Here is a 72089-nt window from a genome sequence, read left to right as displayed (position 1 = left end):
TTCATTGTAAGGAAAGCCATGATATGAAGAGAGAGTCTATGCTACAAAAGCTTAAGTAAGATGGTGAAGTTTAAATTGTGAACATTGTGATTAAGGTAACATGATGTCCGGCCCAGCTGCTATCCTAAACTGTACTTTTGTTTAAATTAGAAAAAGCCACCATAAACTCAAGACAATTTACTAATTCTTCCCAGAATTTTTCATAATAAATACACAAATAGATTTGTGACTGTGAATAGTCTCCTTCAGATTGTGAGTGAACAACCTATGCAATCAGTATAGCTGTGAAGTATGCTAGCCCTGAGAATGCACAAAGGTCCTGGTTTGCTTTGTGTAAAAGTTATTTAAGGTATAAAATAGCTTGCTTGTTTTACTTGTTTTGTTATGTCTCATCTTAAAGAGGCTATATCTAAAATGTCCAAAAATAATTTAGGAGAAAGACAAGGGTAGGAAAATTAAGATGAATAAGGTGAGTGCAAAGTTTAGTTCAAAATGTGTTCCTCAAGGATGTAACGTGCTATTGGTGGGCCACAGGTTTAATGCTCAAAGCCAAGGAAAAATGTTGAGTTCTCAGAATTACCTAATGGGTGGCCCATGGTGTTTAAACAAAGGCTGGCAATCTATGTTATGTGTCTCCCTAGAAAAAGCACTTCAGTAATTAAGGGGTTTCTGGGGGCGGAAAAGTTAAGGGGTTGTTGGTTAATAGTATTTCAAATTTACTAATGAGTAGACAATCTTCTTTTTGCTTAGATTATATAGAATTGGATAGAATTGGATTTAAGAGATTACAAAATCAAAAAACAACAACAACAACAACAACAACAAAAAAACAAGACAAGCAACAATAACAAAACCTAACTGTGCCAGGACACAGACATGATGTAATTTAAGCAATGGGAGGGACTTCTTCCCACTGGGGATTGTTTGGGCACAGAAGAGAGTCCTTCTCAAATTGCCCCCTAGACCAGCCCTTTGGCAGAATGAAAGTCCCTGGGGAAGAAGGGTTTAGAGGAGGGGGAGACATGGGGCAGCCTTCTTCCCTGGACTTGGCTGATGTTTTGCTTTGCAAATGACAACATGTTGGCGACAGTCAGGTCGCTGTTTAAATATCCAGCAAGGAAGTGACAGGAACACTAGCCATCCCGCGTTTCCGACTTCAGCTCCCTGTGCTGCATACTTCCGTGGAGGCTCAGTTCTCATTTCTGATAATGATTTCCCAGACCGAAGTGACAAAGTGCAGCCCAAGGAGGTCTACTTCCTTCTTGTCTGCAAAATTCTCTGAATGTTTCTAGAAATCTGGTGAGGCTTTGCAGTGAGCGGGGCTAAAAATGAATAAAATCTGCAAGTAAGGTGGGAATCACTGCTTTGTCCAACACTAAGAAGTATGTTATGCCACACATGCACACTTCTTTTTTTGAATTCTGCTTCCAAATTTCTAGAAAGAACATATGCCTTCCTTGTGAACACAAGGCACCCCAAGATAAGACGACAGATAGAGCAAGGGATGGATATGGTCATTTCCTCAGTGATTGGAGAAAGCTACCGGCTCCAGGTGAGTGTTAGCCTGTCTGCATCCAGGACTGCGGCCACATAAAGAGGGGTTCGAGCCCTTCATGTAGGGCCGAGTCCCTAGAGCTCAGCTATAACTTAGGTGTGTCCAGACATAGATGTTTTCTATTGCTTCATAATCACTACCAACAAAATGAGCAGAGTTTGTAGCAACTTATTAGAAATGGGGTAATAATGAATGTCAGCTTGACCAAGCACTTCAAGGTCTGTAGATGTAATATGATTCAAATACATATGTTTGTTTTGAAAAAGTTAAGGCAGTGGTTGAGCGTCAACCTATGAACCAGGAGGTCACTGTTCAATTCCCAGTCAGGGCACATGCCCGGGTTGTGGGCTTGATCCCCAGTGGGGGGCATGCAGGAGGCAGCCAATCAATGGTTCTCTCTCATCATTGATGTTTCTATCTCCCTCTCCCTTCCTCTCTGAAATCATTTTTAAAAAGTTAAGGCAACTGTTTAAAATTACCTGCCAGAATGAAAGAAAAATAAGAGGTGTGGCATTTTGGACATTTGGGCAGTTGTTAGTAACAGAATTCTAGGATATAACATTATCATTATATGCATGAAATTCATCAAATTTGTCTCTCTCTTTCAGTTTGATTTTCAAGAAGCAGTAAAGAATTTTTTCCCTCCGGGAAATGAGGTGGTTAATGGAGAAAATTTGAGCTTTGCCTATGAATTCAAAGCTGACGCATTATTTGATTTCTTCTATTGGTTTGGGCTCAGCAATTCCACTGTAAAGGTGAATGGAAAAGTTCTGAATTTGTCAAGTACAAGACCAGAAAAGAAGGAGACAATTAAATTATTTCTGGAAAAAATGAGTGAACCATTAATTCGAAGGAGCAGTTTCTCTGACCGAAAATTCAGTGTAACTTCTAGAGGTATGTTAAAAATTCTCATAGTTAAATAAAAGGATAGAATAGTATAATGGGAGAGGAGAGTCAATGCCTGGAAAAGATAAGGCCTCTAGACAAAGGGAAAATATAATATATCACATTATTCAGAAAGTAAGAAGTGAGACATGTTTACTACCAAAAAGAAATATAGTGTTAGGCTCCTTAAAGTTTTCTGACATAGTAGTTATATTGTGCAGCACACCCAGAAAATAATTTTAAAATATATTATTAATTTAAATACATATTAATGCTCATTTGAATGTTGTTAACACTTATTTAAATATTATGAAAGAATGATGCTTTTCGCCCGGCTGTGGTGGCTCAGTGGGTTGAGCATCACCCCATGGACCAAGAGGTCCTGGGTTCAATTCCCAGTCAGGGCACATGCCTGGGTTGCAGGCTTGATCCCCAGTAGGGGCGTGCAGGAGGCAACCGATCAATGAGTCTCTCTCATCATTGATGTTTCTATCTCTCTCTCCCTCTCCCTTCCTCTCTGAAATCAATAAAAATATATATATATAAAAAAAAGAATGATGCTTTTTCCTGATGTGCATATTCTGGCACCAGATATGAACAAAGATGTCAGCTGGAGGAGGAGTCTATGTGGTCAATAGCTATCAATTTTACATCAATTAAAATAACTGGCTCTGGCACATGTGGCTCTGTTGACTGGAGCATTGTCCGTCCATGTAACAAAAGGTTTCGGGTTCAGTTCCAGTCAAGGCACATACCCAGGTTATAGGTTCCGCATACATGAGGCAACTGATTGATGTTTCTCTCTCACAACGATGTTTCTCTCTCTCCCCCTCCTCCCTCTCTAAAATCAATAAACATACCCTTGGGTGAGGATTAAAAAAAATTGGAAGGGTTCTCCAGAGTTTGTGAGGTCACGGTGAACAAATGACATATTATATGTGGTACATTCTGGACTTGTTATCCAGAGCCTCTTTCCTAGGAGTTGAGGAGACTTGTCAGACTGGTGTGGCTGAGCAGGTGACACCGGCTGCACCTTCTCTGAGTCAGTTCTCTCTGTCCTATGCTAGTAGGGCTATAAAGCAACTTCCTTGAGCCAGGACTTTCGCTGCTAATTCCAACAAACAACCAAAAACAAAACAAACAAAAAACCCAGCCAGTCTCTATGAACCTGCAGTTTCAAAAAGATTGAATGTGAAATGCAGGTCTTCATTAATTGTATTTAATACAGTTGCTTTCTTCCAATGTTTTAGCAAAAATGCTTACTCTAGCTATTTCTTATTTTGGAAGTAGCCCATCTGTCTCTGTTTCTCTCTGTCTCTCCTTCTGCTTCCTCCTCCCCTCGTTCCCTCTCTTCCTTCCCTCCCCCAGTATCTGTCTCTCCCTCCTCCTCCTCTCCTCCTTTCTCTCCTTTTCTACCCCCTCTCCCTCTCTCTCCTTCTCCCCATCTCTCTCCCCCTTTTCTCCCTCCCTCCCTCCACATTGCTTTACCTTTCTCTGTCTGGGTGTTCCTTGCAAAGATGCCTCTGTACTCTGCTCCTTTGCAGTAGTGTGTGTGTGTGTGTGTGTGTGTGTGTGTGTGTGTGTGTTGGGGAGTGTTACCCTGATCTTTTTTGGGGAAAGATGAGCTTTCCTGGTTGTGGCAGTCCGAGGTGCCTGGTCCTTCTTGTGACACCCCTCCAGCCTTACCCACTACCATAGCAGCCTGGGTAGGGTTTTACTGTTTCACCATTGCTCACTCTCTGTCATGTAGGTTGTGCAGGGTGTCCACTGCCATCCTGGGGACAACAGGGGTATGTGAAGTTGGGTGGTGCTTCCTTAAAATTCACTCTGAGCCAGCCGTGGGCCACTTACACTCCAGAGCCATGGGGAAGGATTCTTCAGGGCTGGCCAGCAAGGTCATGATCATGGCAAAGCCAAGATGCACCAGTGGCCAAACCTTTGTCCTAGGCCAGTAATAGTGAACCTTTTGAGCTCGGCGTGTCAGCATTTTGAAAAACCCTAACTTAACTCTGGTGCCGTGTCACATAAAGAAATTTTTTGATATTTGCAACCATAGTAAAACAAAGATTTATATTTTTGATATTTATTTTATATATTTAAATGCCATTTAACAAAGAAAAATTAACCAAAAAAATGAGTTCGCGTGTCACCTCTGACACACGTGTAATAAGTTCGCCATCACTGACCTAGGCTGTCCCAACTTTGGGCCTTTTGGCAAGTGAGAAAAGGCTCATGCAACTCACTGTAAAGCTACTCCGGCCCATGGAAAAGCAAATGACAACCCACGTCCTACTGGGAAACAAAATGTAACCCATCTCTATTGCACTTTTGAGATTTCTGTGGAAGCCAGGATCCTCTCTTCAGTGTTGAAATGACTCCTTGTGTATTTTGTGAGTTCTGAGAGCACTGTGGGTTTGCCTCTGTTTTCCAGTGATGGCAATAATGCCTGCTTTCCTTCTTTCAGGTTCAATAGATGACGTTTTTAACTGCAGCCTGTCACCCAGATCATCTTTGACGGAGCCTCTTTTGGCAGAATTACCGTTTCCAAGTGTTCTGGAATCTGAAGAGACACCTAACCAATTTCTCTGATTGGACTGAACATGTCTAGTTCCTCCTACACTCCAGGCCAACTGAAGGTTGAGGGGAGGAGAGGGGAAGTGGGAGGCAGGCCCTCCACCCTCTGGTCCACCCCTCTGCTCCTCCGAGCGAGCGCTCCTCTCACATTTCCCTGGGTGCCGCCTTGCCCTGGCAGGTTCCATGTAGCTGACTTCAGGATGGGAGGGCACTGGCCCCATGGCTGGGTATCCCCACCTTTGAACACTTCTCCAAAGAGGCAGAGGGACCAGTGGGGTCCTGCCACCCTGAGTGCTTTGTGTAGGACCTTGGCACCCAGGGAGTTTCTTTGGCAGTCTCTGTAGGACCAGTCTGATTTGGGCATTGGCCCTCTGCTTGGGACACCCTTGTCTGAACCCGAACTTAGCCAGCACGGCATTAGCTGTGCTGTTCTTTTGCACACTTGGCTGGCACCTTTCACTGGAAGCAGATGTGTTTCTCATCCTGCCTTAGGAGAACTATTCTAGGTAAGGTTTGCTGGCGATTAGCCAGGTTGGCAGGATGGCAGCCCTGCCTCCTGCTGCCTAAAATTTGAACTCCTTTGGCCTCCCTCTTAACACATTGCGTACCGCATAGAAATCTCTAAGACATACACCAGGGACCGCACGTTTTTGGGCAAACTGCACGTTATTTCAATCATCATAATGCACTTTAGGTGTTGTTTTTCAATAATTACAACATTTTTATTTACAAAACAATTAAACAAAGTTCCTAGTACTTTTTTAACATATGGTACTGCGTAAAACATTTTCCTCTATGAAGAGGGACCAAACAAAATTTACATAAGTATCTAGATTCACTCCTTTTTCCATGGGCGTGAAAAACAAGAACACTCGTGAGCGGTCCTTAATAGATGCACGAAACATGAGAAAACCCCTGAGCGGTACGAAATGTGTTAACAAAGTGGCCAGTGTAGAAAGAGGCCAGGTGATGTGCAATGAAACAGTGACAGGGGAAGGATCATGATTACAGCAGTGTCCTCTTTCTACACAGAAATTATAGGAAAGCACATTATGTCAGTTGGGTATTATTATTATTTACTTTTTATTGAATTTATGAGGGTGACATTGGTTAATAAAATGATATAGGTTTCAGGTGTACAATTCTAATATACATCATCTGTATATTGAAGTCTCCTTCCATCACCATTTATCCCCCTAATAGTAGTTGGGTATTTTAAATAAGCCTTTAGCAATCCTAACACTAAAAGCAAAATAAAAGAAAGCTACAACATTACCACAATACAGTGTTACATCAATCCATTTCTCACCTATGGCTACAAAGGAATTCTTCAAAAAGAAAAAAAATCCTATCTAAATATAAAAGCTGATTGAGTAAATCACTCCATATGCTTATAATGAGAAATACTTATGAATCCTGAGTATAATTTTTCTATCCTTGAAAAAAAGTCCTGGTATTTCAATAGCATTACCAATTATCTTTTTTTACATTTGAGATGTTATGTACTATCTTTGTGCAATTAAAACTTTCTTATAATTCAACATATAATTGATTAAATTTGTGACTGCGCACGTTTGTGTGTGTATGTGTGTGTGTATGTGATCTTTCCATTGTGCTTTGTATATTTGCCTGGTATCTTATTAAATGACAAGGAGAATTGTGGTTTTCACAGCCACACTCCATAGCCTTTTGAAGAGCTGGGTTATGCAGATTTGGAGAAAAGAAACAAAATTTGATATGATCTTAGTAATAGAAGAGGATAAACAGTTGTTATTCAACTCAGTGCCAAATGAGTATTAACAATAAAATGAGTTTTATGCCAGGACAAACAAGCCTTGGGTAAATATCAAATATTAAATGCTTTCCACAGAAAAAAACTTTTCACAAAAATTGACAAAGAATATTTTTTGAGAGTAGCTGAGTTAAGAAAACCCATCAGCCAAACCGGTTTGGCTCAGTGGGTAGAGCGTCAGCCTGCGGACTGAAGGGTCCCGGGTTCGATTCCGGTCGAGGGCATGTACCTTGGTTGCGGGCACATCCCCGGTAGGGGGTGTGCAGGAGGCAGCTGGTCGATGTTTCTCTCTCATCAATGTTTCTGACTCTCTGTCCTTCTCCCTTCCTCTCTGTAAAAAATCAATAAAATATATTAAAAAAAAACAAAAAAACAAAAAACAAAAAACCATCAGTAATCACTTCAGGAACGAACTAAAAGTCTGGAAGTTTTCATTTATAAAAAACAAAAATTTGTCAACTGTGAACCAAATGCATTAAGTCATTCAATATTCACTCAGCAAAATACGACTTCCTGTAAGGAAATATATACTGTGCTAATGTATCCTATTAGCAAATGTCACAGAGAAGTGATATTGGGCAATCTTTAAAATCGGATCTTCCTGGATAAAAGTGGCCTCAATCTGAGTGGAAAATGGCCAAATTCAGCTATTTTAACAGTTTAAGATCAATCCTATATAATAAAAGGCCAGAGACTGTAACAGCGTATCAACCGGAATGACCAATTGACTAGTCGCTATGAGGTGCATTGACCACCTCTTAGTCCCTCCCCGCAGCCCACAGGCTCTGATTGCTGGATGGCCAACGGGGAACCATGGGGGGCCGGGGTGGGTGGTGGCAGGGCAGGGCTGGACTGGGGACTGGCGAGCGGGCAGAATGCTGACCTCTTGGTCCCTCCCCCAGCCCGCAGGCTCAGATCGATTGCCCAGCTAATGGGGAATTGGGGTGGGTGGAGGCGGCAGGGTGGGACTGGGGACTGGCGAGCTGGTGGAAGATGGCCCTGATCACAGGCTAGGCCTAGGGACCCTACCCGCGCATGATTTTTTGTGCTGGGCCTCTAGTAGAAATATAAAGGACAAGAGTGACCTAAGCAATTCATCCATTCATTTCATTAATTCACTCATTTATTCATTCAACACATATGATTGAGCACCTACTATGTGCAGTTCACTGCGGTAGATGCTGGCATATAAAGGTACCTAAAGCATGGCCTGAGCTTTCAAGGAGCTTCCAGTCTTGTAAGAGAAGACAGGTGTACTAGCTATTAAGAACAATAAAATGAGTGCTATGAGAGAAGTTCAAAATGGAAAACATCTACGATGCTTATGATCTAGTTTTGGAGATAAAATTGATGATGTATAACTGTAAAATTTAGTTTTAAAACAAATCTACAAGGGTTGATTTATTAAAACGTCTGATTTAGCTAAGCTCTCAGTGAAAGATTCACCTTGGAGGGTATTAATTTATTCCAACAAGAATGCAAATCTGAACATTATCTACAGAATGAGGGAGTGTTCTTCTCATTACTTCAGGGTGAAAGTTTGATTTTTGGCTGAAGGATAATATTGCCCAATGTGATTGTCTACTTTAATCATCAGCTCAACTGTCTTTACTGTTTCAAATACTCTATCATCAAAGAGCAAAGTTATATTTCTCCTTAAGAAATTCAAGCCCTAGCTGGTTTGTCTCAGTGTTTAGAGCCTTGGCCTGTGGACTGAAGGGCCCCCAGTTTGAGTCCTGTTAAGGGTACATGCCTGGGTTGCAGGCTTGATCCCCAATAGGGTGTGTGCAGAAGGCAGCCGATCAATGATTCTCTCTCATCATTGATGTTTCTACCTCTCTCCCACTCCCTTCCTTTCTGAAATCAATAAAAATATATTTAAAAAAGTAATTGAAAAGAATGCACATCCATTTCTAAAGGGAATCTATAAAGAATTATAAAATTCTTTAAGTAATGGCAATGTCATTAGAATAAATTATTACTTTTGAAGAAGAGTACATTCATTTAGATGGATAAATGTTGGTATAACTGATTTAAAATGAGTGTTCACACTTGATATTCACCACTTGTATAAACTTTTTAAAAAACTGAATTTATTGGGGTGACACTGGTTCACAAAACCATACAGGTTTCAGGTGTACAACTCAATAAAACATCATCTGTACACTGCATTGTGTGCCCATTGCCTCCAGCAAAGTCTCCTTCAGTCCCCATTTCCACTCCCTTTACCCACCTCAATCTAACACCCACCTCCCTTTCCCTCTGGCTATCACCATAATACCATTGTCTATGTCCATATGCTATGTACATATATATATTTTGCTAATCCATTCACTTTCTTCATTCAGTTCCCCTCTCCCTCTGCCCCTCTGACAGCTGTCAGTCTGTTCCATCTACCCATGCCTCTGTTTCTATTTTGTCAGTTTATTTTGTTTCATTCGATTCACATATAAGTAAGACCGTATGGTATTTGTCTTTCTCTGACTGACTTATTTCACTTAGCATAACAATCTCCATATTCATCCATGCTATGGCAAAAGGTAATATTTCCCTTTTGATGGCTACACTAGAGGCCTGGTGCATGGTCTCACAATCTGGGACCTCTCGGGGGATGTCAGACTGCTAGTTTTGACCTGATCCCTGCAGGCCAGGCCAAGGGACCCCATGCACCAGGCCTCTAGTATGCATATAAGACCTTTGGTTAATCTCTTCCCCCACTCTCCCCTTCTTTCTGAGATTCATCAGTCTGTTCCGTGTTTCCATGCTTGTGTGTTGAGCATCTTCCCCCTGGTGGTCAGTGTGTGTCATAGCTACCTGTCGAATGGTCACTTAGGCTTTTACATGTATAGACTAGAGGCCTGGTGCAGAAATTTGTGCAGGAGTGTGGTCCCTAGGCCTGGCCAGTGATCAAAGCATGAGCGTTTGGCATGGAAGGAAAGGTCCCAGTTGACCTCTGGGCCCTGGGCAGTACCTGGGCCCCGGGCCCCTGCATGCCTCCCTCTGCCTGAGTCACAGCACCTGAGTCCCCATGAGGAGATGCAGTGAGCATGGCCAGACACCATAGGCTGGGGTGCAGTGTGGGCTTCTGGGCGGCCCAGCGGTGCTGTACGGAAGCTAGGTGGGCAGCACGCTCTCTCCTGGCTGACCTCGCAGACTGACTCCTGCACGATCCCACGGGGAGCCTGGCCGACCTTTGTGGTCCCAGTGGCTGAAGGCTCCTCGCAGGTGCTTGGCACCTGAGAGCGGGGGCTTCGCTGGTGCATGAGCCCTGGTGTCTCAGGGGAGGGTAGCTGGAGGAGTGAGAGTGAGCTTGGCAGATACCCCGCATTCTCACCACACCTCCATTCCCATCACCCCCAACCCCAGGTAGCCGGTGAGAGGTCGCAGTATGCTGCCAATGCTCCCCATGTTCTGCTTTACACCCTGGTGGTCAGCGCATGTCATAGCGACCAGTCGAACTCCTGGTTGAACTCCCGGTCAAGGGGACAATTTGCATATTAGGCTTTTATTATATACTAGAGGCCCCACAAAAATTCATGCACTTGGGGGGGTGGGTCCCTCAGCCCGGCCTGCACCCTCTCGCAATCCAGGACCCCTTGGGGGATGTCCAACTGCTGGCTTAGGCCTGCTCCCCGGGAAGCAGGCCTAAGCCAGCAGGTGGATATCCTTAGCACACTGCAAAGGAGGTGGGAGAGGCTCCCGTCACCACCGCTGCGCTCGCAGCCGTCAGTCTGGCTTGTGGCTGAGTGGAGCTCCCCGAGTGGGAGCACACTGACCATCAGGGGGCAGCTCTTGAGTTGAGTGTATGCCCCCTGGTGGTCAGTGCATGTCATAGCGACCAGTCGTTCCTGGTCATTCTGCCATTAGGGTCAATTGGCATATTACCCTTTTATTATATAGGATAGAGGCTGGATGCATGGAATTTGTTCAAGGGGCTTAGCTCTCACAGCCTCAGCTGGCCCTCGCAGCCCTGGCTGGCCCTCTCAGCCCCTCGCAGCCTCAGCCAGCCCTCACAGCCCCGGCTTTGTCCGGAAGGTCATCCAGACAGTCGTTCTGCTGTTCAGTCTAATTAGCATATTATCTCTTTATTATATAGGCTATACATACTAGAGGCCCGGTGCACAAAATTCATGCATGGGTAGGGTCCCTAGGTCTGGCCAGCAATCAGGGCCGATCAGGGCCTTCCAGCTGCCAGCCGGGGTCTTCATATTCCTTTGTTCCGCACCGCCCCCTGGTGGTCAGCACATGTCATAGTGAGCGATCAAACTCCTGGTCTCCTGGTCAAACTCCCAAGAGGACACTTTGCATATTAGCGTTTTATATATATAGATAGATAGTATTCCATTGTGTAAATGTATCATAGTTTTTTTATCCACTCATCTACTGATAGGCAGTTAGGCTGTTTCCAGATCTTAGCTATTGCAAATAACACTGTTATGAACATAAGGGTGCATATATTCTTTTGAATTAGTGTTTCTTGGGATATATTCCCAGAAGTGGGATCATTGGATCAACAAGTAGTTCATTTTTAATTTTTTAAGGATCCTATATATTGTTTTCCATAGTGGTTGCACCAGTCTACACTTCAACCATCAGTGTACTGAAGTTCCCTTTTCTCCTCCTTCTTGCTAGCACTTATTATTTATTGATTTATTGATGGTAGCCATGCTGGCAGGTGTAAGGTAATAGCTCATTGTGTTTTTAATTTGCATCTTTCTGATGATTAATGATGTTGAGCATTTTTTTATATGTCTATTGGCCAAAAATTTTACAGTGTAAGGCATTGGTAATTACCCAGTGACTGGCCTGGCCAGCTTATTTCTTAAGAGTTCAGAAATGAGAAAAATACAAGAATCTAAAAGAATAGGATGACTCAGGAGAGAGGTGACATTTATACAGGATTGACAAGAATTTGATAGAAGCAATAGTCTATACTTGCTGTTATGGCTTTGTTTGGATAAAATGTAAGTTTAGTGAGTGGCTAGTTAGAAGCATAGTTTAGACTTTCCCCCATTAAATTGGATTGTCTCAATAAAATAGAGAATATTATAGAATTTTCTGAGTTTTTAAATAAAAAGTTAGCAGTCATTCTTGGACTTCTCACTTTAACCCTTGCTAGTGGCATGTAAGAACTAGACCTCAGGAAGATCTGAGTCTGAGATGGTTAATATTATGGGTCCAATTGGCTAGTCCAGTGGTTGGCAAACTCATTAGTCAACAGAGCCAAATATCAACAGTACAATGATTGAAATTTCTTTTGAGAGCCAAATTTTTTAAACTTAAACTAAATAGGTAGGTACATTGTTATTAACTTAATTAGGGTACTCCTAAGCTGGCCTTTGCTAAAAACGTCCTCAATCTGATTGAGGTACGTTCGCTGAGGTCGACCCCTTCCAATTCTCCCATCCACACTCATCTTGCATACTTGTTTCATCTACCTTTTGTTACCTGCGTGAGATTTGCAGACGAGACTAGCACTAACCACTGCACAATGAGACTGCTGACTGACTGACTGGCTCACTCAACTCATGCATGAATCGCGCGTGCCTCCCCCGCGCTGTGTATCCTGCGGCCTGATTTACCAACACCCCCCACTTCTAACGCCACTTCTTCAAAATAGACTCGCCCAGGCCAAAAACTGACTTCTGCGCATGGGCCACGAAGTTTCAATCACACTATACATGCACGTCCGCATGTGGTATTTTGTGGAAGAGCCACACTCAAGGGGTCAAAGAGCCGCATGTGGCTCGCGGGCTACGGTTTGCCGACCACTGGGCTAGACCGTAGTGGTCAAACATTATTCTGGATGAGGGTGGTTTTGGATGAGATTAACATTTAAATCTGTGGACTTTGAGTGAAGTAGATTGCTCTCCACAATGTAAGTAGGCCTCTCCCATCAGCTGAAGGCCTGAATAAACAAAAGAATGACCTCCACTGAGCAAGAGTGAATTCTGACAGATAGCCTTTTGGACTTGAACTTCAACATCAGCTCTGCCCTGAGCCTATAGCAGTGATGGTGAACCTATGACACGCGTGTCAGAGATGACATGTGAACTCATTTTTTTTGTTTGATTTTTCTTTGTTAAATGACATTTAAATATATAAAATAAATATCAAAAATGTAAGTCTTTGTTTTACTATGGTTGCAAATATAAAAAAATTTCTATATGTGACATGGCACCAGAGTTAAGTTAGGGTTTTTCAAAATGCTGACACACCGAGCTCAAAAGGTTCGCCATCACTGGCCTATAGCCTGAGACCCACATTGCAGACATTGGACTTGCCAGGCTCCACAGCTATCTGAGCCAATTTCTTAAAATCTCTCTCTCTCTCTTTCTTTCTCAATTCTATTTCTCTAGAGTTCATTACAAAAATTCAGAAAATGTTTTATGAGTTAATCAACTAAAACAAAGGAGAAATGGTAATATACTATTTTTTATATGAAGACACTCGAGTAAAAGCATTGCGTACTGCATAGTAACATTAAATGTCTTTTGTGAAAACATAACGACCAAGCCAGAGAAACTTCACTCAGAACATTCATATCCAGAGTATGTGGGCATCACTGTAGATTGTCTGTGATCTCTTCTCTTGCTTGTGGAAAAAGAGGCCAGGATTTATTTTAAGTTCTGACCTGACTCCTTCATTCTTTTGCTTAACCCACTCCAGTAACTTCTCCTCACGTTCAGGGAAGTCCAAGCTTCTCAGCAGGGCCTGCGGGGCCTTCTGCTCCAGCCGTCTTTCAGCTTTCTCCTCACTCTTTACCATCTGGCAATGCCAAGCCACTCAGGGCTGTTCCGTGCCTTCTGGGTCCCTGCACAGCCTTGTAGCACTGAGAGAGGCCAGTAAGCCAGGCCAGTAAGTGGAATAGGGAGATGGAGACAGATAGCTGAACAAGCTGGTTGAGCAATTTACAGCCAGATACAGAAGGTCACTTCCCTAGAGGTAACATTTAGGCCTCAGTTATATTTCAGTTCCAGGCCCAGAAAAGCAGCAAAACCAGGTGCCTGGTCAATCCCAGGACTAGCTGATGAGTGACCCCCCTGCCCTGGCACTGACCAATCAGTAAAGACCACAACCTTGAAAGACCACACCTGGAAAATTGATAAAAATTCTGCTAAAACTCTCCCCTGAAACCTCTTCTAAGGTTCCCACCTGTAAGAGAGAGAGAAAACCCTAAAGACAAAGGACCCAGCATGTGCTCTCCCTCTTCCCCCACAGGCACGCATCTCCTAAACTCTAAGGGTCCCCATGAGACTTGCAACCAGGGGAGCAATGGGCAACAGCAGCTTGTCCCAGGCTTATACCTTGAACCTGTCTCCAAGTCCCCCTTTTCCCTGACTTCACGGTGAGCTAAAGTAGCCCAGCCTGGGCTCTCCTGTTGCTTCTTCTATGCTAAGCCCTCCCTTGTTTCACTGTCCCCAGCTTTAATACTCACCTCGATTCATGTTGTGAAATCTTTCCTATATGAATTCAAGAACCTGCACACTACAAGACAGCCCTGGGCAGACCCACTAGGGCCAGGTCCCCTTTTTGGTAACAGCGACCTCTCCCTCTTCCCCTGGCTACCTCCCAAGCATCTGGGAGAACTCAGCTAAGACATTTCCTCTTCTAGAACAACCTCCCCAAGCTCCCATAATACCTAGGGTGTTGCCCTTAATGTCATATGCAGCTCGTTCCAGTGCAGGGGTGGGCAAACTTTTTGACTCGAGGGCCACAATGGGTTCTTAAACTGGACCGAGGGCCGGAACAAAAGCATGGATGGAGTGTTTGTGTGAACTAATATAAATTCAAAGTAAACATCATTACATAAAAGGGTATGGTCTTTTTTTTTTTTTTTTTTTAGTTTTATTCATTTCAAACGGGCTGGATCCGACCCGTGGGCCGTAGTTTGCCCACGGCTGTTCTAGTGCATAGTCGGTGTTTGTGGATGGAAAGAAAAAAAAATGAAAAGAAAAAAAACACCTACTTTATCATTGAAAGGGATTGCTGCAAGCAATACAAATTCAAAGTCAGGAGGCCTCCTGCCCTGTGCTATAGTGCTTATAATAAAATACACCTGTCCCCAAAATTCATTTTAAAGCAGAAATAAATGATAAAAAGAATGAAGATCAGAACAGCAGTAAGACAGAGGAGTAAGACCTTAGGTTTGTGTGGCTTTAAAATTTATAAATTATTGTGAGAAGTATTATTCATTTTACAGGCTGGTGAGGTAGGTGCTAGTAAACTCACTTTACAGACAAAGAAACGGGCTCAGAGAAGTCTGCTTTACCCCAAGGGCCCCCAGGGAGGAAGTACAAGGAGCTCTCCATTCAGTGTGAACCCACCACTTTACAGCTTACCCAGGAGGAGACAAATAAGACAAGTAAGATATTAATAAGAATTCACTTTTAAATTTTATATACTCACTGCTCTATTTTAAGAAATACATTTCTCTTAAATTATGCTATGGTAATTAGCTCTCCAATTCCAGACCTAGTTATTGGGTGGTACTTTCTTAATTTAGATGTCACTACTAAATCCTAACTTAGATTCATTCCTTTTAATAACATTGACAGAAGTCTATGCCTTCTAATGTGTTCCACCATTCATTGCTATAAAATTTGAGAGCCCAACATATGTTCTATTCCGTTATATGGATAAGACTCAATTTTCAGAACATGCTGGTTTAGATCCTCATTTTAAAGAAATTCCCTGCATATCTACTTGGAATCCTTACTTTGATGCCTATTCTATGTCCTTTGGCAACTCCCTTTGTTCCACTTCACTGTTCCCCTAAGGCAGTGGTTCTCAACCTTGGCTGCATATTAGAATCACCTGGGAATCTTTTTTAAATCCTGATTTCTGGGCCTCATCCTCCAGAAATTTTATTTCTTTGTTATGGGGTGAGGCCACAACATTAGTAACAAAGAAACAGAATTTCCAGAGGATGAGGCCCAGAAATAAGGATTTTAAAAAGATTCCCAGGTGATTCTAATGTGCAGCCAAGATTGAGAACCACTGCCCTAAGGTCCTATATTAGAACAACCCTTTAAGGATAAGGAATGGTGTAAATCAGTGGACGCCAACTGGTGGCCCATAGACCACTGGTGGCTGGTGGTCTGTGAGGTCCGAAAGGTTGGTGACCGCTGGTGTAAATTACTTTCTAAACATGCTGCCAGCAGTCTCACCTAATGTCTCCTCTTTGCATCCAAGGGGGAAATATCTGTGTCCTAACCTGAAGGCATTCAATATTACTAAGCACCTACTATGTGTCAAATTATCAGCTAGTTGCAAAGAATATAAAGATAAAAACCTTCCACATTCTGGGAAAACTGAGCCTAACACATATGGGGTGAGACAGTTTCCGCTGCAGGGGCAGAAGAATTACAAAACACGATGGACCTACCATATGGAGAGGAAGGTCACAAACTCGCCTGCTGGCTCCTGTTCCCAAGGACACTTTTCACTCTCCTGTCCCCTCCTAATTCCTGGCGGGATGATCCGCCTGGGAGCATGAAATTGTCTCAGGAACTCTGGTTCTGGTTCTACCTACACGAGATTCCCTGTGACTTTGTCTTCTTGTTTGGTTCCTACTTATTGCAAACATCTGTGACAACTTTGCCCTCTTTTCTTAAACTGAAAGTTATGAATAAATGAAACTTTGCCATTGAAAATCTGACGCCTCTTTCTCTTCTATCTACTCCCCTTGTGTTCCTCTCCTCACATACACAAGACAGTGTTTAAGAAAGCTATATAAATACATCAAAGCAAGATATCCATATTACGGGAAGCACATCTTGCTTTCCACACCTGGTTCCCCAGCCTCTGCACTGCTTCCCTCGGGTTCAGCCTCACAGAACTGACCCGCGTCTCCATGGCGACGCGTCACAAAGCATCCAAGCGCCTGCAGCAAGCGATCCAGCTGGAACGAGGGCCCTGATGACTCCCTGTTGAGGCAGGAATGGCGGTTCTGACGAGTGCCTGTTGAGACAGGAATGGCACAGCCTGGGCCGGAGGCCCCCTACCCCTCTCAATGTGGCCGCAAGATTCGGCCTGGTAAGATTGTGGACCCTGCCAGCCGGCGGGGGCGGGAGGGATCTTTCCTGGAGATAGAGAGCAAAGACTGCTTTGGTCTTTAAGGGTGTCTGTCTCTCCCTCATGGGTGGGACTCAATTTAAGGAGAGGCTGGGAGGGAAAATGAGAGGGTGTTCATGACTTTGCCACTATCCAACCCATCAGCATTCTTTCTGCCAATCCCTTCCTAAAATGCTCAGCATATCCCCATGAAATGCTTGGCTGGGGGATGGGGCAGGGAAAAGGAGGAACTAGTGCTTTTCCAGGGGGAAAAAACCCAAAGGCAAAGCAGGAAGAGAGGTTGGGAAGCTCTGAAGACAGCAGACCCAGCAGGAATCCCTATTCCCTGAGAAACAGTACAGAGAGTGGGGAGGTGCCGAATTCAGGACACAGCCCCCAAGGGGATCCACACAGCTCCCAAGGGGATCCACAGTCTCCCTCCTCTTCTTTCTCCTCCCCCCTTCCACACAGGTGGTTGTAGCAGAGGCTGAGAACTATGGCCTTCAGCTGTTGCTTGTAACCTTTGCTAATTTTTCTTTCCAAGTGATTTTGTATTTAACAGAAGTAGTGCTTTTAAAACTAATTTTGCATGCAAATATGGCAAATTTACTAACTCAGCTTTTTGCATCAGTGGAGGGAGAGCGACTCTAGCTGAATGTGTCGCTAGACACATGGTGGCATGACACATGGTGGCATGACACATGGTCGCTAGACACATGGTGGCATGGTGGCATGAATTACTGTGTTGTCAGTTCCATTCTGGCCCTTATGGCAGTAACACTCCTTTGCAGCCTTCTAACTGGGTAATTGTGGTTCCACAATAGCTACAGAGCAATGGGCATTGTTCAACTGCAAATTCTCTACAACTGTAGTCCCATGAGAATGAATGAAATGTTTTCCATCCCACTCAATCTCTTTTTAAATTGAGGATAGAAAATGAAAATAATTAAGAACAAAAATATGTGAGATACCCAGTTTCTATATGATGGCAGGGCAAAGAGGAGGCACCCTGTCTAGGTTTCTTTCACTGTCTTCTCTTCCCTTCTTGTTGGGAAATGTTGGCATCCTCCAGATATACCCTTCTTGGTTTACTTCCTCTGTGAGCGGCCATCCCTGCCACAGGGCTTCAAGTCCACAGCTTTCTAGTATTTATTCTAACTGGGATGTTTCTCCTACTTTTCAAACTAAAATATTCAGCTGTCTACCAGATCCACTTGGAGGTCATGAAGGGTCTCAAACTCAGCATGCACAAGATTATTTTCCTGTCCTCCTAGACTTTGTGAGCTTGTTAAGAGGGTCCCAACTGCTCAGAATAGAAGGAAGGCCAGCTTTTTTGACACCTTGATCACCAGGCCTCATTCGTTCTGCTCCAAAGTTCCCTTCTCCTAGGTGAGTTTCCTCTTCACATTCAGACTGGGCTCTTTCATAGCCACTTGTGCTACTCCATCTTCTCTTCCAGAAGTTGCACCCTTCAAAAGGTGGGCCTGATGTGTCACTGCCAGCTTTGTCCCCTGGTAGCATGAGGTTGAGGATGACTGCTATGGTCTAACTACTGTTGAGCTATTACTATAGATCAGTGGTTCTCAACCTTCCTAACGCGGTGACCCAGTTCCTCATGTTGTGGTGACCCCCAATTTCATTGTTACAAATTGAACATAATTAAAGCATAGTGATTAATCACAAAAACAATATGTAATTATATATGTGTTTTCCGATGGTCTTAGGCGACCCCTGTGAAAGGGTCGTTCCACCCCCAAAGGGGTCGCGACCCACAGGTTGAGAACCGCTGCTATAGATTGAGCTCTTAAGTGTTTTGTTACTTCCAAGGACAGCCATAAATTACCACAAACTGATGACTTATCAACAAAAGAAATGTATTCTCTCACATTCTGGAGGCCCAGGAGCCCAAAATTAAGGTGTTGGAGAATTGCACTGCCTCTGGTGTCTCTAGAGGAGAAGCCGTTCTTGCCTCTTCCAGCCTCTGGTGGCCGTCAGCCTTTTTTGGAGGTTCCACTCAAATGATGACTTCTTTGAAGAGCAGCACCTTCTCACAATTTCTTCCCACTTATTTGTCCATGCTTAAAATTCTCTTAACTTAGGGTATTTAATTCCACTGTTGGGATAAAATGCTTTAAAGCATAAAATGATTCCCACAAAAGCAGGGGTATCAAAGAATAAGGTCCTTTCTCATAGAGTGGGATCTGAGCATGGATACCAGGAGTCTGTGTGAGCAGACATGGAGTGTGACATGTAGGGCTAAGGCTTTAGTTGGTTGGGGAAGCCTCTAGGTGGAGATGAAACTCAACCTGTATGAAGGCAGCAGGTAAATAGTCACATGAGACCCATTTGGATGTCATGGGTCCTGCTGCCTGGCTGGATCCATGGGCCTGTTCAATTAAATACAAGCCCTGGTTGGGAGAGATGGGGTGGTGAACAATAAGAAGTACACAGGTGGCCAAAATGAAATGTTTGGTCAGGGCTCTGTAAGCTCGCCAGTGGCATACAGATTTTAAGAATATTTGAAAATTTAAGAGGTAGTTGGGAAAGATCCTTGGCAGCCATTGTATTTAGGCGGAATGAGTGGGAGCAAACACACACTATGAAGTGGCTATAGTATTCTAGAGGTGAGGTGATAGACCCCAGGCAGTGGTTTATTCAAACATTAAAGGCCTCATTTCAACCCAGTTTCTCCTGAAATGTAACAAGCAACAGGTAAGTGGCCAAATATGAAGGATGAGAGAAGGACTGAATTAAATTTAAAATATATTTTCCCAAGAAATTTGGTGGTGGTTTGTTGACAATGGGCAGGTAGGGCAGATAAATTCTGTTGTTGCTAGTGTCTGCTGAATGCTGAATTCTCAGTCCTCATCTTCCTGGATCCAGCCAATAGCAATTGCATACGTGACCCCTTCCTCCCGTGAATACTTTCTTCCTTTGGGGTTCAGGACATTACACGCTCCTGGTTTTCCTCTTACCTCACTGACCTCTCTTCTCAGTGTCCTTTCCTGGCTGCTCCTCCTCTCCCGACCTCTTGATATTGGCATGCCCCAGGCTTCATCTCCTCTAATTATGCTTCCTTCTTTGTTGATCTCACCCACTCTCAGAGTTTTAAACACCTTTACTACAGAATCTTGCACAGTCATTATTAAGAATGAATTAGAGTTACACTGGCTGAGTTTGAAGAGTTTCCCATACTACACTGTTATATGACAGAGAAAAGGACACTTTGTGGGAATATGAGCCCACTTTTTAAACTTTTTTATTGAATTTATTGGGGTGACATTAGTTAATTATATAGATTTCAGAAGCCCACTTTTTTAAACGTTGGTGAAAACTAAAACCTCATAGGTCAATGAATTTATACATGTATATGTAAACCAGTATATGATTATATCAGCAGGTATAAAAGTCTGTAAAGAAACGGACATGGGCTACGTAGGAGGAGGGATGGGGAGGCAGGTGATAACAAGCAGGGAGAAGAAGGAACAAGAAGAAAGTTCCACACTGAAACCTGAAATACAAACTCTGAGCCCCTTTGTGCATATTCATTTCACGTGTTTATAGCTTTGTCTAATGTGATGTATGAAAAGTTGGTCAGTAAACCAGAAATAGTGAGCATTTTAAGATGTAGAATTTCAAATAAGCTTTCTGCTTTACATTTTTATGTATTGCTTAAAGGTTTTTAAAAAGCATGTATGAATTCTCAAGAAAAACAATAGACCTATTTTTATTTAGGGAGAAAACTCAGATAATTAAATTGAGCTTTGTCTCTTAGTAGAGGCCACAAATTGGCTTTTATTCCTTTAGACTAAAAATTACCATCCAAATGTTATTGTCTTGCAAAATTGCTTTAATTATAAAACAACATTTTATCAATATATATTGGTCTGACCCATTTAAAAGTATTTTATTTTACTTTTAGCAGGTAATACCCACTGGGACTCCTATGCTACCACGATGAAGACTGCATTCACGCCTAAGACAGGAGCAATACCTGCTTTAATTCGGTAATTCCTACTTGAGTCACACTTTAGTTTGTTCATTTATATTCTACTAGGGACACAGTGCACGAATTCATGTACTTTGAAAGGAACTGTGGGCCACGAGACTGGAGTAGGCACAGGGGCGGGTCTTGGCCCATCCTCCACGCCCTCTCCTGGCCCCTCCCGCTGTCTGCCCGCAGCCCCGCTCCCACTGCTGTCACTCCCATGTGCTGATGGCGCTGGCCCTGCTCACACCCGCTGAAGGTTCTGAGCCATTGGGGCTGGCGCCAGCAGTAGGTGCAAGTGGGGCTGGTGCCATCAGTGGGTGCGAGCAGCAGCTGCTGCCCTGATCGCCCCTCAAGAGGAGGGGGAGGTGGAGAAGCCCTCAGGGGCAATCAAGGCCAGCAGCCGCCGCTCACACCCGCTGATGGCACCAAGTGGGACCAGCACCGGGCACTGGCAGCGGGTGCGAGTAGTGGCTCCAGTGCCAGCTGCGGGTACGAGCAGGGCCGTTGCTGGCAGCGGGTGCGAGAGGCGGCTGCCAGCCCCAATCTCTCCTCGGGAGCAGGAGGAGGTAGAGAAGCCATGAGGAGCAATAGGGGCTGGCAGCCACTGCTCACACCCGCTGATGGCGCCGGGCAATCAGGGCGGGCAAGGGGCACTGGCAGTGGGTGCAAGCGGGGCTAGCGCTGGCAGCAGGCGCGAGTGCCAGCCGGGACCACAGCACGCAGGAGCAAAAAATTTTCAGTAACCACCAGAGGCTCACCCTGAAAACAGAGACTGGCGCCCCATCTTGTTCTGGTGTCCCCCACTCACCTGTTCCACCATCCCACCGGGGCCAATGCCCACCATGTTCCACGCACGCCCTCTGGTGGTCAGTGCATGTCATAGTGACCAGTTGTTCGGTTGTTCCGCAGTTTGATCTATTTGCATATTAGCCTTTTATTATATAGGACTATTCGCAATTCAAAACAAATAGCAAGAGTAACCAGAGAGAGCTTATGAAAGGTGCACTCAGGTAGGACCTACTGCATGCACAGTTCTCCAAGCATCTGAGAGTGAGTCCCCCTTCAAGTAGTCTCTAAAACTCCAGCAAGAAAACTAGGAAAACAGACCCATAGATTCTTCATCAAGTTACTGTGTGTCATGGCTTACAATAGAGCCATAAGTATTCTGATAGAATTGTGCTGCCTAAACACTGAGAATTAATTGAATCCATTACCTGAGTCATAGTGGGCAGGCAATGACAACTGAATGAACGGATGAATAACTAGTTGTTAGCATTTCTATCAGCACTAGTGCCACAGACCCCTTACTCTTACCTTCACTCCTCCACTTTTTGCTTCCTAAAGCAATGTTGGCTGGCAACTTCTCCAATTCCACCTGAATTGTGAGTGGGATAATTTCCAACTTCACTGCTGCCTTCCTGAGCTCTCCGGTGGATGAGTGAGAGTGGGACTAGAAAAGCTCTGGCATCTTTCATGGCATCAGTGGTGGGTGGGAAATTAGCAAGGAGACCCTTGACTTGCCTGTGTTTACTCTGTGAATTGTTTTCAATAAAGAGGATCTGTTCACCTTAAAAGTTCAAATTATTGAGAAGTCAGACGAGTATTGGCAAGACCATGGCTGTGGAGTCAGGCAGAAATGGATTCTAACCTCGGTTCTCTGCTCTAACTTGTATTATCACCGCTACCCAGGCAAGTAGCAAGCCATCTGTGGCTCAGTGTTATGGCTGGTGGTGGTTCTGAGAACAGAATGAAAGGACTAGCACAGTGACTAGAGTGAAGAAGTTCCTCAGGGCTGCAAGACTTGACTTCTGAGTTATTGGCTATCCCACTGAGTCCCATTATGTCCCTTCCATTATGTCCCTTCACTGGGAGATTTATCTTCTGACAGTAATGATTCTGCCAGCTTCCCAGACAGTAACAGTTGTCTGAAGAAAAAACATTTGGGATGAAAGCCAAAAACAAATGGGTACTAATGAAGTCTAGGTCAGTGGGCCTCACTCAAACTGAAATGTTTAAGTTCAAAGAAAAGTTTTCATCATAAACTTAAATAGTTACAAAAGATAAAACTTCAAGCCCATCCTAAATATTGACATTAAAAACTAAAACTGTTAATTCATTTCTTTAAATATAACCAGGGGGTAATCTAAACACTTTAGCAAATTGATATGCATGTAGCGGTCAAGCGGAAAGAAGTTAACTAGAAGAGGACGCTCTGCCAGGAGAAGGTGTGAGCCTGCAAGCGGGCCGCGTCAGAACAAAGTCTTGCACGCGAGACTTACTGTTCCGAGGCAGAACTTTCCTTGACGTGATGAATAGTCCCTGAGGGCATAGAAAGTTCAGGGGAGGGTGCACTGCTGCAGGTGGAAAGAGTCTTTGTATTATGTAGGAAATTAATAGTGTAATGTATAACTTAGCTCTGATGATTCCATAAAGCAAGATTGTTAATCATTGTCACTTGCTGTACCCCATTGTTATTTGCTGTGTTCACCCCCAATAAAAGCCATGAGGGATCAGAGGATCTTTGCTATTCGCCTGAGCGAGCGGTAGCCCTCTGCTTCTCCGTATCCTGTCGTCCGACTCATCTCTGCGCCTCCGTTCACCAAGAACATCAATATATGCACTATATGATCCCTTTTTTATATGATCCTTTTAAACAATGCACAAACAAGCTCTTCTTTCATAGATAATGATTTCATTAATTTTCCTTCTTGAACTTTTATTCCCACTCTACTTCCTCCATAGAATTTTACCCTGCTGTAATATATTTTGGTTTAAAATCAATTTATTGATCACTTCATTATACTTCCTGGCAACTATTTTAGTATATTAATTGAAATTAATTTTTAAACATGTTGTGTGACCCTAAGTTTTGAGTCATCACAATTATTTTTAGTACATACTTGCTGAAAGTAACATTACAAATGTTAATAATTACTAAATACAAAAAGTAAATTAAAAAAATTTAAATACAAAAGTAAGTACACCTTAATGAAATAAATGGGGCTATTTTGTTTTCAATTAGTTTATGTATCTAGTTTTGAGTGTTACTACTTTTGGAGTGAGATTGCATTCAGCATTAATTTTTTACTGCTTCTTTGAAAATTTTTTTTAAAGTTGTAGATGCTAGTGTTGAGAAACATTGTTCACATAAGTAGACACGAATAGAAGGCATCTTTAGTGTCGTTTACACTCTAAACTCTCAGTTATATACAATGATTGATTGACTGATACCATGAGTGGTACTCATTCAATTTTATTGAAAGCAAATAATTAGATGATTTGTCATCTAGTTATTGAGTTATTCCTTTTCCCATTTTCTGAGAAGTATACTGAGAAGGCACGTCTTAACAAATGACTAGAAATTACATGTTACTCTTTTACTTAGAGGAAACCTGTTTACTATTATATACTCAAAAAGATGTAGAGCCCTGGCTGGTTGCTCAATGGTTAGAGTGTCAGCCCTCAGATTGAAGGGTAATGGGTTTGATTTCTGATCAAGGGTTCATACCTTGGTTGCAGGCTTGGTCCCCGGCCCTGGTCAAGGTGCATGTGGGAAACAACCAATCAATGTGTCTCTCTCACATCGATGTTTCTCTCTCTTTCTCTGTCCCCCTCCTCCTACTTTTCACTATCTCTAAAAAAAAAACAAAAAAAAACAAAAAAAAACCCTGACCGATTTGGCTCAGTGGCTAGAGCGTCGGCCTTCAGACCGAAGGGTCTCAGGTTCAGTTCTGATCAAGGGCATGTACCTTGGTTGTGGGCACATCCCCAGTGGGGGGTGTGCAGGAGACAGCTGATCGATGTTTCTCTCTCATCGATGTTTCTAGCTCTCTATCCCTCCCCCTTCCTCTCTGTAAAAAACCAATAAAAATATATTTTAAAAAATTTAAAAAAATCAATGGAAAAATATTCTTGGGTAAGGATTAAAAAAAAAAACTTAGAAAATGGGAACATTAGTTCCAATAAATGTTTTCCAAAACAATCTTTTTTTAAAAATAAAGAGCTTTTGTCACATACTTAAAATATATTTTAATCAAAATCTTGGAGCTGAAGATTAATTCATACAATTTTCAGCATGTTTACTTTTTGGTAAAATCAGTACTTGTTGTCAAGCCAAAAAGAAAAATTAGTTTACTTATAGTCAAAAGAAAATCTGACTATTTTCTGTTCAAATAAATGCATATATATTATTTGAGGAATATTATGAAAACTACTGATAAATTATGGAATGCATATTTTAGGATTATTGTTGAAAGTAGACAAGGAAATGTAAAAAGATTCAGGTCTAATATAGTTAATTATACCCAAGTAATAAAAATAATGCAATGAAATATGTAAGTTGTGAAGTGAGAAGTATAATTAAAAAACATGTTCCTTATTAAATATGTTCTCAAGTGTCTAGAACAGTGGTTGGCAAACTCATTAGTCAACAGAGCCAGATATCAACAGTACAATTATTGAAATTTCTTTTGAGAGCCAAATTTTTAAAACTTAAACTCTATAGGTAGGTACATTCAACTTTAAATTCATGGTTTTCGTCTTCTGTTTTTCTTTGCTTCTTCTTTGTAGCCATCTCAAACAGGGCACCTAAAAAAATGTTTCATTTTATAATAATAAAGCCACCAACACAAACGAATTACAATTATTTTTTTAAAAAAATATATTTCTTTATTGACTTCAGAGAGGAAGGGAGAAGGAGAGAGAGAGAGAAACATCAATGATGAGAGAGAATCACTGATCGGCCACCTCCGGCACACCCACTACTGGGGATCGAGCCGGCAACCCAGGCATGTGCCCTTGGCCGGAATCGAACCTGGGACCCATCGGTCTGCAGGCTGATGCTCTATCCACTGAGCCAAGCCGGCCAGGGCAAGAATTACAATTCTTAAATTGATGACAAAAATACCTGTAGGATTTGCAGCTGGTTGGAAAAATACAGGTAACTTTATGCTTCGAGTAGGTACTTTTGTCACCCGCGCGCGATTTGTGGATGTGACTAGCACTGACCACTGTACAATGAGACTGCTGACTGACTGGCTCACTCAACTCGTGCTTGAATCACACGCACCACCTCCCCTGCGCTGCGTATCCCGCGGCCCGCCTGCGCCGCATCTCCCGTGGGCCGACCGACACCCCCCACTTCTTCTAAGGCCACTTCTTCAAAATAGACTCACCCAGGCCGAAAACTGACTTCTGCGCATGAGCCACGAAGTTTCAATCGCACTGTACGTGGGCGCCCGCACGTGGTATTTTGTGGAAGAGCCACACTCAAGGGGCCAAAGAGCTGCATGTGGCTCACGAGCGGCAGTTTGCCGACTACTGGTCTAGAACTTTGTTGCTTAACATTTGGGAAAAATTAAATAATAATATATAGAAATCAGAAATAATTTCACTGAATTCTTTAGACACCAACTCAAAAATTTATTATGCATTTTAAAAAGATAAAGTTGTATGAGATAAAAATTTATTGGTTTGGCAAGCTAGCATATATTGTTAATATTTTATAACATATAATAAAATGAAGACTGGCTACATTGGGGTAAATATTTCATAATATGATTGAGTTTAAAAATATAATTTAAATACCTTATTGAATGATGAATGCAAAATCTGAAGAAAAATATCACAAGATTTTTATGTACCAGTTTTATCCAGTGAATCTTTAAAAACTTAGTAGCTTTGGGAAAGAGTCCAGTTACATTTAAAAATTTTATTTTAAAAAATATGTTTTTATTGATTTTAGAGAGGAAGGAAGAGGGGGAGTGAGAGAGAGAAAAACATCAATGATGAGAGAGAATCATTGATCTGCTGTCTCCTGCACGCCCCCCACTGGGATCGAGCCCACAACCTGGGCATGTGTCCTTGACTGGAACCAAATCTGGGACCCTTCAGTCTGCAGGCCGACGCTCTATCCGCTCTATCCGCGGAGCCAAACCAGCTAGGACAAGCCCAGTTACATTTAAAAGAACCAGCATCACCATCATCTCCTGCTTCATCTACTCAGAGAATCTTTTCTTTCCAGTGAGGACATATCCTAGAGATTTTTTAAAAGCTGAAAAAATGCTTTAAATATGTGAGGAAAAGAGACATTTTAAGCATTCTACATTCTCTGCTCTCTTCCCAGAGGCTTCTCCCTAAAGAGGAATGAACATTTTGTAATTTTTAGGAGATGAAAAACTAGACATTACTCTGAATGATGCCACTACATGTACCTAAATTCAGAACATCCTGCACAGATTTTAATACCTGGTGATAGCCTCACCCATCACTCTCTCAAAAATAAGCATAGGGGCTCAAGGCAGATGGTCAACATGGCGAGTGCTCTGAGTCTCCTGCTGGGCCACGTGTCCGTGGGTTTGTGACCCAGGGGGTGGCAGGCTTGGGATCTACCAGCTGTGAGCCAGACCCCGATTCTGACTGGGAACCAGAGGAGCGGGAGCTGCAGGAGATGGAGAGGTACCTGCTCCTTCCCGGCCCTCAGCCTGAAGAGCCTTGCAACCAGGTGCTGCAGGCCACAGCCCTGGGCAGTGGGCATCCTGCTGCCCCTGCTGCATTCACAGTGGCCCTTGCTTCCTCCCTTATCAGAGGCACAGGGGCAGGTGGTCAGCTCCTTTGTGATATGGGATTTTCGGACTGGAACACTCGGTGTTCTCCTGGGTAGGATGGCTTCCCTGGCTCTTTGTCCGTTGGAGTTGAGGAATGAAACCACGAAGGGAAGATGGTATAGCAAAGGTGGAAATTTATTGAATAATAAGCACAGACTCCCACTAAGTCCCTCCTTCCAGGTTTATAAAGGCCGCAAGTCGCTGTGTGCTGATACCCCCTCTGATTGGTCAATATTCCCTTTGATTTAGTCACTATAGCAACTCCTGAATTCAAGTCTCACTTGAGGTTCCCTTCTTCCTCTCCCTTCTTGTTCTTCCATTCCCTCTGGGCTTCTTGCTCCCTCTTTGAATGAGGGGCTGCCTTCCCTTTATTGTGTAAATGTGTACCTTTTGCTACTCCCAGCTTCCTTGTCTTATGGAAATGTACCCTTTTGCAACTCTGTAGCCCTGTGTTTTTTCCATGGACCCCTTAATTTTTAAAATTTCCTAAACCTACCTATTTCCCCCTAAAAATTCCTTTCACTTGGGAACACGGGTCTCTTCACTAGTGATGTATCTCATCGCCCCTTTAGAGAGGTCACCTTGCTCGGGGGCTGCTGTTGTAGGTGTAGGTGTTAGATTTCCAGGGCAGTGAACAAAGAGACGAGGGCTGGCCTCTCCTTGCTTTAGCCCAAGATGCTTCAACCACCCATGTTGCTTCTTTGCATGGCTTCTGCCATTGGTTCTCTCCCCCAGTGCCCTGAAAACAGAAAAAAGCCATCTGTCCCAAGTAGATCCTGGGAAAGGATCTGGGATATTTATCTAAGGCGTTCCTTGAGATAAACTTTAACTGTGTAGGTGTGGGACATTCAAGTAGTTGCTAGTGAAGAGGCTACTCTATGCAAGCAGGACAAGGGGGCAGGCTTAGAACCAAAAAAGAGACCAGAAGCTTTAATTTAACTTTTAAGTGTACGCAAAATAATTCAATTAACTGTTGGAGGAATTATAACACATGAAACATATGCAGTTGCAAATCACACAGCATTTTATTACTCACACAATTCCTGGTGCTGCGGGTACAGGCTTAAGTGGGATTCCAGTGATGCTGTCCTTGGGGATCCGGCAGTTAGGCTGGTCTGTCCGGATGCAGGGGGCCTGCGTTCCTCACCCGAGAGAACTCGATCGAATCTCAATCGGGTGTTACTAGCTGTTCTTCTGTTGTCTGGCAGAGAGGGGAGCGTGGAGCAGCGTCGTTTGCCAGACTGGCAAGAGGACGGGCCTTTGTGGCTGTCTCAACAGACGAGCACCAGGCTGGTTGGGAACCCCACTTTTAAAGCTTGCACCCCATTTGCAGTAGTCCAGGCGGCTATCAATGAATTACTTCAATGCACACATGTTTATCTCAAACAGGGCGAGGGGCTACATGTGGTTATCTAGGGAGAGCACATCACTCATTCAGATGGTTACTTTGACAAGTCACTCGGAGTTTTTTCCTGAAGTTCAAATCCTTATCTACGAGGGACACACGCTTCAGGGCAGTGGGGAATGTGTTCTTAATATCACGCTGTAAGTTTTAAGGGAATTTAGCTCAAACATTTTAAAACATTTCTTAGACATTTTTCAGGTATCCTCAAAGCATTTTTAAACATTTTTATATATTACTACAACACTATCCTGTTCCAGAACACTCGGAGGCAAATGGAGCCACGAGGGGCCCCGCCCAGGACTCTGATGCGGGAAGCCAAGGAGCAGATCCCGTATTTACATGAATTATTTCCAGAGCCTCAGTCGGTTCCCAGAATGGCTGAAGGCTTTGATGTTAGTACCAATATGATCAGAAGGGTTTTTAAAAAGCAAGTTTATACCCACATTGGAGCAGAAACTGAAGCAGGATCAAAAAGTTCTTAAGAAAGCTGGGCTTGCCCACTCGCTCCACCAGCTTCCAGGCCCTGGGGATACCTGGAAGCTGCTTTCTGCAGGCCACCCTGTGTCAGGAGGCGAAGCCTCATCCCAAGGTCAAGTTCATAGCACAGCTTTGAAGGTGATAGAACTAAATACTCAGAATACAAACACTCCGAGGAGACAGAAGGGAAGGAATAAAGGAGTCCAGAGCCCAGAGAAGGAAAGCTTTGTGCCTGTTGCTGCAGCCCAGGGTCATCAGAGGGAGCTGCAGAAGTACTCCACCAGTGATTGTGAGGGCACCAGAGGCACTGACAGTGATGGATTGCCAAGTGCAAAGAAGCTGGAATAGTTGAAGGCAAAAGAACTGGGAGACCAGAACTTCAGCAGCAGGTAGAGCAGAGGGGGCGCGAGTTCTTTGATGACAATGAGGACTTCCTGTACAGCGTGTGAACTGGAGCCTGGCTTGTGGAGATGTCATGTAAAACACAGCTGCGTGAGTATATTTGAGCTTCCTGGATTTCTGTGTATGGATTATCCACCTTGGAAAATGATGAGCCTGAAAATGGAAATAGCTGCTTGGATTTCAATCTGACAAGAGACAGTGAACTTCACAGGGCAGATGTGTATGGGGGCAGCATGAATAACTGGCTAGGTAGCTTCTGGAGCATGGCTCCTGGTCTGAGCCATGTGAATATTCAGTACTCACCCTTTTTGCTTAGGCCAGTGGTTCTCAACCTTCCTAACGCTGCGACCCTTTAATATAGTTCTTCATGTTGTGGTGACCCCCAGTTTTATTGTTACAAATTGAACATAATTAAAGCATAGTGATTAATCACAAAAACAATATGTAATTATATGTGTGTTTTCCGATGGTCTTAGGCGACCCCTGTGAAAGGGTCGTTCGACCCCCAAAGAGGTCGCAACCCATAGGTTGAGAACTGCTGGCTTAGGCTTTCTATGTGTTGAAACCAGCCTGTGTTGCATGTGTTAAGAGTTTGTTGTACTTGCAATATGTGTTTGGGAGGAATTGAAAAGTTTTCCTTCTGACATCATTTACTTCTTGATTAATGAACACTAACAGTTCTGGAGCTGTTTAGTCAATTGGTTGTATTCATTATGTGCAAAATAAAGCGAAATGTAGCAAAAAATAAAATAAATAAGCATAGGACCTAGGCAAGTGTGTAGATTTGGATGACAAGGGGGCTGCCTTGAAATCTAGGACAAAGTTTCCCTCCACTGGGCACCTCTATGATTGGAGGCTTATCTCACCCAGGTGAGGTGTAATGCACCTTCGTACGGCCCTTTGGTGGAGTGGGGCAGGGAGAAAAGGCTGTGGGAAAGACAGGACCCATAGCTATGCAGGTTTGCTCTCAGGCAGGTAGGTGTTCGTTAGGAGAGTGCACTTAGAAATGGAGATCTGAGCATCAGTCCCTTTAACGCTACTTGTGCTCTGTTCCCTTTGGGGAACCTCTATGTATCTGTGATCACTTCCATTTGATTTAGGCCACACATCTGGGTGACAAGTAAAATAGTCCACCATCCACCTGTATCCCATTTTCTAGATGTTTGGTTTCTTACGGACATAATCTGAATCTAACCTAGCCCTGTTTTTAAAAAATAGTCAATGTGAAATATTTCAGATATATACAACAAATCTTCAGCTATTGCCCATCTTCAATAATCAAGAACACATGGATATGTGCACCCTCTACCCAGCCTTCCCACTGGGTAATGTTGAAGCAAATTCTAGACATCATATATCATTTCGCTTCTAAATAATTTTTATGTATTGCATAAGTTTAAAAACATGTAACAATACTATTATCTCACCTAAAAATTTTTAATATCAAATATAGCCAATCAGCAATCAAGTTTCCCCAATCGTGTCATAATTTAAAAAAAAAATAGTAGGCTTGAAATTGAATCCAAATATGATCTACATATTCCATTTGGTTATTATATCTCTTTGTTACTTAATCTATATATTTCCCCTCTTTTTTTCCCCTGAAAATGTTTTTGTTGAAGAAATGGATTATTTTTCTGATTTCACTTATATCATGTTATTAAAATATACCTTGTTTCATGTATTTCCTGTAATCTGACATTCCAAAAACGTCATCAGACTCAGGTTGAATATTTTGGCAAAAATATGTAATGGGTGGTATTGTATATGTCCATCCAGCACAACATACCTGGTGGTTCCTCTTTTTGAGCTATGAATGAAATTGCTGGTCACCACCTGAGTGCATTATTTAACCAGGGACTCGCAAACCAGTGATATCCTAATTCTTATATTTCTTCCTTTTCCTAACTTGAATACATCTGTAGAGAGAAACTTTCCTTCACTGACTATTTGGTGACACAGAAGTACAGTTTTTAAAGGAGAGTATTCAGCTCTTTAAAAAATGAATTAAAAATTAATGAATTTCCAAATATTTCCTACAACTTTTGTGATATGCTATGTTTGTACAGTTTTGGTAATATTATTATATTTAAAATCTTTTTTATTGAAATATTAATGTTTATTGCATGTAACATTATTATACTTAAAATCATTTTTCTTGAAAACAAAAAAAAATAATAAATAAAAAATAAATTTTAAAAAAGAAAAAAAAATTAATGAATTTCCAATTGTTATTCTTTTAAAATCTCATTTTATTCCTCTCAATGATTCATCCTAAGATGAAGGATTGTTTCTCTTCAGGGAATCTGGAAATTAAATGATTTCTGGTCCTTAGTTTATTTTTATTTTATTTTTTTACTTTGCCATATTTTTAAAAATTAACTTTATTGAAGTGACATTGGTCAACATGAACATACAGGTTTCAGATGTGTGTTTCTATGTTACAAGATCTGTATATTGCACCATGTTCTTACTACTCAAAGTCAAATCTCCTGTCACCTTAGGATCTCCTCTATCCCACTCCTTCTCTCTGGCAACCACCACTCTGTTGTTTGTGTTCATAAGTTCAGGTTTATATCCCACATCTGAGTGAAATCATATGGTTCTTAGCTTTTTCTGACTGGCTTATTTCACTTAACATAATGTTCTCAAGGTCCATCCATGTTGTTGCAAATTGTGCTATTTCATCCTTTCTTATGGCTGAGTAGTATTCTATTGTGTACATGTACCGCATATTCTCTATTCAGTTCTCTATCACAAGACACTTTGGTTGTTTTCATGTCTTGGTCACTGTGAATAATGCTGCAATGAACACAGGGTTGCATATATCTTTGTGAATACATGATTTTGAGGTTTTCGGTTATATACCCAGGAGAGGGATTGCTGGGTTGTATGGTACCTCTATTCTCAATTTTTTGAGGAATAGCCGGACTGCTTTCCATAGTGGTTGTACCTGTCTATATTCCCACCAGCAGTGGATGAGGGTTCCCTTTTTTTCCCCCACAACCTCTCCAACACTTGTTATTGCTTATCTTGTTGATAATGGCCACTCTAACAGGTGTGAGGTGGTATCTCATTGTACTTTTTATTTGCATTTCCCTAGTTGTCAGTGAAGTTGAACATCTTTTCATATATCTACTGGCTGTTTGTATGTCTTCTTTAGAAAGGTGTATTTTCAGGTTCTCTGCCCACTTTTCGATTGGGTTGTTTGTTTGGTGTTGAGTTTTATGAGCTCTTTATATAGTTTGGAAATTAAACCTTTGTTGGAGATATTGTTTGCAAATATCATCTTCCAGCTGGTTGTCTGTCTACTTGTTTTGTTGTTAGTTTGTTGTGTTGTGTTTTTTTGAGATCATATAGTTTATTCTAATCTTGCAGATGAGGATACAGACAGAGATTATAGGAATTTTTCAAAGGCATAGAGTCAAGTAGTAGCAGAGCCAAGGTTAGAACTTGCATTTCCCTTTTGATTTATTCTTTAGTTTAAAGTATTACATGTAGTATTACATATGTCTCCTTTTCCCCCCATTGACCTCTTCCTGGCCACCCACTCACCCCAGCACATGCTCTCACACCCCTAGTGTCTGTGTCCATTGGTTATGTTTATATGCATGCATACAAGTCCTTTGGTTGATCTCTAACCCCACACTTCTCCCCTCCCCTGCCTTCCCTCTGAAGTTAGACAGTCGGTTCGATGCTTCTCTGTCTCTGGATCTATTTTTTTTAATTAAGTCTTTATTGTTCAGATTATTACAGTTGTTCCTCTTCCCCCCCCCCCCCCATAGCTCCCCTTCACCCGGTTCCCACCCCACCCTCTGCCCTTACCCTCCCCCCACACTGTCCTCATCCATAGGTGTACGATTTTTGCCCAGTCTCTTCCCTCACCCCCCCAAATCCTTTTCCCCCCAAGAATTGTCAGTCCACTCCCTTTCTATGCCCCGATTCTATTATATTCACCAGTTTATTCTGTTCATCAGATTTTTTATTCACTTGATTTTTAGATTTACTTGTTGATAGATATGTATTTGTTGTTCATAATTTTTATCTTTACCTTTTTCTTCTCTTTCCTCTTCTTAAAGAATACCCTTCAGCATTTCATATAACACTGGTTTGGTGGTGATGAACTCCTTTAGCTTTTTCTTATCTGTGAAGCTCTTTATCTGACCTTCAATTCTGAATGATAGCTTTGCTTGATAAAGTAATCTTGATTGTAGGTTCTTGCTATTCATCACTTTGAATATCTCTTGCCACTCCCTTCTGGCTTGCATAGTTTCTGTTGAGAAATCAGCTGACAATCGTATGGATACTCCCTTGTAGGTAACTAACTGTTTTTTCTCTTGCTGCTTTTAAGATTCTCTCTTTGTCTTTTGCTCTTGGCATTTTAATTATGATGTGTCTTGGTGTGGTCCTCTTTGGATTCCTTTCGTTTGGGGTTCTCGGCACTTCCTGGACTTGTAAGTCTATTTCTTTCACCAGGTAGGGGAAGTTTTCTGTCATTATTTCTTCAAATAGGTTTTCAATATCTTGCTCTCTCCTTCTGGCACCCCCATAATTCAGATGCTGGTATGCTTGAAGTTGTCCCAGAGGCTGCTTACACTATCTTCATATTTTTGGATTTTTTTTTCTTTTCCAGTTGGGTGTTTTTTGCTTCTTCATATTTCAAATCTTTGACTTGATTCTTGCAATCCTCTAGTCTGCTGTTGGATCTCTGTATAATATTCTTTATTTCAGACAGTATATGCTTAATTTCTAATTGGTCCTTTTTCATATCCTCGAGGGTCTCACTAAATTTATTGGCGGTTTCTAGAAAATTCTTGAAAAACCTTAAAAGTGTGGTTTTGAACTCTATATCCAGTAGTTTGCTTTCCTCCATTTCTGTCATTTGTGACCTGTTTCTTTGTCTCCGCATTTTGGCTGCTTCCCTGTGTTGATAGAGTGGCTTTCTGTGCTAGGTGTCCTATAGGGCCCAGTGGCTCAGCCTCCCCAGTTACCTGAGGTGGACACTCTTGGTGCACCCCTTTGTGGGCTTTGTGCACAGTCTTGTTGTAGTTAAGCCTTGATTGTTGTAGGTACCATTGGGAGGAATTGACCTCCAGGCCAATTGGCTGTGAGAATCAGCTGTGTCTATGGTGGGAGAACTTCTGTGCTGGAGACACCCCTATGGGGCAAGACTTGCTTCAGTGGGGCTTTGGTGCTCACTGAGTCTGTCCCCTGAGTGTGTCTCTTATGGATCTGAGAAATTGTAATCTGGATGGTCCCACTCTGACCACTGGGTACACTGGCTCTTGGATCTCTAAGGAGGTGCTAATTTAGCCTCTGCCTGAGGCTACCCAGCAGGAGCTATGGAAAGATCTGCAGATTCATCTTCTTTGTTTGGGGTTTGGAGGTGCCCAGATGAGGCCCAGCTGTGAAGCAGTGCAAGCTGCTGTTGGGCCTTCGGCCTTCTTTTGGATGTTCTGGGTCTCTTTGACCCAGCTGCAGTTTTTTAGGTAATTTTAGATTGCAAAGGGCCAGGTCATTCATATGCAAAGGCCTCTGCACACAGCTTGGGTGGTGCGGGGTCTCAGGGAATCAACAGGGCGGAGCAAACAGCTATGGCTGATCCTCAGCCCTGCCCTAAGAGGCCCCAGGTCTCAGTATCCCGTGGTAATCAGTAATCACTGCAAGCACCTCTGAGAGAAAGCTGTCCTCGAGTTCTGCCCGATGCCAGATAGTTCAGTTTCTCCCCGTATGAGTTTGGGTCCCCAGAGACTCACCTGGAACTGGAGTTCAGAGCAGTCGGGAACTTGTGTCTCCCTCCTGATTGAAAAAGACAACTGCGTCCTCAGTTACCAGGCCTTTCCACGCGCGCTTCCGAACCTCTGCACTTTACTTCCGTACCTCCTCTGAGTCTCAGGGTGCTTTTCTCTTTCCTTCTAGTTGTAGAATTTTTACTCAGCCAGCCTTCCTGTGGTTCTGGATGATGTCCGTTTTGTCTTTTAGTTGTAGTTTTGAAGTGGTTGTGCGAAGCAGCAATTTCCGGTGTTTACCTATGCCGCCATCTTGGTTTCTCTCCTCTCTGGATCTGTTTTTGTTCATCAGTTTATGTTGCTCATTATATTCCACAAATGAGTGAGATCATGTGATATTTATCTTTCTCTGACTGGCTTATTACACTTAGCATAATGTTCTCCATGTCCTTCCATGCAATTGTGCATGGTAAGAGTTCTTTCTTTTTTGCAGCAGCATATTTTTCCATTTTAATCCATTTATCTGCTGATGGGCACATAGGTTGTTTCTAAATCTTAGCTATTATAAATTGTGCTGCTTTGAATATAAAGGTACATATGTCCTTTCTGATTGGTGTTTCTGATTTCTTGGGATATATTCCTAGAAGTGGGATTACTGGGTCAAATGGGAGTTGCATTTTGAATTTTTTGAGGAAGCTCCATACTGTTTTCCACAGCAGCTGCACCAGTCTGCATTCCCACCAACAGTGCACAAGGGCTCCTTTTTCTCCACATCCTCGCTAGTACTTGTCATTTGTCTATTTGTTGATAATAACCATTCTGACAGATGTGAGATGGTATCTCATTGTTTTGATTTGCATCTCTTAGATGATTAGTGACTTTGACCATGTTTTCATGGCCTTCTATATGTCCACTTTTGAAAAGTGTCTATTTAGGTCTTTTGCCCATTTTTGAATGGATTGTTTATCTTCCTTTTGTTAAGATGTATGAGTTCCCTATAAACTTTAGAGATTAGGCTCTTATCATATATAACATTGGCAAATATGTTCTCCCATGCAGTGGGCTTTCTTGTTGTTTTGTTGATGGTTTCTTTTGCTGTGAAGAATCTTTTAATTTTGATGTAGACCCATTTGTTTATTTTCTCTTTAGTTTCCATTTCCCTAGGAGTTGTATCTGTAAAGATATTACTATAACATATGTCTGATATTTTGCTACCTAGGGATTCTTCTAAGATTTCTATGGTTTCCCATCTTACTTTTAAGTCTTTTATCCATTTTGAGTTTATTTTTGTGTATGATGTAAGTTGGTGGTCTAGTTTCATATTTTTGCCTGTATCTGTCCAATTTTCCTAACACCATTTATTGAAGAGACTATCTTGGCTCCATTGTATGTTCTTGCCTCCTTTGTCAAATATTAATTGAGCATAATGGCTTGGGTCAATTTTTGGGTTCTCTGTTCTGTTCCATTGGTCTGTTCTTGTGCCAGGACCAGGCAGTTTTGAGAACAGTGGCTTTGTAATATAGCTTGATATCTGGTATTGTGATTCCTCTAACTTTGTTGTTCTTTCTCAAGATTGCTGAGGTTATTCGGGGTCTTGTCTTTTTTTGTTCCATATAACTCTTTGGAGAGTTTATTCTAGCTCTGTGAAATATGCCATTGGTATTTTAAGGGGGATTGCATTACATTTATAGATTGCTTTGGGTACTATGGACATCTTAATGATGTTGATTCTACAAATCCATGAACATGGTATGTTCTTCCATTTGTTTATGTGTTCTTTATCTCTTTTTTCAATGTCCTGTAGTTTTCTGAGTACAGGTCTTTTACCTCCTTAGTTAAGTTTATTCCTAGGTATCTTAATTTTTTTTGGTGCAATAGTAAATTGGATTTTTTGTTTGTTTGTTTCTTTTTCTGTGAGATCATTATTGGTGTATAAAAAAGCCATAAATTTCTGGGTATTAATTTTATATCCTGCTACATTGCCAAATTCATTTATTAAATCTAGTAGTTTTTGATGGAGTCTTTAGGGTTTCCTATGTACAATATCATGTCATCTGTGAATAATGATAGTTTTACACCTTCTCTTCTAATTTGGATGCCTTTTATTTTTTCTTCTTATCTAATCACTATGGCTAGCACTTTCAGACTATGTTGAACAGGAGTGGTGACAGTGGGCCTCCCTATCTTGTTTCTTTTCTTAGGGGAAATGGTTTTAGGTTTTGTTCATTGAGTATGAGGTTGTCTGTAGGTTTTCCATATAGGGTTTTTATTATGATGAGGTATGATCCCTCTATTCCCACTTTTCTCAGAGTTTTTTTTAACAAGAAAGGGTGTTGGATTTTGTCAAATGCTTTTTCTGCATCAATTGATATGATTGTGTGATTTTTATCTCTCCATTTGTTTATGTGATGTATCATGTTTATTATTTGTGGACATTGTACCATCCTGGCATCCCCAGAATAAATCCCACTTGGTTATGGTGTATGATCTTTCTAATGAAATGCTGGATCTGATTCGCTATAATTTTTTTGAGGATTTTAGCATCTATATTCATCAGAGATATTGGCCTGTAATTCTCTTTCTTTGTAGTGTCTTTATCTGGTTTTGGGATTAGGGTAATGCTGGCTTCATAAAAAGAGTGTGGAAGTATTGCTTCCTCTTGAAATGTTTGGAATAGTCTGAGGAGGATAGGTTTTAGTTCTTCTTTGAATGGTTGGTAAAACTTTCCTGTGAAGCCTTCTGGCCCAGTGCTTTTGTTTGCTGGAAGTTTTTTGATTACTGCTTCACTTTTCTCCATAGTTATCAACCTATTCAGAATTTTTGATTCTTCCTGATTGAGTTTTGAGAGATCGTATTTTTCTAGGAATATATTCATTTTTTCTAGGTTGATCACTTTGTTGAAATAGAGTTGTTCATAGTATTTTTTACAATCCTTTGTATTTCTGTAGGATCTGTTGTTATTTTATCTCTTTCATTTCTGATTTAGTTTACTTGGGTCCTCTCTCTTTGACACTCAGTGAGCCTGGCTAGAGGTTCATCAATCTTGTTTTTCTTTTCAAAGAACCAACTCTTGGTTTTATTGATCTTTTGTTTTAATTTTTTGGTCTCTATGTTATGTTTTTGCACTCTGATCTTTATTATTTCCTTCCTTCTGCTCTCTCTGGGCTTTTCTTGTTGCCTTCTAATTCTTTTAAGTGTTAGAGTTAGATAATTTATTACCAGTTTTTCTTATTTTTTGAGGTAGGTCTAATGCTATGAACTTTTCTCTCAGGACTGCATCCACAGTGTCCATTACATTTTGGATTGTTGTGTTTTCATTATCATTTATTTCCAGGATGTGTTTTATTTCTTCTTTAATCTCTTTGGTAATCCAATCATCTATATATGTAAAAGCTCAGTGACTGGAACAGCAGAATGACCAGAACAACTGGAAGGACTGGTGGCTATGACACACACTGTGGCAGCCAACCAGCCTAACCTGGGCCCTGATTGCCTCCCCGCCCCACTGGCTGGTCCCGCCCCTGATTGGTCCCCCCAGCCCTGGTTGGGGGCGGAGCTGGCTGATCAACCTCCTGTAGCCCTTCCCCCCAGCCAGCCCCGCCCCCAATCGCACCCCCCCCAACCCCGATTGGGGGCAGAGCTGGCTGGCCAACTGCCTGTAGCCCCTCCCCCTTGCCAGCCTGGGCAGGTTGACTGGACCCCACCCCGCCATGAATTTGTGCACCAGGCCACTAGTTGTTTAATAAGATGTTATTTCGCCTCCAAGTGTTTGAATTTTTTGATTGTTTTTATTGTCATTTATTTCTAATATTATAACATTGTGATCTGAGAACATGCTTGATATAATTTCTATCTTCTTGAATTTGAAGAGACTTTGCCTATGTCCCAATATGTGGTCTATCTTTGAAAATGTCACATGTCACATGAGAAGAATGTATATTCTGTAGCTTTAGGGTGAAATATTCTGAAGATGTCGATTAAGTCCATCTGATCTGAGGGAGTCATTTAGGATTGAAGTTTCTTGCTGAGTTTTTTGTCTAGAGGATTTATCTCGTGATGTCAATGGGGTATTAAAGTCCCCTACTATGATTGTATTCCTGTTGATCCTTCCCTTGATATCTTTCAGGAGTTTTTTTATGTATTTGGGTGCTCCTGCATTGGGTGCATATATGTTTACCAGAGTTATATACTCTTGTATTGATCCCTTTAGTATTATGAAGTGGCCTTCCTTATCTCCTTTTATGGCCTTCACTTTGAGGTCAATTTTGTCAGATATAAGTATTGCTACCTTAGCTTTTTTTAAATTTCATTTTCATTTGCCTGAAAAATATTTTTCTATCCCTTCAATTTCAATATGTGTGAGTCCCCTGTTCTGAGGTGGGTCTCTTGTAGAGAGTATATGTATGGGTCATGTTTTCTTATCTATTCAGCCACTCTATGTCTTTAGATTGGAACATTTAGTCCATTTATGTTAAAGGTTATTATTGATAGGTACTTGTTTGTAGCCATTTTTATTCTTTATACCCATGTTCCTTCTTCCCTTTCAGTTTCTTCTTTTTACAATAGTCCCTTTAGCATTTCTTGCATTGCTGGCTTGGTAGTGATAAACTCCCTGAGCCTTCTTTTGTCTGTGAAGCTCCTGATTTCCCCTTCAATTTTGAATGATAGCCTTGCTGGATAGAATATTTTTGGATTCAGTCCCTTGCTTTGCATCACTTTGTATACTTTCTTCCATTCCCTTCTGGCCTGATGTATGTCTGTTGGGAAATAATTTGATAATCTAATGGTAGATCCCTTGTACGTAACTCTCTGTCTCTCTCTCGTAGCCTTTAAGATTCTCTCGGTCATTAACATTTGCCATTGTAATTACTATGTGTCTTGGTGTCGGTGTTTTGGGGGTTCATCTTGTTTGGGACTGTGTGCTTGTGTGACTTTTTTCTTCCTCATATCAGGGAAGTTTTCTGTCATTATTTCTTCAAATAGGTTTTCTAATCTTTGCTTCTCTTCTTGTTTTTCTGGCACCCCTATTATATGTATGTTACTTTGTTTCATGTTGTCCCAAAGCCCCCTTAGGCTCTCCTGCTTTCTATTTTTTCTCTCCAATAGCTGTTCTGATTGGGTGTGTTTCTTTACCCTGTCTTCTAACTCACTAATTCAGTCCTCTGTTTTTTTCTAGTCTACTGGTAAACCTTCTATTGTGTTTTTATTGTAGCTATCTAATTTTTTTATTACCTCTTGATTCTTACAGAAGTTGTTGATTTTCTCATCTATCCAGTTTATGAACTGTATGACCCTTACTCTGAATACTTTTTCTGACATATTGCATGACTTACTTTCATTTTCTGGCAATCCCCCCTTTTATTTTCTTGTGGGTTGTTTCTTTTTCTCCCTATTTTTGCTCTCACCGAAGGGTCCAAGTGCTGAGTCACACGGGGCCTGTGGCTGAAGTGGAGGGCTAGGCAGAAGGGTCATGCACCACAAGAGTCATTGGAGGGCCCAGGCACCAGGATGCACAGGGCCTGTGACCATAGCAGCAGGTTGGCATGAGGGTTGCGCACCTCGAGAGTCACCAGGGTCCAGGATCTGGGACACGGGGGCGGGGGAAGTGGGGAAAGGGGCCCTGGATGAAGCATCTGGTTGGCATGAGGGTAGCACAACCTGAGAATCAATGGAGAACCCAGTCATCGGGACATGAAGCACCTATGGCTGTAGCGGCAGGAGGGTTGTGTACCCCAAGATTCACCAGAGTGCCCATGTGCTGGGACATGCAGGGTATGTGGCCACAGCAGTGGGTTGGCAGTTGGGTTGTGCACCCCAAGAGTCATCTGAGTGCTTGGGCACTGGGACACACAGGGCTTGTGGCAGTGGCGGCGGGCTGGTGGGAGGATTGTGCACTCTGGGACTCAGAGAAGCCTGCACCCAGGGAGGCTGGTGTCCCAGTGTCCATGGGTCTGCAGCTGAGGTAGCAGGTCTTTGGCTGGAGTGGTCCCAGCTGGTATCTAAGGCCATTCTGGTTGTTGGTGAGGCTGGACTCCTAGTCACAGAAGCTCTCCCCTTCAAGATGGCATAGTTTCTATTGTTTGTTTTTTAATCTCTTTTAAGAATGCTTTGTAATTTTTAGTATATAGGTCTTTCATGTTCTTTGTTAAGTTTATTCCTAGGCATTTTATTCTTTTGGTTGCAATTGCAGAAGGAATTGTTTTTTTCATTTCTCTTTCTGAAGTTTTATTGTTAATATACAAGAAGGCAATGGATTATTGCACATAAATTTTGTATCTTGCAACTTGACTGTATTTATTTATTCTTTCCAATAGTTTTTGTGGAATCTTTAGGGCTTTCTATGTACAGAATCATGTCACCTGCAAAAAGTGATAGTTTTTGCTTCTTCCTTTTTTTATTTGAGTGCATTTTTATTTTAGTTCTTTCTCTTACCTTATTGCTCTGGGTAGGATTTCCAGCACTGTGTTGAATAAGAGTGGTGAGAGTGGTCATCTTGTCTTGTTCCTGATCTTAGAGAAAAACCTTTCATTTTTTTGCCAATAGCTAAGGATTTATTATAAATGGCCTTTATTATGTTGAGGTACTTTCCTTCAATTCATATTTTATTGAGTGTTTTAATCATAAATGGATGTTGTATCATATCAAATGCTTTTTCTGTATCTATTGTTAAGATCATATGATTTTTATACTTTTGTTAATGTGGTGTATTACACTGATTGATTTGTGCATGTTGAATCATCCTTGTTCCCCTGGAACAAACCCCATTTGATTGCAATGTGTTATTTTTTTTTATGTTCTGTTGTACTCAATTTGCTAGTATTTTGTTTAGGAATTTTGCTTCTGTATTTATCAGAGCTATTGGTCTGTAGTTTCTTTCTTTGTGTTATCTTTGCCAGGTTTTGGTTTCAGGGTTATGTTGACCTCATAGAATCTGTTAAGAAGTATTGCCTCTTCTTCGATTTCATGGATGAATTTGAAAAGGATAGGTTTTAAATCTTTTTGAACGTTTGGTAGAATTCACTGGTGAAGCCACCTGGTCCTGGACTTTTGTTTTTTGAGAAGTTTTTGATGGTTGTTTCCATTTCCTCACTACTGATAGGTCTATTTAGAGTTTCCAATTCTTCATCATTTAGACTGGGAAGATTATATAATTCTAGGACCTTATCCATTTCTTCTAGGTTATGATCCTTTGTTTATCTGTAATATCTGTGGTGACTTATCCTCTCTCATTTCTGTTTTTGTTTATATGGGTCTTTCTCCTTTTTTTCTGTAGTGAGTCTAGCCAGGGGTTTGTAAATTTTATTAATCTTTTCAAAGAACCAGCTCTTTGTTTTATTAAATTTTTTTGTATAGTCTTCTTGTTCTCTATTTCACTCAGTTCTCCTCTAATTTTTATTATTTCCACTATTGGCCTGGTGCATGAAATTCATGCATGGGGGCAGTATCCCTCAGCCCAGCCTGCACCCTCTCCAATCTGGGACCCCTCAGAGGATGTCCGACTGCTGGCAGTCAGACATCCCTCTCGCAATCCGGGACCGCTGGCTCCTAACTGCTCACCTGCCTGCCTGCCCAATCGCCCCTAACCACTCTGCCTGCCGGCCTTCTGTCCTGCCTCCCCCCCGCCGCCCCCCGCCCCGCCCCGGCCGGCCTGATCGCTCCCAACTGCCCTCCCCAGCCAGCCTGATGGCCCCCAACTGCCCTCCCCAGCCCGCCTCATGGCCCCCAACTGCCCTTTCCAGCCTGCCTCATGGCCCCCAACTGCCCTCCCCTGCTGGCCTCATGGCCTCCAACTGCCCTCCTGGCCGGTCTCCCAGAAGGTCTCCTAGTCTAATTAGCATATTACCCTTTTATTAGTATAGATTCTTCTGCTGTTTTTGGGTTTCTTTTGTTGTTCTTTCTCTAGTTCTTTAAGATGTGATGTTAGTTTGTTTACTTGGGGGTCTCTTGTTTCTTGAGGTAGGCCTGTAATGATATAAACTTCCCTCTTATTACTGCTTTTGTTGCATCACAGTTGCTTTGATATATTATATTGTCATTCTCATTTGTCTCTACATCTTTTTATCTTATCTTTTATTTCTTATTCAACTCAGTCATTTTTTAGTAGTATTTTGTTTAATCTCCATGTACTTGTACCTCCTTTATGCAGTTGATTTCTAATTTCAAGGCATTGTGGTCAGAGAATATGCTTGGTATAATTTCAATCTTCTTACATATTTTTTTTTTTTTAAATATATTTTATTGATTTTTTACAGAGAAGAAGGAAGAGGGACAGAGAGTCAGAAACATCGATGAGAGAGATCGATCAGCTGCCTCCTGCACTCCCCCACCGGGGTTGTGCCCGCAACCAAGGCACATGCCCTTGACCGGAATCGAACCCGGGACCCTTGAGTCCGCAGGCCGACGCTCTATCCACTGAGCCAAACCGGTCCGGCTTCTTACATATTTTGATGTTAGTTTTATGATGCAACTTATGATCTATCCTTGAGAATGCTCCATGTGCACTGGAGAAGAATGTATAATCTGATGTTCTTGGAGGAAAGGTTCTATAAATGTCAATTATGTTCATTTGGTCTAGTGTTTCATTTAAGGCTGATATTTCTTTATTGATTTTATGTTTGGTTGATCTGTCTAGAGCTGTCAATGGAGTACTAAGGTCCCCAACTATGGTTGTGTTTTGATCTGTTTCTCCCTTTAATTCTGTGAGTACCTGTTTTATATATTTCAGTGCTCCTTGGTTGGGTGCATATATATTAACTAGTGTTATGTTTTCTTGGTAAGTATCCCCTTTATCATTATAAAGTGTCCATATTTGTCTCTTGTTATCTTGAAATCTATTTTGTTAGATATAAGTATGGTGACACCTGCTTTTCTGTGGATGCTATTTGCTTGGAGAATCATTTTCCACCCTTTTACTTTAAATCTCCTTTGTGTTTGCAGTTTAGATATTTCTCTTATAGGCAGAATATGGTTGGGTTTTGTTTTTTGATCCACTCTGCTACTCCATGTCTCTTTATTGGTGAATTCAGACTATTTACATTTAGGGTAATTATTGATGTATGAGGATTTTCTATAGCTATTTTGTCTTTGGTTTTCTGTTAGCTCTGTGCCTCCATTGGTTCTTTTCCTTTGTGTTTCTGTCTGTTGTTTTTGTTTGGTGGTGTTTCATACTTATTTCCTCTTTTTTTAAAGCTAGGTATCATGGTTTGGGGATTTTTTGTATGGTAACCATTAGGTTTATAAAAAATAAACTTGCATATATACCATAGCTTTTTTTTTTTTTATCTATGAGTGCATCTGATCTTTATCTCCATTAGCCAGTTCAGATCTTTACCTCCTCCTTTTTTATGTTTTTGTTGTCACAAATTATCCCTGTTTATGCTGTAAGTTTTTTGGTGCTCTTACTTGTAGTGTTGTGACCTTATGTTCTTTGTTTCAGGAGGATAACTTCCTTGAGTATTTCTTACAATGGAGGTTTTCTGGTTATTAAATCCCTTAGCTGCTGTATGCCTGGGAACATCTTTATTTCTCCTTCATATTTAAAGGATAATTTTACTGGATATATTATTCATGGCAAGTGATTTCTCTCTTTCAAATGTTTGAATATTTGTTTGGTTCCATGCTATTCTGGCTTGTGCAGTTTCTACTGAGACATCAGATAAAATTCTTATGGGTTTTCCTTCTTTCCCTGGCTGCTTTGAGAATTTTTTTCTTTATCATTAATTTTTGACAGCTTTAATACAAAGTGTGTTGAAGAGGGCCTTTTTGGGTTGAATTTCAATCTTCTTATTTCAACCCAAAAAGGCCCTGTTCTGTTTGCTTCTTAGATTCAAGTACCTAATTCTTTCCATAGGTTTGGAAAGTTCTCATTCACTATTTGTTTGAATAGAATCTTTGTTCCATGCTCTCTCTCCTCCTCTTCCTCTGCAATGGCTATAATTCTAGTATTGATTTTTTTTGGATGGAATCAGATAGTTCTCATTGCTAGATTACTACCCTCAATATCACTAATTCTTTCCTCCATCTGGTTAGCTCTGTTTTCTATGCTCAGTAGTTTACTCTTAATCTCCTTAATTGAATGCTTCATTTCCAGGATTTCTGATTGGTTCTTTTTTTTAAATGTTTTTATTGATTTCAGAGAGGAAGGGAGAGGGATAGAGAGATAGAAACATCAGTAATGAGAGAGAATCATTGACTGGCTGCCTCCTGCACACCCCCCACTGGGAGGGGATCGAGCCCACAATCCAGGCATGTGTCCTTGGCTGGAATCGAACCTGTGACCCTTTAGTCCATAGGCCGACACTCTATCCACTGAGCCAAACCAGCTAGGACCTGATTGATTCTTTTTTAAAGTTTTAATCTTTTTGGTAAAATTCTCATTTTGTTTATCGATTTGTTTTCTGAGTGCATTGAATTGCCTGTCTGTATTTTCTTGCATCTTGTTAAGTATTTTCAAAACTGCAATCTTGAAATATCTGTCATTTATATCACATATTTCCATGTGTTCCAGCTTGCTTTCTGGAGATTGTTCATTTTCTTTCTGGTCATAGTAGTTACTGAGGTTATCCATGATATTTGCTGTCCTCCTTTGCCTATGCATTTATCTCTGAAGAGTTCTTTCTACTATTTCTAGTAAATGGCACTAAATCGCAATATTTTTTTACCTCTCTGATCTCCCAATCTTGAACCTCCGTGGCTTCTGTCAGACAGTACTGCTGCACTGCTTGGGGGTGGGGTTTGCTTTGCCCTCACTCTAATGGCAACCCCTGACCTCCATGGGATCCCACCCCAAGCTCTCCTCCTGGCATCAGTCACAGGGGGAAACAGCACTTCTATTGTAATGGCTCTTGGTTTATAGATAATATGCTCCTGGATCCAACTACAAGGGCAACAGGAGGCGGGTTTGGGGAGTCCAAGCAGTGGCAGGGCTCTGTGGTTCTATTTCTTTGTCTGAAACACCACCTCTGGCCCAATAGTGGAGAGCTGCACAGCAAAACCCCATTCTCTGTCAAGCATCTGCTGATTCAGACATTGTTCGTCCCTTCCATGCTGGGCTGCCCCTCTACAGCTCTCTGTTCCTTCTGGCCAAATGAAGCCCCTGCTACTGCCAGATTTCTGCCCTCTCCTGGCCAGCTGAGCCATCAGGCTTCAGGGCTGCATCTGTGGGCTTTCTGTGCTTTCCTCCCTTCTTGTCTTCCCATTTTTTTATTTCCAGTTGCCCACCTTTAGATGTTTCAATGCATGGGTCTCTCAGTAGTGTGTCTGTGTTGAGAAGGGATTACTTTGTTGAATTATAGTTGTTTAACTTGTTGAAGTTTCAGGAGGAGAGGGCAAGGGGCTTTCTCACACCACCATTTTTCTGATGTCCAATAATTACTTTTTACTTTTTGGCACTGAGTCTTAAGCCAGCCAATCTTAAAAAAATATGTAACAACTAAAATTATTTGATGTGTGCTGTTGTGAGACTTTGTATTTAATCCCTTACTCTAATTTACACCATCTTTTCTTGTAGTCAAAAAAGCATCCGAAGATTAGGATATACATATTCACTTAGTGATTCTCTTCACAATCGGACACAATACAATGATGAGTACATTTGGAAGTTACATTCTAAAGAAGATTTTATCAAAGCTAGGACTCCAAGAGAGATTGGGAGTCACAATTCTCACTCCAGTCAAGTAAGATAATACCTACATATCTATTTAATTTAATACTGTATCAATAATCCAATACCGAGAGTTTGAATATATCACAAAGATCCTTCATCATCTACAGTTATGGTTCTTCTTAGACTCTTTTGTCCACCTTTTCACATTTATTTCTAACTACTTCTTCCCTGGCCCCTCATTTTAAAATGAAAAAATTAAAATGAAATTTACATAGAGAAATTATAAGGGAAAGAAGGGGATGGAGAGGGAACTTGAAGATTAAAAGAGACTTGAAAGACAAATTTGGGACAGTGAGTATCCCTTTGAGGGATTTCAGTGTAAAGGCAAACAGAAATATTTTAGTAACTAGAGGAGAAATAGGATGAAGAGAGAGCTTTCTTTTTAAGATAGGAGAAATAAAGGCAGGCTCCAGTACTGATGATAACCTCCCAGGAGAGAGGAAGGAATGGAAGTTGCAAGAGAGAGGTGAGAATTGTTGGTAATGTGCTGGAGTAGGCTAAATGCAGGCTTTAGGGTACCAGGTGGGATCACCTGCTGGGTGACCCAGCTACTCATCTGCCAACACAGATGTGGTAGTTGACAGGTGATGTGGTGTGCTGTGTAAGTTCTCTTCATTGGCTTCAATTTTCTCATGGAAATAGGAAGCAAGAGGAAAGAGAGGGAAGATAGAAAGGTAGTGGAAGTTCTAAGTTTTATAATCATAAATCTCTTTGGAGACAAATAGGAGAGAAGACTTGGGGCTCCCAAGGCAAAACAACAGCTGTCTTTCCTGTGGCCAGAGCTAAAATTCACGGGTCTTCTCTTCCTCTGGTCTTGCCTGAATATTTCTAGTTGGAGGCACAAGTCTTTGGACTTTACAATGACATATTTTTCATTAATGTAAAAGTTAAAGAAGTGTTAAAGTACCTTGTAAACTGATAGCTTTGTAAACTGGTGTATCCTGCGGATAGGCACAGAATCTGCATGGTGCGCACAATAGGACATCTAGCTGAACCTGGGAAGGCTTAAAAGAATATGTATACACATGAATGCATACACGAACCATTAGGTGAAACCATGTGGATTTTCTTGAAAATTGTGTTTTTATTCATAGGACTTCTTTCACTGGACACTACCTCCACGTCACTCAATACCAGTGAAGAGCAACCTCCCTTGGAAAATCGCTGCTTCAATGGACGAGGTCAGGAAGGCTGTATCAAATCAGTTTACTTCCCATACTAGGAGAGACTTTGTGGACAAAATTGTGTTTTTATTGATAGGACTTCTTTCACTGGACACTACCTCCAGTTCAATCAACATCAGTGAAGAGGTACTTCCCTTGGAAAATCGCTGCTTCGATGGACAAGGTCAGGAAGGCTGTATCTAATCAGTTTATTTCCCATACTAGGAGAGACTTTGTGGACAGAGCCGAAGGTAAGTGTGCCCATTTCTCTTCTTTACTGCTAATACGCTAGGCACTGGAGTCCCAGTTCAAGGAACTCACAGGAGAGACATGGGAAAACTGCAGTTTACCAACAGATACAGTCAAGTATAAAATGCTGCATGTTGTGAGAAGTGCAGGACGCTGTAGGTGTGAACAATGGGGCATCTAGCTGGACCTGGGAGAGAGTCCAGGAAAGTCTTCTTGGGATGAAGGACAAAAACAAGTGAGCCAGGTGAAGATGAAGGTGTTAAGTTAAACATCCTATTTCCAATTCTGAACTGCTTATTTACTATTCTTTAAAATTAGAACTTTCATTAAACCAGTTCATGCATATACTTAAAAATAATTCCCTACAAGCTCATAATGCATAGCAGCAGTTTCTTTACCCATCTATGCCCAGTCCTACTACACATTGATAATCATTTTCAGTCATTTCAACTGTTTTTTCTTATGTCCCCCTCTGGACATGAGCATTTTAAAATACTGTGCTCATTCTCTATATTTTTGTTCATAAATTTTAAACATTATAACTGACTTTCTTATATGGCAGTTGAGGATTTCTCTCTCCTATAACCCTTCCTCACTCTTCCTCCATCCATCCTCTCAAAATAATTATATTATAAAATTTTGGTTAATTAAAATGTTAGGTGTTATATTATGACTAGAGGCCCAGTGCACAAAAATTTGTGCACTCGGGGGGGGGGGGGGAGGGGAGCCCTCAGCCCGGCCTGTGCTCTCTTGAAGTCTGGGACCCCTCGGGAGATAACGACCTGCTGGCTTAGGCCTGCTCCCGGGTGGCAGAGGGCAATCCCTAGGTGCAGCCCCTGGTCCGGCTCAGATCAGGGCTGATTGGGGAGTTGGGGCACCGCCCCCTGTCATGCACAGAGCAGTGCAGATTGGGAGGTTGCGATGCCACCCTCATTCACACTCAGGGTAGGGCTGATTGGGGGGTTGGGGCACCGCCCCCTATCACAGTCAAGGCAGGGTCGATGGGGAGGTTGCGGCGCCACCCCCTGTCACTCACAGAGCAGGGACCATCAAGGGGGTTGGGGCTCCGTACCCTGTCACACACAGAGTAGGGCCAATCAGGGGGTTGGGCGCTGCCCCCTGTCATGCACAGAGCAGGGCCCATCAGGGGGTTGAGGAGCTCCCCCATGTCATGCACAGAGTAGAGCTGATAGGGGAGTTAGGGCACCGCCCTCTATCACCCACAGAGTAGGTCCAATCAGGGGGTTGGGGCGCCGCCACTGTCACACTCAGGGCAGGGCCGATGGGGAGGTTATGGCTCTACCCTGTCACACACAGAGCAGGGCCTGTGGTGGTGGTGGTGGTGGGGGGGGGGTGTTGGGGCGCCGCACCCTGTCACACACAGAGCCACAGGGCGATCAGGGGGTTTGGGTGCTGCCCCCTGTCACACTGATCCGGTGCCAGGAGGCCTCGCAGCTCCGCTGATCCTGGTGCTGGGAGGCATATTACCCTTTTACTATATAGGATAGAGGCCTGGGGGCCGGCTGGTTTGCCCTGAAGGGTGTCCTGGATCAGGGTGGGGGTCTCCACTAGGGTGCCTGGCCAGCCTGGATGAGGGGATGATGGCTGTTTGCAGCTGGTCACACACCCTTCAGGGTGGGGGTCCCCACTAGGGTGCCTGGCCAGTCTGGGTGAGGGGCTGAGGGCTGCTTTCAGGCTGGCAGTTGTTGATTGAAGCTCCCAACCACTCCTTTTTTAAATTTTATTCTGGGTAAGCTTTAGCTCTGGCTCTAGCTCTAAGAGCAGGTATCTGGTTTGTTTTGGTTCTATAATCGAAACAATTTATAACTTCAGCTCTGAGATCCCAGCCTATATTTGTTAGAACGTTTCAAACTGCCAGCTCAGAGGCCGGCAAGTGAGGCGGGGAACATTGGAGTCTGCAGTCACTGGAGCAAGCAAGCCTCATGTTCGCTTCCAGCTGCCTGGCTGCCGGCCGCCATCTTGGCTGACAGTTAATTTGCATAAGGATATGCTGATTAGCCAATGGGAAGGGTAGCGGTCGTACACTAATTACCATGTTTCTCTTTTATTAGTGTAGATTGTGATATGATATAATATGTAAATATTTACCACTGAGCCAGGTGTTATTTTATGATTATGTCTCTTTTTACTTTTTTTCTACCAGAATTAATAAACTTTTTTCATTTGTCTACTTTTCTATGCACCGTCACTAATTTTTTTCAAGTACTTTGTCACACACTTACCAAGATTTTCCCCAAATACAGTTTCAGACATTGTATCAGTTGGAGATTTTACTGGAGAACTGACACCTTCCATTTCCTCTAATCTAGAAGAGTTGCTCTGTAAATTTGCCACCCAACTGTGTCCTGGTACTTTTTCATCATTCAGGCATTTCTTTGGCCTCTTCCTGCCCTGTATCTCATTTCCTGAGTCCACATATTTCCCTTCCCTCATTTTGCTAAGACACATCTTTTAGTAGCTTCCTATTAAAGGGGGTGTAGGAGGAACTTTTTGAGTATGTTCTTACCAATATGAAAATGTCTTTTTTTTCTTTCATTATATTTGTTGATAGTTTGTCTGGGTATAGAATTCTAAGATGAATATCATTTTCCCTCAAGTCCCTCAAATGACTTCTAGCACCCAGGACTGGTATGTAAAAGACTGATGTCATTTTGATTCCTGATTCTTTCATTTTTTTCCTGGAAGTTTTTAAGACCTTCTCTTTATTCTGGATACTGTAAAATTTCACATTTGCATGCATTACTGAGAATCTCATTTATTATGTTGGACAAACAGAGATTTTTTAAATCTGGAGACTTATGACCTTTGATTTTAGAAATTGTTCCCATATACTTTTTCCGTATTTTTCTCCCATTTCTTTTCTCTGTTCTCTTCTGGGACTCCTATGAGTTGGTTTGATCCTTCAATTTTCTTACATTTTTCTCTCCTACTATCTTTCTCTTTGTATTTTTATCATGTTTAATTAAAATGTTTTTACTTTTTAATCCAATTCTTTATGTTTTAAATTTCCAAGCTCTCTTTCTTCTCCTCTCTGATTATTTTCTAAAAATAATATTCTGTTCTTGTTTTGTGATGCAGCAATTCTCATAAATTTTAGGATATTTATGATATACTTTTTAGTGCTTTTATCTGTTCTTTGCTTAATCTCTATTTTTCTCTGTGTCTTAGTGGTCTAGTGAAAATCTAGGGGCTTTTTGTTCACATTTACAAGGGAGTGAAGGCAGATTTACTATGAAACTAATAAAACTTAAGTCTCACTTTTCTGGACTTTTTTTTCTTAGAGTGTATTTACTTAAAATATTAAGCTACAGGGTTCACAAAATCTGATTGGAGGTACTCACATCTGATTGGAAACTACATACAGAGATGGGGCTTGTTGTCTGGTGCTTGACTTAGGTAAACATTGGTTGTTGTATTCTGAGAGCAGGATTGGGGAAGGGGCTGAGAGCTTCCTGCTTGCTGTGCATACTCTTCCTGAATCCTCCTTTTTCTTTGGTCTAGAATCTCACTACACCCTTCTGTTAACTGGTGTGCCAGAAACCAGAACTCCTTTGATTCAAGTTTGCACTAAATAAATCTCTGGTTAGGAAGGGGATAAGATCAAAATATCTCCATATTGTAGATAAACATTAAGGGTCATGGAAAAACATCAGAAATGACAATATTCTTAAAGAACGTCATTGAGCTTCCAATCAAAGTTGTCCTTTCAGTATGTGCAAATTACCATGTGTTCTTGTGAAAATAAATGCCAAAGACCTGTCAAGACACTCTTCTAAATCTCTTAATTCTATTTGCTTCTCTCTCTCTCCATAGCCACTGCCTTCATTCAGGCTACCAATATCTCTCCCTCGAATGACCTCTAATCCAACTCCCTTTTCTGGTTTTGTCTCCTCTAGTTCATTGTCCATCCTATAGCCATAGTGAGTATAAATTACATCACTTTCCAGTTTAACATCCTTCAATGACTCCCCGTTGTCATCAGGGTCCTGTACAATCTTATTCTTGGCCACTGCTCCAGCATTTCCCCTCACCAGTCCCCACACTATGAGACTGATTGCTTTCCATCCTCCAGACTCACCAAGCCCCCTGCAGCCTCACACTTCACACACACTGCTGCTTCTCTGTGAACTGCCTCTCCCTTTCTTCTTTTAGCCCATGTCCATTCATCATTTAGGTCTAAATGCAAGCTGATTTTTCTCCCAGGAGTCTTCTCTCATCCCCCAAGTTTGGATCAATGGCCTTTCCATATGTTTTTATAGTTCCTCTTCTGCAGCATTTATCACATAGTATTGTAATTATCTATTTTTGAGGTGGGGGAGTATCTGTTTCTCTAATGCAGTACTTTAAGTTTTGGAAGCTCAGGGATCATGTATTACCTCAGTGTACTCATAATTGAATTATGGTGAATGAGTGAGAAGCACTAAAAGGTACTTTTTCCTCAAAAAATTCAGACTTGGAGAACTCTGCTTAGATGACTTATAATAGCAAATAAAAGCAACAGAATTGGTTCTCACTTGGCTATAGATTATGTGCCCAGGGTCCTAGTGGTTTTGAATGGTCCTTGCTGTAGGTTCACTTTTGGATTGGACCTTTCAACAGATGCCACACCTAATCTTAAAGGAGCCAGTCTCTCTCTTTGGGCTCTAAGTGATGTAGTATTTGTCACCATTATCAAATGGAAAAGAAACAAGTGGTACCTGAGCTCCTGAGGAGAGGGATGATGCTGGCCTTGGAGGGGTGGTTAGCTTTGGGCCAGCTTGTCTTGTCTGTCCATACTTCAGTACCACTATAGGGAATTCAGGTGTTGGTTGGGCCCCTTTGTATCAGGAACTTCTCTCCTTAATAATGCTGAAGAAAATCATTAACATGAAATTTTATAAAGGCAATGAAAGCATTAGTTGAGAACTAATAACAATTATTTTATGCATTTATTACATAGGCAGTCATTAGTTTGTGCTTCAGATTAATTGCTAATCGACAGCAATTATGTTCTAATTTTTCTTTTGTTCATTCATTAACTTAGTAAATATTTAATGAGGCCTATTACTGTGAAAAGTACTAAGGATCAATAAAGAATATAACAATCTTTTTCTTCAAAGAAACTCTGGGTAAGTCTAGGCCCCAATTATTGTGTTTTCTGGGTCTTCATCTCCAATTGCTCTACTTCTGTGTTGGTCCATACTGGTCCACATAGACCAACCCCTCCATAACCTTCAGAGCCTGGTTCCTAACTTATCTCTCCTGCTTCCCCCTAAGCTACTTTTCCCTGCCCTGCATACCTTCCACTCCCGGCAGACAGACTACATTTTATGAACACACTGTGTACCTTTTGCTTCAGTGTTGGTCCTTTGTCAAAGCACTCCTTTTGTTATGTCTGCCTTTTAATTCTCATCTTTCTTCCCTTTCCATAACAGAGCTCATTACACTCTCTCTGAGTTTCTGTAGCACCTATTCAAGGCTCTGAATCAGTGATTCTTAATCATATGAGAAGATTATTCACAATATAAGTGCCTGATTCCCACTGCTAGAAATTCTTGATGTCTGGGATGAGGTTCAGCAGATATAATTTGGAAAAATCATCCCAGTTATTTCTGATGCATTATCTCCATGTAATAATTATTTATCTAAGTGTTATACTTGCAAGACATCACATTCCACATGTGTTTGTACTGTATCTTTTTTTGTAATCATGCTTATTTGAGGTTATCTTAAGGTAGAACAATGGCTTAATTATCTCTAACCTTGGCACAGAACACATATAGGAACTAAACACATTTGCTTTTGAGTAGGAACATCAAGTATTTCAATAGGAATTTGTTTTTCTCCTATGAAGCTATTAGTAATTTATAGAATCCAAGTTATAGATGGTGTTTACAAGGAAAAATCCCAGATGATTTTCCAAAATATTTTAAGAGATCTCTGATTTTGAGCTCTAGAGTTTCCTACTCTCTATAACCTTGTATTCTCCTGAGGCAGCTTATAGGTTCATTATGAGGGTCATTGAGTACCCACATCCTCTCTTCCTGAGTCATCTAAATTAAAAGCATGCTGATCTAGACAGAGATAATTTTTAAAAAATCAATAACAAAATGCTCCTGGATGCCAGTAGATAACATCACATATTGTATGATGTACAATGTACATTTGAATGTATTTCGAAAAGACCTATTGAAAAACCTCAGAGAGAAGGCAGGACGGAGGGGTTAGAGATCAACCAAAGGACTTGTATGCATGCATATTAGCATAACCAATGGACACAGACACTGGGGCAGTGGTGGCTTGTTCTGGGGGGCAGAAATCGTGGGGGGGTGGTCAATCGGGGAAAAAGGACACATAAAAAAGAAAAACTAATTGGGAACAAGAATTCACTTTAGTTTCAATAGTAATTGGCACCCTTTGGACATTGCTTATGACATCCATGATTTTAACACCTTTGTCCTGAATAAAGTTGGGAGTGTATGCTTCTGAACCAACATTTTGTAGCAAGAATTAAAGGTGAACTCATGTAAGTGAGAAGGTTATGACCATCTCCTCTAGAATCTGGTCGAGTGCTATGAAACTTAGCATTCAATTAGTGCTTAATAAATATCTAATGAATATCTATACTAATAATAGAGGAATATGCAAATTGGCTGGGACACCATCATGTAATGGGGACAGGGCCATGGCGGAGAGCTCTCAGCATGCCTGCGCCAGGGGTCCAAAGCATGCAGAGAGGAAGGGAGAGCAGATAGGCAGTTAGGGGGATCAGGCCAGGAGTGGAGAGCAGATAGGCAGTTAGGGCAATCAGGTCAGGAGGGGAGAGCAGATAGGGGGATCAGGCCAGCAGGGGGGAGCAGTTAGGGTGATCAGGTCAGCAGGAAAGAGCAGTTAAGGGCCATCAGGCCAGCAGGGGAGCAGTTAGGGGCATCAGGCAGGCAGGCAGGTGAGAACTTAGAAGCCAGTGGTTCCAGTTTGTGAGAGGGATCCTGGATTGGAAAGGGTGCAGGCTGGGCTGAGGGACCTCTCCCCCCCAACCCCCGCACGAATTTTGTGCACTGGGCCTCTAGTAGATAATGATTATAGAATATTTGTTAACAGATTTATTTCAAAGAAATAATAGTGGTATTGTCCACTAACAACAATGATGTTACCTAACCCTCCACAGTAAGGAATAAGCTTTGAGTGGTAATGGGGATGATATACAATGCTCCATCTAGGGCTGTCAGGTGCAGCAAATAAGAATACAAGATGTCCAGTTAAATTTGAATGATATAAAGTAGATAAATACTGAGTACTTACCTAAACTTACACTAAAAATTATACATTATTTGAAATTCAAATTTAACTGGCATCCTGTTTTATATGGCGACCCTAGCCCTATCTAAAGCACCTCTCCCTGCTCCCTAACCCTGCCCCAAGGACAAGGCAGGCCGCTGGAGTGAGGAATGCCTTTTGAGAACAAAGAGTACTCCTAACCAACAAAACATGTATTCATTAGAAACTGCTTCTAATCACTTGAGCGTATACTTCCTGTGCCTGATAAAGCAGAAAATTATTTCTTGATTGAAATTGACCATCCAGTAAATATAAAAAGAGTGAGGTTTAGTGTGATAAATTGGAAGCTACTGCCAGAAGCTAAGTGGAATGAAAATATGATGCTATTTAGAAATAACTGACAAGGAGTAATCATTGCCTTTTGTTTCCAACCTCACCCCAGCTCAGAAGATTAAGCAAAGTTCTCAGATGTTTCTGGAACAGAAAAAGTTACTTTCCCACCCCACAGACACCGAATTTCGACGCAATTACCAAGTTCCAGCTAAAATTCCTGAGTTTCAGAATTTTAGTTTCAAATATGGATGCTACTCACGCCCACCAATCGCTTCTCAGGGTCTAGGTAAGTGCACCTGTAGCTTTTATTTATTTTATTTTTCACATGTAGCTTTTTACAATTTTTTATTTTTTTCTCATCTGCTTTCACTTTTGTTGTTGTTGATGTTAATGCTCACCCGAGGACATTTTTCCATTAACTTTTAGAGAGAGTGGAAAGGAGGGGAAGAGGAAGATAGATAGAAACATTGATGTGAGAGAGACACATTGATTGGTTGCCTACCTCGTGCACTCTGACTGGTGCCTGGGATTGAGCCTGCAACCGAGGTACATAACCTTGACCATAATCAAACCCATGACCTTTTAGTCTGTGGGCTAATGCTCTATCCACTGAGCCAAACCAATTAGGGCTCACCTATAGCTTTTCAAGCAACTTTAGGGCAACCACTTTGGGTCCCCTCCCTGTTAGAGGGAGTCCATCTATCACTAAATTTTGCTTCTGTTAACAAAAAAGAAAAGCAAACAAACAAAAATTAAGCAACTTCATAGATGTTATCCTCTTGCTTAAAGATTCCTCTTAATCTTAATAAGAGTCTCAGAGAATGACAGTGATCCCTGAATGGAATTAAAACTATGCCTCCATAGTACCTCCCCTCAAATTCAGGGAATGAGTAAGTCTCAAAGAGAAATGACTGCTTATTCCAAGAAATGAGTGCATCCTCAGCCTGGGAGGGACAGGTGTCGGGATTGGGGGACACCCCCCTCCATTATAATGTGAAAAGAAGAATTCAGTTTCTATAAATTTATAGGAAAAGAGATTAGGTGGGAATCAAATTGTCTTGTCAATTATTCACTGAAAGTTTATCCACAAGGCACACCCTTCAAGCAACTTCATATTTAAGAGGTGGGTGTGTATGTGACTGAGATTTCTACTGCTTTCAACAGAAAAAGTTCCGTGACCCAGCCACCTCCACACTGCTGGTTGAGAGTTGGGTGTCATTTTGAGATAGTGATTGATTCCTGGCATTGAGTTGGGACCAAGTAGTACTTTACACAGAAATCACAGAACAGATGCTCAGCATCTGGGGTTAGAAGGTAGCCGAGAAGTGACTTGTTCTAGATTCTCACTTCCTATGTGAGTCACTGCTAAACCATACTTGCCAAGGGGTGATATCATCACTGCTCAGACTCTTCAGAGGAGTACTCATTCCCAAGGAGCTCTTTCATTCTTAGATATTTTAACTGTTTGAACATTCTGAACAGTTAGAATCTTTCTTGCTCAACTTCTAGCCAATTTTTCTTCTTCCCACAGAGTATAAATCTGTTGTTCTATGAAAACCTTAGTACATGGCTTCTAAGTCTCCTGCACTAAAAGCATTTTCAGACCCTAAAAATACTACTCAGATGTGGTGTCCAGTCCCCTCACCTACCCAGTCCCTACATCAGGCCTATGGTTCATTTCAAGGAGGCAACTTGGAACTGAAGCAGTATTTAAGGTGTTCTCCTGGTTTACAAAGATTGGACAAATTGTGGACAGATTCTCACATCATCTTAATTGCTTTTATTTACTTATTTTTTTGGTAACTCCATGACTACTAGAACCCACATTAAATGAGCAGTGTTCAGGATCAAATGTGAGTGGCTGGCACCTCACACCTCCCTTAGTCTGAATGTGCAATGAGTGCTGACTGTAGATGCCATCCTTGTTCCAAACTGCTCCTCGTATGGCACCTGGTGGAGGCCTCTTTATGTGTGAGTCCCAGTCTTTCCGGGAGATGGCATGAAAGGGAAACAAAGCAGGAGGCAAATGCTATCCTCCTAACATGCTGACCTGCAGAAGAGTTGATTGCAGGGAAAACTTCTTTTCTGAAATTAGTGGTCAAACTCAACCTTCTGGTGATCATCTCCAACTCCTCCCACTCCCACAGTAACAGTGCTGAGTCCCAGTCACTCTGCCTACCCGAGTCACTCACACAATGCCTCCTGTTCCCGCACCATTAAGTAGACATCAGGTTGGACTCAGGGCTGTCAGGGCATGCTCAGCCAATAAAGGCAGAAGTGCCTTGTTTGGTGAGAACATCTGTCTTTCCTTCCCTGGTTTCCCCCTAGTCCCTTCAGTACTATGCAGCCACATGGAGAATCAGGACCGCACAAAGAAGCAGACCATATACCAGAGTGACTACGGGAAAGCCTACCTGGATTTCTTAATGATCTTGAACTCATTTACTCCCTCTCAAGTAACCGAGTACCTGCAAAGTGTTTCCTGCAAAGGTAAGATGAGGTCTTGAGTTACTTGTTCATGAATTTACAGGTCATAATACATTGTTTTACATGAAATAGAAATTGTTCCAACTTCCAGACACTGTAGTTAAATGTTCACAAAAAGAAAAATATTGCCTCAAAATTTCCATAGTTTTTGTGCAAACCTCAACCCATTGAAAATAAATTTCCCTTAAAAGAGGCCCCAGTAACTATATTCCCACTTATTAAAAAGGAAACAAAGCTTTTCATTTCATTTCTAACCTTACTTGCCTGTGGCTGAATTGTTCCAGGGTGACTTTTGCTTATAGTTAATGGTTTTCTCCAGTGGCTGTGTGTACTGTCTCATAGATTTCTTTTATTCTGTGTAATCTTTATTTCCTGTTTGGTAGTACTTTTCTGTGACAGGTGTTTTAGGGTACATGAGTATTTTCACATGTCATATCCTCAAAGAGAGTAAGTGCCATTCCCAGTACCTGTTGACCCACTCCATCTAACAAGGACTTATCCCAGGTTGGGGCCTAGTGACAGGAATCTACTCTGGAACTTCTCAGGGCAACTGGCCAGTCTGGACATGGAAAGTGTGAACTCAGAGAAGAGGAATTGGAAGGGAGGAAATGATACTCATCTGACAGCTGCCTCTCAGCACCCAATGCTAGTGTTCATGTCCTATGATTCCTCATTTTTAAGCACATGCAAACATGTATATTTATTTAAAGTGTATACATATACCACTAAACTAATGTATTATGTTTATTGTAAATCAGAAAAAATGTTGAAGGAGAAATAAGAGCAAACATAATAGAGGTTATAGTATTCCTCCTTGCACCTAGTGGACCATCTCGTTCGCCCTACCTGTGTTCTAGGCTATGTGGTGGTCACTGCCTTGTTCCGTGCCCTGTGGTCAGGCTTGAACTCAGAAGAACTACCAGCTACTCAGTAACCTTCCACCTTCTCTTGGGTCCCCAGTTTCTGTCAGCAGCCATGATCAGAAGAGCTTCCTCTGAAATCCTTGATGAAACTCTTTTATTCGTGGATTTGCTGCTCCACACCAGACTGAAACCCTGCTGGAGGCAAGACTGAAAAGGGGATGTGTGTGAATGTGCTTGTGTGTGTGTGAATGTGCTTGTGTGTGTGTGAATGTGCTTGTGTGTGTGTGTGTGTGTGTGTGTGTGTGTTTGTGTGTGTGGTACCTTTCACGCTCACAGACTAAGGGCTGATGCCCTAAAGACCCCTAAAAGAGCTTGAGTGTTGGATCTCAAAAAGGTACCAGCAGCAGATGTCCTGCCTCGCTCTAAGGCAGAAGCAAAAGTCTGTATTTCCCATCGGGAACTTCATTCCTGTTAACAGATGCCTCTGGGCCAGTATGACACTCAGAAAGACATCGAGGGGCTCCTTGAAAGGTAGAGTCCATCTCAGATCTTCCCAGGAGGCAGAGCAGAAGTGTGCAGTGGGCCAAGCCTGCTCTTTGAGCCTTTCGCCAGTTTGGGTTCAGATGTATAAAACCATCATCTGCATTTTATCAGGGCTGAGCTCACCTCTAGAAGCCACCATCTGTTTGACCTGTAGATTGAGTATTTCTGTCTTTTGGAGGCAGATGCTCCCGTCTGCCCAGAACTTGGGACACAGATGGAGCTGTCCCTTCTCTGCCCACATGGAAACCATGCAGGCTGCTGGGCCCCTCTGTTCTTGTCTGTGTGTCATTTGCAATCAGAGCCTCAGCCATGTGTCCTGAGTGTGAACAAACACTCCTTAGAGTGCTCTGGCAGCCTCTGCTCCACTTCCTTGGGTAAACTGATCCTTCACAGAAACACTGTCCCCAGTTGAGTTTTTCTCCCTGGACGGTTGAGACATGACCTGTTACCTGACAAGGTAGCTTTGGGGCCAGTCTGGGCATTGGTTTCTTCTTAGCTGACCTGCTTCCCTGGGTCCCTTGGGACAGCACAGAGGGCAGGCACCCCAAAGCTCAGGCCCTGCAGCCTTGCCGCTTTGCACTTACTTGAGTCATGTAGGATTTGCTTCCAGTGGGTTCTAGTTTTTCTTTCTTAGCTTTGCTTTAGAGTGGCCTGCTCATCAATGCCAGCTGTGCCAGAGGCTGGCAAGCAAGTAGGAGGCTCCCTTGAATTCTGAAGCCAAAACCTCTTGTCATGTCCACTGTCTGGGATGACACTAATACTTTTCTGGCAAATATCTCAGCAGAGCTCATTTGTGGCATAGCTGACTAGGTATGCAAGAGAATGCAAACTGGGCAGGTATGTTAGGTTGACTTATCACCACAGCTTCAGTTATTTTATGGGATTATACCTCTTAGCACAGGAGCCCATTCAGGTTTAGTTTGAACAAGAGAGGGGAAGGGGAAGGATCAGTATAATGGCCTAAGTCAGGGGCTGGGGAGGTGGCGGGGTGAAGCAGGACTGAGAAAACTCCAGGAAAACACAAAATAAAGCCTGAGAAGAAGGAAGGAGGGGCACCTGATGGTGAACTTTTTGTTCCTGCTAACTCTGCATGTAGCTCTTTGGTATTGAGTTTCTGTATTTACAACTTGAGGAAATTGAACTAGATGTCTGTAGTGGCCAATCCGTTTTCAAAATGGGTTTAATCTTCAAGTGATTCAAACATCCTGAGCAGCTTACCCTTTGGGCCTCTGTTATATATTGGTTAAGACAGTCATCTCCCCACTCACTCCCCCTTGAAAGACAAAATTATCTGAAATCTGCTTTTCAGAATTTTAGTTTGTTGGAGTAGAGTTGCCCGTAGTATTGTTTAACAATCATTTGTATTTCTGTGGGGTCTGTTGTTATTTCGCCTCTATCATTTCTGATTTGGTTTATTTGGGACCTTTCTCTTTGCTTCTTGGTGAGCCTGGCAAGGGGTTTGTCAATCTTGTTTATCCTTTCAAAGAACCAGCTCTTGGTTTCATTGATTTTCTGTATTGTTTTTTTGGTCTCTATGTCATTGATTTCTGCTCTAATCTTTATTATCTCCTTCCTTCTGCTCACTCTGGGGTTTTCTTGTTGCTCTCTTTCTAATTCTTTGAGTTGTAGAGTTAGATGATTAACTACCATTTTTTCTTGTTTTTTGAGATAGGCCTGTAGAGCTATAAACTTCCCTCTCAGGACTGCTTTCATTGTGTCCCAGAGGTTTTGGATTGTTGTGTTTTCATTGTCATTAGTATCCAGGATGTTTTTAATTTCTTCTTTGATGTCATCGGTAACCCAATCAATATTTAATAACATGCTATTCAGCTTCCAAGTGTTTGAGTATTTGGGTTGTTTTTATTGTAGTTTATTTCTAACATTATGCCATCGTGGTCTGAGAAGATGCTTTTTATGATCTCAATCTTCTTGAATTTGTGGAGACTTTGCTTGTGACCCAATATGTGGTCTATTTTTGAATATGTCCCATGAGCACCTGAGAGGAATGTATATTCCGCAGCTGTGGGGTGTAGTGTTCTGAAGATGTCAATTAAGTCCATCTGATCTAGTGAGTCATTTAGGATTGCTGTTTCTTTGCTGATTGTTTGTCTAGCGGATTTATCCAGTGATGTCAGTGGTGTATTAAAGTCCCCTACTATGATTGTGTTATTGTCGATATCTCCTCTGATATCTTCCAGAAGTTTTCTTATGTATGTGGGTGCTCCTGCATTGGGTGCATATATGTTTACCAGGGTTATATCTTCTTGTTGTATTGATCCCTTTAGTATTATAAAGTGGCCTTCCTTATCTCTGGTTATGGCCTTCACTTTGAGATGTATTTTGTCAGATATAAGTATTGCTACCCCAGCTTTCTTTTCCTTTCCATTTGCGTGAAAGATATTTTTCCATCCCTTCACTTTCAGTCTGTGTGAGTCCTTTCCAATGAGGTGGGTCTCTTGTAGACAGCAGATGTATGGGTCATGTTTTTTTATCCATTCAGCCACTCGATGTCTTTTATTTGGAGCATTTAGTCCATTTACATTTAAAGTTATTATTGAAAGGCACTTGTTTGTAGCCATTTCTTTTTTGTGTGTGTGTGGCTGTTTTCTTTCTGAGCTTGATATTTCTTCTTTTACACCAGTCCCTTTAGCATTTCTTGCATGGCTGGCTTGGTGGTGATAAACTCCCTTAGCCCTTTTTTGTCTGTGAAGCTTCTTATTTCCCCTTCAATTTTGAATGGTAGCCTTGCTGGATAGAGTATTCTTGGATTCAGTCCTTTGCTTTGCATCACTTTGTAGATTTCCGTCCATTCTTTTCTGGCCTGATGTGTTTCTGTTGAGAAATCATTTGATAATCTAATGGGAGATCCCTTGTATGTTACTTTCCGCCTCTCTCTTGCAGCCTGTAAGATTCTCTCTTTATCCTGAACATTTGCCATGGTAATTATGATGTGTCTTGGTGTGGGTCTTTTTGGGTTCACCTTGTTTGGGACTCTCTGGGCTTGTGTGACTTTTTTCTTCCCCACCTCAGGGAAGTTTTCTGATATTATTTCTTCGAATAGGTTTTCTAATCCATGTTCATCTTTCTGTTGTTCTGGCACCCCTATTATTCGTATGTTGTTTCGTTTCATGTTGTCCCAAAGTTCCCTTAGGCTCTCCTCCTGTCTTTTAATTTTTTTCTCCATTTTCAGTACAGTTTGAGTGTGTTTTGCTTCCTTGTCTTCTAATTCACTGATTCGGTCCTCCGCTTCTCCCAGTCTACTGTTGATACTTTCAATGGTGTTTTTTATTGCAGCTATGTTGCTCTTCATTTCTTCTTGGGACTTACTTAAGTTGTTGATTTTTTCATCTGTTTCTTCTAGCTTCTTGCATACGTAGTTGAGTTTTTCATCTGTTTCTTCTTGCTTCTTGAACATCCGGTGCATGTACTCTAGGAACCTTATTCTGAATTCTTTTTCCGTCATGTTGCATATCTCTGTCTCACTTAGCTGCTTTTCTGGCGAGTCCTCCTTTTCTTTCCTTTGGGGGTTTCTTTGTCTACCCATGTTTGATCTCACTGACATTACTAGTTGTTGAATCGTTCAGTGGCTGGACCCTGGGTGGCAGTGGCTGCTCCCTGGGTGGCAGTGGCTCCTCGGTCTGTGGTTGCTCCTTGGGCGGTTGTGGTAGCAGCGGCTCCTCTGTTGATAGCAGGGCCTCTGATGGGTGCTGTTCACAGTTGTGGTGGCTCTTCTGGCTGGTGGAGGGAGGCTTCAGACGCAGCAACTGTTCCCCAGGCAGAGCATGTGGTGATCAGGAGGCCGCTGTTGCTTGAATCTTTCCGTGGAGGGGTGCAGGTCTCCCCTTGGCTCTTGCAGTCGCGCTGTTTGCAAATCGTTGCCTCCGGGTTAGTAGCCGATCTCTGGATGCAGGTAAACGCTGCCTGAGATGGCGCGGTCTCGCCACTGCGCTGGCACCCAGAGGGAGGTTTCAGCCTCAATCTCTAACCATCCGCATTTTTTAGGAGTTTTCTGTCTTTCCTGGCTGCAGACTGTCTCTCAGCTGAACCTCCCCAGCTTGATCGGGCTGATTGTTACCCGTTTCAGCTGCTCGCCCCTATCTGGTCCGGGACAAAGCACCAACACGTCCGTCTAAGCCTCCGCCATTTTCTCCAACCTTCAGAATTTTAAGCTAAGACTCTCCCCCCTCCCCATCTGTTCCTCCAATTAAAACTTCTATGTATATGGCTATTCAAAGGGGTTTTCTTCCTAGGGCATGTTCAGTATTGCTAAAAATGCATTTATTTACTCACTCAATCAGCATCATTAATCGAATACCTATAACGTTCATTTGTTACAAAGATACATAAAAAACAAACCCTCCTTCTTAGGGGGAGACAATGCATAGTTATCATGGCTTGTCAATAAAATACTCTGTAGGTCCAGTAGAAGCCTGTGAGGGATATTCTCAACCCTTTGGGCCAACAGTGGTTAGGGAAGGCTGCTCAGAGGAGGCCTCCTTTGCGTGACAAGGATGACTTGGGTGACAAGGAGAAGCAGGGCCATTCCTAAGCAGATGAAACAGCATAAACAAAATCATGGGGTCTAAATCTGCATCTATGCATAATAAATATGGATAGCATTTGGATTACAACTGGCAGCCTTTCTGAACAGTTTTAAATTGACATTAAATTTGACACAATCTCATCCTTTTTATTAATTTATGCCAAACTTGATTCATCTCATATGCTTATCTTTAGTATCAAAGATTATTTTTTGCTCCTCTTAAAATCAACTCTTTGATATAAGATTGAAAAATAGAGACATTTTAGGCTGAAAATTAGGACTGACAGTAGCCAATATTGGCACTATGGAGCAATACATTGCTAGTAGTTGTACAATAGTACAATTATTCTGGAAATAGATCTGGAAGTTTCTCATAAAGTTCAAAATATACCTACATTCAATAAATGTAGGTATTCAATAAAGTTCAACATATACCTACTCTATGACCCAGAAATTCCGCTTCTACATACTTACCGCCCCACCCCTCCCTCCCCACACCCATAAGATTTTTCAATCTTATATCAAAGAGTTGATTTTAAGAGGAGCAAAAAATAATCTTTGATACTAAAGATAAGCATATAAGATGAATCAAGTTTGGCATAAATTAATAAAAAGGATGAGATTGTGTCAAATTTAATGTCAATTTAAAACTGTTCAAAAAGGCTGCCAGTTGTAATCCAAATGCTATCCATATTTATTATGCATAGATGCAGATTTAGACCCCATAAAGTTTCTCATAAAATTCAACATATACCTACTCTATGACCCAGAAATTCCACTTCTACATACCGTTCCCCCTCCCCCCCGCAAAAAGCAAGGCCCACAAAAAGACTTGTACAAACATGTTTAGAACCATTGTATTCTTAATAGTCCCAAACTGGATACAACCTGAATCTCCATCATCAACAAACGGTGATATAGTCACATAATGAAGTAGTACTAGCTAATAAAGAATGAATTATTGATATATTCAAAACAGGGTATGAACCTCAAAAACAGTGTGCTGAGCAAAATAATCCAGACACCAAATAATATATTTTATATGATTTAATTTATTCTAACTTCTACAACAGGCAAAACCAATCTATGAGGAAGGAGATCCTACCTAGGACCTTAACTATCTTGGGGTTGGAGGTATTGACTGGGAAAAAGCATGATGGTTTTTTTTGGGGGGCGTGGACATGATTCACACTATGATATGGGTGTGGGTTACACATGTGCAGGTGTCAAGCCATTGAATTGCACTGGAAGATTAGTGCATTACACTCTTCATAAAGTATAAATTTTCATAAAGTGTGAGATTCCATTTTAAAAAATGCTGGGGTCCAAAGATCTGGGTAGGGTAGGGATGGATCAAAATTAAATGTGAGATTACAAAAACAAATAAATGCAAGCCTAATTGAAGAGAAAACAGGAACAAGTTCACACACAAACACACATCTGATCTATAGACCCCACTGGCTTTGAAACATCGACCGTGATAACATGTGATCACTTGCATTATTTCTTTCTTTTGGTTATTCTGGTTTGGGCTGCACATGTGACAATTGCTAGGCATGAGCAAAGTTTTACAGCTCCACTCTATACTATTTAAAAATATATAATTAGGATTAGGGAACCACAGATGTTCAGGCCAGGCAAGATTCTTTGTTTTCCAGACAGGGGAATTGAAGGTCCTTCCCATAGTTATTTAACACTCAAGAACAGTAAAGCCTACCAACATTGGTAGAAAGAAAAACAGCCCTGGCCTTAATGAAACTTTTGAAATAATGGTCTCTGTTATTTACCATCACTATGTACTACTATGAACCCAGTGATAAAGGGTAAAGCTATAGTATTTATTGAATGTCTCTATGGACCAGGCACTGTCTAGGTGCCTCACACACAGCATTCCTAACCATTCCCACACCTGTGCAAAGTAACTACTATTACCTGAATTCAAAGATAAGAAAATAAAAAAGGAGGTCAAATGACTTGCTAATACTTGCCAGTGCAGAACTGAAACCTGCATCTATTTCATTCCCAAACCCATGCTCTTTCCATAAAAACTTGCTAATCCCTTGAATATTATTTGCTCTATTTAATCAGTAGTCACACAACTGTGCCTTTTTAGCCATTAGACATAATATTCTTTGATTACTTTGGTTTCATCAAATTTGTACATAGAGTACTATTATAAGATATTTGCCTCTCTCCTAGAATTTCTCTATTTAGCACTTAAATAGTTAAATGGAAATTTTCATTCTATTTTTCTTCATAATTTCAGACAGAAAAATTCTTGATCGCTTTATTCGCTCTTACTATGACATTGACAAAGGGATGAATGAAAAAGGAAAACAGTCCAGGTGAAGAAAATCTGAAAATCAATGAAAGGGCCTATGGGGCCATTTTATAAAAACATCAAGGAAAAACAATATCCAAATTGTTCCAAATATGATATTCATGACTTTGTGTAATTTTGTTTTCTTTCAAGGCTATAAATCCCTATCCCATATCCCAACAAAGCTCTTAACTGTATCCAGTAGGTTTTAATATAAAGTGTTTTCAGCCTTAGCCAGTTTGGCAGTGGATAGGACGCTTGCCCTCAGACTAAAGGGTTGAGGTTCCATTCCAGTCAAGGGCCGTAGGTTGCAGGTTGATCTCAGTGAGGCCCCTATGGGAGGCAACTAGTCGATGTGAGTGTGTCTCTTTCACATTGATGTTCTCTGTCTCTCTTCCTCCCTTCCATTCTCTCTAAAAATATCCTTGGTTGAAGCTTAACAAAAATAAAATAAAATAAAATAAAGTGTTTTCCTATTTTCTATTGAGTACTTAATCTGTGATTTTAATTTAGACTTCCTCTTTAAAACAGGAATTATGTGGAAGAGGTTTCTTAATTTTCTAATAATTACAGGATTAAAAATATTTTTAATATTGATTTTGTATTTGAAAGTACAAAAACATGCTTTGGGAAATTTAGCAAAGTTTTCTCTTATGCCAAGTACATAGGTAATTTGTGTATTACATAAATATAAAAAAAGAAAAAATGTATAGTTTATTGTATTTTTCAAACCTCTGTATCTGTTCTTTAGTAATATACTTGAACTGTCAAGTTCTAAAAGAATATTAAAAACATTCCACAATAAAAATCTTTTCATCAATATCTGCTTATGTTTCTGGGATTTTGCTATGTTGTTTACCTCTTAATGTTTATGACTTATACACAACTTGTTCATTGATTAACTTTTTCTCATTACATTTTTCCTCTTTCACCTTGTTAATGCTTTTGTCCTTGAGTTACATTTTAGTTTATATTAATGCTGACTTTATATTTTTCCCTTTGTATTTGCTTAGTATATGTTTGCTTTGTCTTAATTTCCAGTCTTGCTTTGTAACTTTGTCTCTGTGTATTCCTAGAAATAACTTATGTCTGGGTTTTATATTATAACTAATATCAGAGTCTATGTCTTTCAAGTCTTGCAATCTATATATATAAAACCCTAATATGCAAATAGACCGCATGGCTAAACAACTGAACAACCGAACAACCAGTCGCTATGACATGTGCTGACCACTAGGGGTACGCATGGAACATGGCAGGTGTCTGCAGCAGAGCGCAGAACATGGCAGGGGATGGTGGAGCAGGTGAGCAGGGGCACCAGACTAAGACAGGACACCAGTCGTTGTCATCAGGGTGAACCTCTGGTGGTTACTGAAAATTCTTTGCTCCTGTGGGCCGCGGTCCCGCCCGGTGCTTGCACCTGCTGCCGGCACAGCCCCACTTGCATTCACTGCTGGTGCCAGAGCCGCCACTTGCACCCACTACCAGCGCCCGGCGCCGGCCCCGGCCCCGATCGCTTGGTGCTATCAGCAGGTGCAAGTGGCAGCTGCTGGCCCTGATCACCCCTCAGGGCTTCTCCATCTCCCCCTGCTCTTGAGGGGCGATTGGGGCCAGCAGCTGCTGCTTGCACCCACTGCTGGTGCTGGACCCAATCACTCTGTGCCATCAGTGGGTACGAGCGGGGCCAGTGCCTCAGTGTGTGGGAGCGGCACTGGTGGGAGTGGGGCTTGCCAGCAGACAGGGGACTGCAGGGTGAGGGGCCAGGCAGGGGCACGGAGGATGGGTCTGCAGCCCACAGCTCCTTTCAAGGTGCACAAATTCGTGCACTGGGCCCCTAGTAAAAGAGTAAGTGTTTGAACCTGTTCTATTTTGTTTAAAAATGCTTTCACGAATGAGTAGAAAAATAACATTACTTTTAACTGAAGATGACAATAATTTGTAATAAATAAATACACCACAATGGATCATATACAATTGACCCTTGAACAATGTGGGGGTTTAGGGGCACCAACTGCCCACAAAGGTGAAAATTTGCATAGAACTTAAGGCACTTCACTGCATATGTGGACTCTAAACCACCAGCTGACCCTTGACTATGTTGAATGTGAGGATCACTTGAAAAAATCCACATATGAGGGAGAACCAAGATGGCGGCATAGGTAAACACCGGAGACTGCCGCCGCAAACAACCACTTCAAAAATACAACTAAAAGACGGAACAGACATCACCCAGAACCACAGGAAAGCTGGCTGAGGAGAGACTCTTCAACTAGAAGGAAAGAGAACAGCAAACCAAGGCTCAGAGGAGGTGCAGTGTGGAAAATACAAAGGTACCGAGGTGCGCGTGCAAAGCGGGCTGGTGGCTGAGGGCGCGGTTGTCGTTTTCAGTCGGGAGGGAGTTTCAGACTCTGAGCTCCAGATCCGGGCGAGTCTCTAGGGACTCAGACTCAGACGGGAGAAGCGGGATTGTCTAGCATCAGTTGGAATCTGAGGGCAGCTTTCTCTCCGAGGTTTGCAGCAGCTGCCGGGGTTCTGAGAAGCAGAGCCTCTGGGAAGGGACTGAGAGCAGCCATAACTGCTCCCTCCACCCGCCCTGTTGATCCCGCCCCGCCCAAGCCCTGCGCAGAGCCATTTGCCGGATCCCCTCAGGCAAAGGCTAGATTAGCACCTCCCCAGAGGACAGAAGTTTTCCACACAGCTGATTCTCACAGCCAGTCAGCCTGGTGGTCAAATCCCTCAGTATTAACTAAAAAAATCAAGGCTTAACTAGAACAAGACTGCGCACAAAGACCACAAGGGGGTGCACCAAGAAAGCATAAAAAATGCGGAGACAAAAAAACATGACAGAAATGGAGGATATGGAGCTAAAAAACGCAATTTTGAGGGCTTGCAATAAACTTGTGGAGAGCCTCACAAAAACTAATGAGACCCTCGATGCTACGATAAAGAAACTAGAAATTAAGCATACAAGGACTGAAATAAAGAATATTATACCCAATAGCAGACCAGAGGAGTGCAAGAATCAAGCCAAAGATTTGAAATTCGAAGAAGCAAAAAACACCCAACCAGAAAAGCAAAATGAAAAAAGAATTCGAAAATACGAAGATAGTGTAAGGAGCCTCTGGGACAGCTTCAAGCGCACTAATGTCAGAATTATTGGGGTGCCAGAAGATGAGAGACAGCAAGATATTGAAAACTTATTTGAAGAAATAATGGCAGAAAACTTCCCCCACCTGGTGAAAGAAATGGACTTACAGGTCCAAGAAGTGCAGAGAACCCCAAACAAAAGGAATCCAAAGAGGACCACACCAAGACACATCATAATTAAAATGCCAAGAGCAAAAGACAAAGAGAGAATCTTAAAAGCAGCAAGAGAAAGAGACTCAATTACCTACAAGGGAATACCCATACGACTGTCAGCTGATTTCTCAACAGAAACTTTGCAGGCCAGAAGGGAATGGCAAGAAATATTCAAAGTGATGAATACCAAGAACCTACAACCAAGAGTACTTTATCCAGCAAAGCTATCATTCAGAATTGAAGGTCAGATAAAGAGCTTCACAGATAAGGAAAAGCTAAAGGAGTTCATCACCACTAAACCAGTATTATACGAAATGCTGAAAGGTATCCTTTAAGAAGAGGAAGAAGAAAAAGGTAAAGATACAAATTGTGAACAACAAACATGCATCTATCAACAAGTGAATCTAAGAATCAAGTGAATAAATAATCTGATGTACAGAATGAACTGGTGATTATAATGAATCAGGGACATAGAAAGGGAATGGACTGACTATTCTTGGGGGGCGGGGGGAGAGGAATGGGAGATGCGGGAAGAGACTGGACAAAAATCGTGCACCTATGGATGAGGACAGTGGGTGAGGAGTGAGGGCGGAGGGTGGGGCGGGAACTGGGAGGAGGGGTGTTATGGGGGGGGAAAGAGGAACAAATGTAATCTGAACAATAAAGATTTAATTTAAAAAAAAAGAAATCCACATATAAGTTGACCTACAGAGTCTAAACCCACATTGCTCAAGAGTCAACTGTGTCGTTGACTGTTAATTACACAGTAAACCCTCGATTTTTTAGACCTTGATTTAACAGACTTTGGACTTCAGATTTAATGGACAAAATTACTAGTCTGTGTGTCATATGTGAAAATGAACGCCCTGTTAATTTTAAAATGCTTTTAACCAACATTTGCTTATAAGTAAATTAACAGGTTATTTTTTTGTTATTAATTCACTTATTTTTAATAAATTTTAGCAAATAGGTCATATGTTGGAAAAAACACTGTAGTCATTTCACCGACATAAGTAAATACTACATATCTACAACTATAGTTTACATCAGTGGTTCTCAACCTTGGCTGCACATTAGAATCACCTGGGAATCTTTTTTAAATCCTGATTTCTGGGCCTCACCTCCGGAAATTCTGTTTCTTTGTTCCTAACGTTGTGGCCCCAACCCATAACGAAGAAACAGAATTTTCAGAGGATGAGACCCAGAAATCAGGATTTTAAAAAGATTCCCAGGTGATTCTAATGTGCAGCCAAGTTTGAGAACCACTGGTCTACATATTTAAATCCAAGAGTCACCACTTGTAAGCAATGTTCAGCAAATGATTAGCACGTGGTCACACCACAGCACCCATGGTAGTTGGTTCTGTTGTGGCGTGGTGTGACTTTCCACAGCAGTTTTAATGCACGCCAGCTGATGTTCCCACGTGTGCTAAGCCATGCCCCGGCTTTGTTTGTGTGCTTTAGTTTACACATGGTGACTTGAGAATGCACACATTTGCTAGATCTATTCAGTATAAATTTAAAATTACAGTGATACACATAGAAAACTTTGTGAAATTAAACTCTCCATACATACTCAATTTTAATTACACAAACTTGTCTACATAAGTAAAAGCAGGTAAGCTAATGTCAATTTTTTTAACATACACATTTGGAAAACCTACTTTACTATATAACATACTTTCAGCATTAACAGACACGCCCTCACCCGAATTAGTCCATTATGTCGAGGTGTGACTGTATGCTGAAAATCTCTCTGTACAGGAGGTGCATGAATCAGAGCAATGCTTCTCAGCCTTGGCTACACATGAGAAGGGCTTGGAGAAATTTCTAAATCCTGTTGCCCAGGCCACTTCCTGGACCAATGACATGAGA

The 72089-nt window shown here is 41.8% G+C and overlaps 2 protein-coding genes and 1 pseudogene across 2 annotated transcripts in view; all 3 read left to right on the top strand.

The window, feature by feature from the left end:
• The window catches only part of MEDAG (mesenteric estrogen dependent adipogenesis), a 19076-nt gene extending 12497 nt beyond the window's left edge, over window positions 1-6579 (top strand). Inside the window, exons 3-5 of the mRNA XM_070409385.1 lie at window positions 1440-1552; window positions 2164-2449; window positions 4905-6579. Coding sequence (XP_070265486.1) covers window positions 1440-1552; window positions 2164-2449; window positions 4905-5029 — 524 coding nt within the window. The 3' untranslated portion in view covers window positions 5030-6579. The remainder of the gene's footprint in view (window positions 1-1439; window positions 1553-2163; window positions 2450-4904) is intronic.
• Window positions 6580-16745: 10166 nt separating this feature from the next.
• TEX26 (testis expressed 26) lies at window positions 16746-67397 on the top strand. The gene is made up of 8 exons (XM_070407536.1): window positions 16746-16844; window positions 20785-20869; window positions 46981-47146; window positions 48231-48317; window positions 48397-48550; window positions 56269-56445; window positions 58488-58649; window positions 66862-67397. The coding sequence occupies exons 1-8, from the start codon at window positions 16784-16786 to the stop codon at window positions 66942-66944; spliced, it is 975 nt and encodes a 324-aa protein (XP_070263637.1). The 5' UTR covers window positions 16746-16783; the 3' UTR covers window positions 66945-67397.
• Window positions 27165-29789, top strand: LOC139005209 (neugrin-like; annotated as a pseudogene).
• Window positions 67398-72089: the final 4692 nt, after the last annotated feature.

Source organism: Myotis yumanensis, unplaced genomic scaffold (genome assembly GCF_028538775.1).
Source record: "Myotis yumanensis isolate MYYU_CA2020_CCGP unplaced genomic scaffold, mMyoYum1.0.hap1 SCAF_3, whole genome shotgun sequence".
Classification (NCBI taxonomy): Eukaryota; Metazoa; Chordata; class Mammalia; order Chiroptera; family Vespertilionidae; genus Myotis; species Myotis yumanensis.
This window is presented reverse-complemented; position numbering and strand designations above follow the sequence as displayed.

Excerpts from the sequence above, each read along its gene's own strand:
- TEX26 (XM_070407536.1), top strand. The coding sequence starts at position 16,784 with ATGGCACAGCCTGGGCCGGAGGCCCCCTACCCCTCTCAATGTGGCCGC. Across the intron at positions 16,845-20,784 it reads TGGCCGCAAGATTCGGCCTG|CAGGTAATACCCACTGGGAC; the intron begins GTAAGATTGTGG and ends TTTTACTTTTAG. Across the intron at positions 48,551-56,268 it reads CTTTGTGGACAGAGCCGAAG|CTCAGAAGATTAAGCAAAGT; the intron begins GTAAGTGTGCCC and ends ACCTCACCCCAG.